Here is a 60948-nt window from a genome sequence, read left to right as displayed (position 1 = left end):
GCTTGAGCTGAGGGGAGTCCGGATACATCCTCCGATCATCCATAGCTCGTCGGAGCTCAGCAAAAAAGCCCGAAAACGCCAGCTGCCCCTACTTTCTCTCTCCACCACGAACTTCCGCCACCATTAGCGTCGTCGCTGCCGCCAAAAGAAAGCTCTCGCCGAGGGGAGTCGATCGCCACCAGAATCAGCCGACAAGGCCGGGCGTCCCCGCCGCTTCTCTTACATTGCTGGCGTGGCCGCCGCCACGCCTCTCCATTGTGGTCGCCACCGATGACCTCCTTCTTCTTGTTCCTTCGGTCTCCCCTTCTCTCCCCGATTTCTTTTCTCTTTTCTTATTTTCCATATCGACTTTTGGTCCCTGAAATTTTCTTTCTTACATTTTGGTCCCTCAACTTTTTTAATTACAACAATTTCGCCCAGTAAATTTCTAATTAACCTCTAAACTTTTTTTTAGTTTTTAATTAAGCCCCTAGCTATTTAATTTGGGCCAAATTAGAATTATTGAAAATATACAATTACATATATATCTTTGCTTTCGAATGTAAAATTACTAAAAAGCCCTTGCCGATATATTTAATTACAAAAATACCAAAAATACCAAACATACAAATTTCTATTAAAACCCCATAATAATAAAATTATACTTTTAATCCTCATCCTAAAATAAATTTCTAATTTAGTCTTAACACACAATTAATTTAATTAATCAATTTGCTAACTATTTTTCAACTTAAAATTTAATACCACTGGCTAATTAAAATACCAATTTTCCCAAAAATTCTTTTATAAAAACATCCTTTACAAATTCTTCCATAATTTTTCAATATATAATTTTATTTATATATATATGCATTTGGGGAAAAATTTCAAATAACCAAAAATATAATTTATTTCTCAAAGAATTTACTTAATTAATTTTTTAAAAATTCAAACTAATAGGATATATAAAATACTCCTTTACTTGTCTAGCATTAAAATTCAAAATTGCATTTAAATCATTTCAATTAAACCAAATAATAATAAAAAAATAAAGTTAAAATCAATTTAAATAAAAACTCATTTATTAATCATTATTAATATTATCTTTATTAAAAAAAAATTCAGGGTATTACAGTTTGCATGTCTCCCCTCCTTTCACACTTTTATCTATGTTATGATATAGTTTAAAAAAAAAAAGATAATAGTAGTATAAAAATAAAATTTGTATAGCAAATTTTTATTAATTTTTAGATAATGCACAAAAGAAAAAGAAAAATGATGAGAATGACATGCTTGTGATTGGTGGTGTGCACTATTCGACTAAACTGAAAATCTAATCAAAATCTAACCAAATGATATTTTTAGTTCGATGTTTATATGTTTGATATGATTTCCGATTGTGATTTTAAGAAAATTATCGGTTCTATTCAATTTTTATTGAGTAGAAATCAAAAAAACAAATCGACTGATATATTTTATAAATTGATTAGATTGAACCCTAGTTCAGTTTTATATATATTTTGATTCGGTTTGATATTTTTTCATTAATTTTCAATTTTTCATTTTTCGGTTCAGTTTCATTTAGTAATCGAACCAAGTTATACACATCCTTACTTGTGATTCTTTACTTACATTTATATACGTGCTACTTTATCTCTCCTTGAAGAAAATTAGAAATTGAAGATTTTTTGTTATGATTTATATAAATTAGTGATTTCAATTCTAATTTAGGTATTTGGATTTTCTAATTTGGGTATTTTGAATTTTCTAACCAGTAATATATAATTCCTATTAAAATACATTTGTCATTTTTCCAACTTAATTAGCCAACTTATTAAAATATGTTCATGTCATAGTAGTTGGTTATAAATGGAAGTTATGATATTATATCGATTAAAATAGAAATATAGGGATGTCAAAAGTCAAATGTACATTAAATAATGTACTAAACCCAATTGTAAATATATATTTTAAATAACTTATATATTAAATTGGAGAATAATTATAAAAAATGGTGTGTAAACTTTTTAAAATTTGATAATAAAATAATTAAACTCTTAAAAGTTATAATTGTAAATAATGTACTAAACCCAACTGTAAATATATATTTTAAATAATTTATACATTAAATTAGAAAATAATTATAAAAATAGTGTGTAAACTTATTGAAATTTGATAATAAAGTAATTAAACTCTTAAAAGTTTCAATTTAGTATCTGAAACTGGAAATTATTAATATTTAAGTGTATGGAACTGGTCACCTGTTAGTAATAATAACATAAAAGATAAATAGATGCTAGAATTAAAACTCAAAAGTAAACAACAATTACTAAGATTTTAAGAACAATAATATAAATATATACAGACAACAAAGAAATAAAATCAAAAACTGATATAAGAAAAATAGGACGCCAATTATCTGAGAATTTCTAGATCTAAAGAGAGACACTAAAGTAAATTTTTGACCTACCAGCATAACGAGATCAAGACATTATGAAGAGAAATTAGGACATCAGAAATCTGAGGCTTGTATATCATATAATCTCTTTAAAACAGATTCACCCCTCAGCATTGGTGTTTGAGGATGATATGGCGTCTGCTTCTCAAAATACAACGGATCAACACAGTTGACAAACACCACAATAACTGTACCATTGAAGTATGTTTGAGCTTTACTACACTTGAAAGCAAACAAGAGAATATAGAAGGATATATTTTTCACACCTTGAATGAAAGGAAAATTGATGATATATATAGAGAATGACTAATGTGAGGAAATGACCTTTTACATATCTTGAGACCTTTGATATATCATGATTAATTATAATTAATCCATGACCTCTGGCAATATAATGATTAATTCATCATTAATCCATACACTTTGGTATATCATAATTAATTCATCATTAATCCATGGCCTTTGATATAGTATATGACCTTTGGTATTTCATATGACTTTTCCATGTCAACATTCAATGGTATCAATTTATCATTCATCCATAATTCCTTTTGAGTGAATCCTACTCAAAATGAGTTATTATATGTCTCACAAATATTGTCAAATTTTTAACCATCCCCCAAACGAATAAAAATTAATAAAAGGAACAAACAAATTTTTTTAAGAAAACCTGGTAATAGAGCTCAATGATCAAAACCTGTATAGGATAGGTAGGGTTAGCCGTTGAACCTTCCCTTGTAAAATTGTATTTACTTCACTAGCTTAATAGTAGACATGGTGTCCTTGAAGTATTCTACTATTTATGTAAAGATGATATATTTCACGCAGGAGTCTTTCTTAACACACTTCAGTTCTCATTGTTATGTTCATTTTAGCCATGAACATCTTCCTAGTTCTGTGAGAGTTTCTTAAGAATTAAGCCCTAGGCAATTCTCCTTTGAAGCGGCCCCACTTCTCCTTCACATAGGTGATTTCTTATAACATCATCCATAAAAATCATTAAAAGCACTTGATTATCTTTATTTCATGTCATTTTCATTGTATTTATCATAAGAATGGGTAAAGGGATTACCCCCACAATGATCTAACCATGTTTTTAGAACTTATTTTTTCCTTTGAACCTAGATCTTGGGATCCCCAGTCATTGCGATGACATCTTTTTGCATAGGCTTGAGTCCCAACCTTGATGATTTATCAACTAACTCTATATTCAACCCTTTGGTTAGAGGATCCGTAATATTATCCTTTGATTTACATAATTAATAGTGATAACTCTAGTTGAGAGTAATTGCCTAATGGTATCGTGTCTGCGACATATATCTCTAGACTTACTATTGTACATATTTTTTTGTGCCCTTCCAATTATAGATTGACTATCACAGTAAATACAAATTGGTGGAACAAGCTTAGTCCACCTTGGAATGTCTCTAAGAAATGGTGTAACCATTCAGCCTTTTCACCACATTTGTTTAGAGTAATGAAATCAGACTCCATAGTGGATCTAGCTATAATTGTTTATTTAGAGGATTTCCATGATAGAACTGCTCTTGCCAAAGTGAACACATATCCACTAGTAGACTTTGAGTCTCTCATGTCGAATATCCAGTTCACATCACTATATCCTTCTAAAACTATAAGATATCTTATATAATGCAGCCCATAATTATAAGTATAAATCAAGTACCCAAGTACTCATATACTTCCTTTCTAATGATCAAGTCCTAGATTACTCGTATATCTACTCGGTTTACTTACTGCATAAGCAATGTCTGGTCTTGTATAACTCAATAGGTACATTAAGCTTCCAATCACTCTAGCATGCTCCCCTTGAGCAATGCTCTCACTTTTGTTCTTAGAGAAATGTATACTTAAGTCTATCAGTGTTCTGGCTATACCAAAATCAATCTTGCTAAACTTTTCAAGAATTTTATCCACACAGTGTGATTGGCTTAATATGAGGCCTTTTGATGTTCTTGCGATTTTTATTCCCAAGTCACATCTATAAAACCTATATCTTTCATGTCAAATCTTGAATTTAACATGTCCTTAGTAGATTTGATCATCTTATCATCACTGCCAAACAATGAGCATATAATCAACATAAAGATACAAAATGACATATCCATTTGGCCTACCCTTGTGATAAACATACTTATTACATTCATTAATTTTGAAACCAGCTACCAACATAGCACTGTCAAACTGTTCATGCTATTATTTTGGTGCTTGCTTTAAGCCGTACAAGGACTTTACCAATCTACATACTTTCTTTTCTTGTCCAGGGACAATAAAACCCTCAGGTTATTCTATATAGATTTCTTCATCTAAATCTCCACTAAAAAAAGTAGTCTTTCACATCCATTTGATGTACTTCAAGATTTTGCGAGGCTATGACTATAAGCACCATCCTAATGGAATTTATTCTCGTTATAGGAGAATATGTATCAAAGTAATAAAGGCCTTCCTTTTATTTATAACATTTAATTACAAGCCTAGCCTTATATTTATCAATTGACCCATCTGCTTTCATTTTCCTTTTGAAAATTCATTTGAATCCTAAAGGTTTACTTCATGGTGGAAGATCCATTAATTTCTAAGTATGGTTTTGCATAATGGATTCAACTTCACTCTTAATAGCCTCTTTCCATAAAGGGCCTTTTTAAGAGTTCACTGCCTCGTTATAAGATTGAGGTTGTACTTCTAACAAATAAGTTAGAAAATCTAGACCAAAAGATTTTTCTATTCTAACTCTTTTGCTTCATCTCAACGCATCATCAACTTGTCCATGGCTTTGATTATTTTCATCTATAGTCTCACGTGCTCCTTTGGACGAATTTGGTCTTTTCCTAGAAACACTTCGTCCTATTTGGACAAACACGGAAATAGATATTCAAAGAATGATACATTCCTTAATTCCATTATCGTGTTTTTATATATGTCTAAGATTTTAAAGTCATACATAAGAAACTGATACGCACTACTGTTATATGCATATCCTATGAGGATGCAATCAACACTTTTTGGGACTATCTTCACCTTCTTTAGTGTAGGCACAATTACCTTTGCAAGACGCCCCCACACTACAAGTATTTATAGGAAGGCTTTCTTTCTTTCCACAACTCATAAGGGGTCTTATCCTCTTTCTCTCGGGATACCTTATTTAAAAGGTAATTAGCCGACAAAATGGCTTCCCCCTACATGTTCTGAGATAAACCCAGAACTTATTAATATTGCATTCATCATTTCTTTTAAGGTACAATTTTTCCTTTGAGCTACAACACAACACACAGGCTTATGTTAGATACATCTTTAATGATATCATCAACCATATTAGCCTTTTATTACTTTTCCTCTTAGACAACTTGCATACAAAGGACTTGTGTCCCACTTTATTACAATTGTAACATTTTTCTTGAAATCTCTTCTTAGAGATTACTCTTTTTGGCTTTAAGGCAGCCTTTTGTTTCTTAAATTTGGAAGTTTGTCTGTGCTCTACTACATCTATTTCAGCTACAAAAGTATTTAACCCTCTTCTTTTTAGATTTTTTGTTGTCTTTCTCAATATGAAGTATAATAATTAACTCTTCAACGTTCATCTCCTTTCTTTTATGTTAAGGTAGTTCATAAGATCCTTCCATGCAAGAGGTAGCTTCTCAATCACAGCTGCCACTTAGAAGATTTCACTCAAATTCATCCCCTTAGCATGAATCTCATGCAGTATCACTTGGAACTCTTATAGTTGACTAACCACAGTTTTTAGAATCCACTATTTTATAGTCAATAAAATAGCTGACAATAAACTTTTTAGCTTCGGCATCTTCTAACTTATATTTTCGGCCTAAGGATTCCTATAGTTCTTTGGTTGTTTTCATTGTACTATAAACATTGTACAAATAATCGGTCAAGCCATTCATCACATAATTTCTATAAAAAAAATCAAAATGATGCCAAGCATCAACTGTAGTTTTCATTTGAACATCTTGTTCATCATCATTGAGGGTTAGAAGATCCTAAGTCAAAAATCTTACAAGATTCAAGGTAGTCGTGTCAAACAACATCTTGTGTTGCCACCTTTCAAAGTTTAGTCCGTTGAATTTCTTTGGTTTCTCTCCATGATTCATAGGAACATCACACTAAAGTACTCAAGTTCCAACAACCTCAATCATAGCACTTGACTTTGAAGTATTTTCCGTCTCTACAAATAAATAATAAATGTAGGATCACTAAATCCAGATCCTAAGTATACCACAAATTAGAATATATAACTAAAATATATATTCAGAATACAATTTATAATAAGCAAATAAGAGAGGGTCCTTAGGTCATCCTTTTCCAGCAATCTATCTAAAGAATCTATTTTAAGATTGTTAGTAATAATAATATAAAAGATAAGCAGATGCTAGAATTAAAACTTAAAAGTAAACAACAATTACCAAGATTATAAAGACAGTAATTTAAATATATATGGACAACAAAGTAATAAAATCATATACCAATGTAAGAAAAAATGACGCCAATAATATGAGAATCCTTAAATTTAAAGAGACATCAAAGCAAATTCTTGGCACACCAGCATAACGAGATCAAGACACTAGTGAAGAGAAGTTAGGACATCAAAAATCTAAGAATTGTGTATCACACAATCTCCTTAAAACAGATTCGTCTCTCATCGTTGGTATTTGAGGATGATATGACATTTGCTTCCCAGGATACAACGGATCAATACAGTTCATAAATACCACAACAATTGTACCAACAAACTTGAAGTATGTTTGAGCTTTATCACACTAGAAAGTAAAAAAGAAAAGATAAGAGGATCTATTTTCACAGTTTGAATGAAAGAAAAATGGATGATATATATAGGAAATGACTAATGTAAGGAAATGACCTTTTACATATCTTGAGACCTTTAATATATAATGATTAATTACAATTAGTCCATGACCTTTGGCATATTATGATTAATTCATCATTAATCCATGACATTTGATATATCATATGACCTTTGATATTTCATATGACTTTTCCATATCAACATTCAATGGCGTCAATTTATCATTCACCCATAATTCATCTTGAGTGGGCCTTCCTCAAAATGAGTCATCATATGTCTGATAAATATTTTCAATTTAGTCTAAGGTTATACCTTTTCACTCATCCTAAGAATCAAGAGCCTGGAAATGTCATTCCTTTGTTTCAGATATTACCATCATACCATCTACATACACCTCCACCTCATTATGCATCATTTCATGAAACAAGATAATGGTTGCTCTTTGATAAGTTGCCACTGCATTCTTTAGTCCAAAAGGCATAACCTTATAGCAATATGTCCCCTATCAGTAATGAACAATGTCTTCAGCTTATCCACTACTGTCATCATGATCTGATTGTATCCGAAGAACCTATCAATGAAAGAGTATATCGTACTTAAAGCAGCACTATTAACTATTACATCTATGTGAGGAAGGAGAAATCGTCCTTAGGGCATGCTTTATTCAGATCCTGATAATCAACACATATTCTAACCTTACCATCCTTCTTCAGGATTGGGACGATATTCGTCAACCATTCGGGATAGTCAACTACATCAAGGAAATTGGCTTTTACTTGCTTAGCAACTTCTTCCTAAGTTTTCTTTACCCATTTCAATCTTAATCTTCTCATCTTTTGCTTAATCAAATTGATGTGCAGATAGGTTGAAATGTGGTATTCTGCTATCTTTCTATCTAACTTTAGCATGTCATCGTAGGACCAAACAAATATTTTTTTTCTTTTTTCCATCATTTATCCTAATTCTCTCCTTTCTTGATGAGTTATATCATAAGCTATCAAAATGTTCCTTGAATTTTTATTTATGCTTAAATTAAATAAATCATTTTGTATATGGAATTAATGTTAAACATGCACATGTCATGATTATCAAAATGCGCACTATAATTAGAAAAAATATCGTACAAGTAAGCAAAATTATTGTTCATATCATTGATCTTTAAAATAAAGGAAACACTAAAGATCGAATATTATTACATCATCATAAAATACATCAATTATATGCTCCTCTATCAGGACAGCTAGCTCTTGTTGACTCAAAATCTTAAGCAGAGTGATGAACTCTTCCAGCTTTAACTCCTCAACCTTGATGGTGACCTTCTCACGAACTTTCTTGATGCTCTACTTGACCATCCTGTCGATGATCAGGTCTTTGAATATCTCGAATCCTGGAACCTCAGTCCCAGCTACTGTAACGGGTTCAGACTCCCCAGAGTAGGACTTGTACTCTTGGACAAATATGTTATTTAGAGTCTTAGCATTTGGTTTGCCCTTATCTTCATCCTTACAATAACCTAGCCCGTGTCTAGTCTTTTGACCTTTGAAGTCCGGTAGCTCTACGATACCTTGCTAATTCTTTCTTAGCCCTATTCCAGACATGAAATTCATCTTCTTGAACATGTTGGCTACTTTAGAATCTTTGTAGTATTCGTAGAGAACATCAACTTGGAATCCAATAGGGGCTTTCAGCTCTTTGATGGCTTCTTGAATGGCCGAGACAACCTTACCACCTTTGACATTGATAGTCAATATTTTGCCTTTGTTAGGGAACTTGACCTTCTCATTCACGGTGGAAGGAACTCTTCCTAAAGGCATGGAACCATGGTCTTTCCAACAACAGTGCAAAAGTTACTAGGATGTCTAGGATAGTGAGCTCCACCCAAGATTCGATAGGACCCGTCTTTACCAATGTTAAGAATTTTCCTTTCATATCTCTCTTTATTTAATCATAGGCTCTTATAACCATATTTGATGGTTTTAGGTCTATCGTAGTCATTCCCAATTTAGGAAGTATGCGAGAAGGACATACATTGATGATTGACCCATCATCCACCATTATACATGGAATCCTTTTTCTTTTGACCTCTACTGCTATATAGAGGGTCTTATTATGGTCTCTTTCCTCGAGTAGTAAGTCCTCACCTAAGAAAATGATCATCCTGGTGATATTGTTAGTTACTGTTTTGGTTATTTCCTTAGGGATAGTTGTTGTTTTAATGCTTATACTAGATAAGCCTGGCTTAATAGAATTTTTTTGATCTGATGAGTGCATCAGAGCTCCCAAATGTTAGTCATCTTCTTCTTTTTTCTTCAATTGTTCTAACAACCCTGCATCCCTGTCTTCAGGTGCTTGTTTCAAATCTAAAACCCCCATGTCTTTATTCTTATCCACTGGCTCAACTTCTTTGTCTAAATAACTTTCTGTCTAAATATCTTTAGCCCTAGTGTTTTGGACTTCACACTCATCCCTAGAGCTGTACCAGATATCGATAGCCATAACTAACTTCTTCTCACCCTCCTTCCAAACCTCCAAAAGATAAGGCTTATAAGTCATTTACTCCTCATCTGACTCCCAACCGCTTGGCACAATATCTTCGATTTGAATATCGAACAAGGGCAGCCTCAAATAAAAAATCTTAAAAACAAACTTATCTGATGACTGCCCTAACAGGTCTTCACATTTGTACTGAGGAAGTTGCTCAACTTACCATTTCTCATAATCAATTAAGTCTTGAATCTCATGCTTAAGATGGTTGCACTGGTTTGTCACATGCCCGAAAGTCTGGTAATACTCATAATACTGACCATTGTTAGGTTTAGGACTGTTCTTTAGCGATTGGGGCTTGAGTTTCTATTTCATTTTAGGTGTTGGAACACCATAAATATTGATGTCCTCAGCTTGGTAAAGGTTGGCTTATTTAGTTCTGGCTCTAGCTCTAGCTTGGGTTGGGACATGTCTTCAAAAGAGTTCATGATCTCCTCCTCCCTGAAGTCAATAGTGATCATGGACACTTGGTTTGAGGGTGGTGTGTTGTTGTAGTTTGGTAGGGACTTTCTTCTAATACAGGGTTGATCTGGTTTGGTTAGTTTTCTAGCATCAATGAGGTCTTAGATTTCGTGTTTTAGCCAGATGCAGTAGTTTGTGTGGTGGTCAGGTGTTTACTGGAACTTGCAGTAAATGTCGGATTTGTAGGGAGGTGCATTAGAATTAGGTAGGTCTTTTAGGGTGGTTGGTTAGAGCATGCCATTTTGCACTAACCTCTTAAAATTCTTTGAGAGAGGTTGTTTAAAGTTGGAGGACTTCCTCGATTGTTGGACAACATTCACATCTAAAGTCATGCTCCCTCTAGCCTGATAATTTGGCCTTCTGTCGGTTTACACAGTCTTCCTCTTGTCATTTTCGATTTCTTCGACCTGAAGCCTATCATCATATAAGCCCATGAAATTCTTTGGGTTCATCATCTGAAGCCTTTCAACCCAACTAGGAAGAATATTTTGGACCACCATACGAACTTGGTCCTTTTTCAGAAGGCTTGTTTTTCATTAATCTAGCCTTATTCCTCCACCCGATTAAGAAATCAGAGAAAGTCTCATTTGGCTTATGTTTGGTGGACTCAAGATCTTTAATTGACACCTTCAACTGAGTATTATAGTCATATTTTTTGATAAATGAATTACAGAAATCACGCCATTCACTTTGGCGGATTTTTTCAAACCATGATACCAGTTTACAACAGGTCCTTCTTGCAACAATATAAAAATAGCTTGATAATTTAGGTCATACTTAGCTAAGTAGTTCCCATTATAATTATATATTATTTTAGATGAACTTTTGGATCACTAGGCCCATTGAACTTGTTCATCTTGAGCATTCTAAACTTTACAAGTAGCTTATCTTTTCTCCTATCGATACCAATTCTTCAAAATCATAGGTCAGATTTAAACCTTTGATTTCTAGCATACTTTGCATCTTGTCAAGCCTTAAGCCACTTACAGCTTCATTAGTTGTAAGGATTGTCTCCCTTTTGGCTTGGTCCAACACATACTCGTCAAAATCCTAAATGTTTCGGGGCACTCCTCTTCTAGCAGGTCTTCAGCATTGGCATTAGTAGCATCGGTTATAGCAGCACTTATAGTGGCAACCACAACTGGATCAACAACAGTAGGGGGATTAGCTGGCACAATCGGAGCAGTGGGTGGGGCTTGATTTATAGCCATCCCAGCCAAAAGTTATTGGAGTTCCTCCCAGATCACACCCTTCAAATCGTCAATGACGACATTCTTGAGGATCTCAACGTCCTGTTCGTTAGCTCTTTTCATTGGCCATTTCAGTTGTAGCTTTGGTAGAGGCTTAACGCTTTGGTCTTTCAAAGAGCTCTAACACGGTTCAAATTCTTAGAGAGATGGGTACTCTTTCCAGCATTCCACTATCTTCTCTCCTCCAACCCAAAGAAGTGTCTATATGGCTAAAAAAATAAAAGGTTAGTATGATGCATGTGATGCATAAGATGCATGATGCACGTGCTATGCACAAAGACAAAAAAAGTTAGCACACACATTAGTATACAAGTCATCCTTCCAACCTTATTACTCCGACACATGGTTCATGGTGAGTTTTTATTCCCTAAGATTTTGGCTCTAGACTTTCTATTAATAGGGGATAGTATGCCCAACGCATATGCCATAAACTCTCAAAGTAGATAAAATAAACAAAGCAATGTTTGCCAATATAAATATAAAAGCCTGCATATTTTTAGCCTAGGGCTTGATTCCACGTGTCCTTGGGCCAAGGCTTTCCAATATGTTAGCTTTGAGTACTATGATGAAAAAAATTTCAAATAGCAAGCAATAGGATTCCTAGGGGAGATTACTATTGTCATTACCATGAGCTTTAAGTAAGGATAAAAGGCTCCACAAGTAAAAAAAGTTTTCTTAATTGGCTCGTCTCCCCACTCAATGGCCCATGTGATGAAAGAAATTCACTTATTACTTGTGAGTGATGGTTACCTAATGTCATAATCTAAGTTTCAAGTGGAACCAAAGAACTACGAACCGACGCCATAAAGGCTATAGTGACCAAAGTGCATAATGTGTGAAAATGGTGTAGTGATGCAAGAATCACATGTTAAATAATAAAATTAAAAATAAAGATACACTGGAATCAGCTTCTCTTATCTCCAATGGAATCATCACTGTGGGTAGCGATTTCGGACTCGCATCCAAGTGTCTTTAGCGACTATGGCACTACAAGGATTTTCAACTAATCAAGAACACGCTAACTAGTCAAGGAGACTAGAGTGGAGATGGGAGTTGCCACCTAGGTAATTCACTAGGACACTTTTACTAATGAGTGACATTTTTTGATTCCATAAGGAAGCTTTACGCCACAAATCCAGAGATAGATCTGGATACCGACTTCCTTATTTGTGTATATTTATTTTTAATTTTATTGTTTAATGGGTTATTCTCTATAAATGCAATAGTTATATTTCTATACATTAAGCAGTACAATATGTGAGGTCCACCTAAGTCTAGCCCATTTTATTAAACTCAACCTATGTCTAAATTTTATTAACCTAATTTACTAGTCAATTATGTATAAAATCCACTTAGTCTAGCTCAATTACGAATTATGCTTTGGATTTTTGCCTTTAAACCTAATGGACTACTTTTTATGATAAGGCCCAATTAAATGATTTTAAATCTAATGTGGCCTAATTAGTTCAATTAAACCATGACAAAGTCCACTAAGTCTATACGAATTTTAAATTTAAGCACAATATGCCATCTTATTGACCTAATGGACTATAATTTTTATGCTAGGTCTAATTTTAAGGCCTAATGCCTATATGTCTAATTTTAATTAGGCAATCAAATAGCAGGTATTTGGCATATATTTAAAATAGAGCAAAAATAGAGTGCAAGAAATTAAATCCAACTATTACAATCCTCCTATAATTAAGAAAATGAAGGAAAAATGTGTAAAACTAAATACAGGCAAATATCTTAAAAATACATCAAAAACTTGGAAAATTAGGGCTGGGAGGTGAACATCGATTGGCTCAAGGCATTGAGCCAATCGGCTGTAGAGGCTTTTCGAAGCTGGTTCTTCAATTTCTTGAGTTTTTCAAATCTCAAAGCTAGTTTTACATGCATAAGAGGTCAAATAACAATTAGAATTCAAGAGAAAATGAAACAAAAAGCATAAAAAAGATTAAGTTATTAAAAAAAAAACCTAAAAAAATCATGCAAATCTTAACAGCAAAATTAACGGTATTAGAACAACAACAAATTTCAAGTTTTGATCATGGAACCCCAAAAACTAATTAATTAGAAAAATAAAAAGAAAACATAAATCTAGCATGTAATCTTAACCATTTGACTAAACATATCAAAAAAATCTAAAAATAAATATATTCACAGACTCAAAACCCTACATATTCTTATTATCAAACTTAATTCCCAGCATGTTCATATAATCAGATTCAATGCCTAGCAAATTATAAACATGTAAATTTAGAAAAAAAATCCTAATTTAATCATGTAAATCCTATGGATCATATAAAATAACTAAAAAAAATAAATCTTAATTATGTTTCTAAAATATAAAATAAAAGAACCAGTTTGTACAGATGAGGATGCTGATGGTGTTGAATTTGGGGAACCCTCAAGTTGTTAGCGTTAAATGCTGATCTTCGAGTGTCTAGAGATGGAAAGGTGGTGGAATTGAATATTGGTTGAGAATTCAGTGCTCCTTGGGTTTGAGAATCTTCTATCTTTCGAAAATAAGTTTCCATATATCTAGTTCTTACTTAGTGATTTTCTCTTTAACTAAAGCTCTAATAAGTAATGTGTGTCTCTCTAATAATTAATGAGTATAGCTAACCCTAGACTTAGACCATATTATTCTATTTATAGTAATAAGATTAGAAACCCTAGAGGAGTAGATAATTATGCAATTATTTTAATAAAAAAATCAATCGATTATCTTTTCTCTTATTAAATTAATATTCAATAACATCAAATAAAATCTTTTAAATCAATTAATTATCATTAAATATATTTAAACGTCGCAATAATTATCACAAATATCTTCTAAAAACTTCATTTTTACCAATTTTGCCATTTTAAGTAAAAAATATACGTGAAATTGTATCAGATTTTGGAAAATAATTAATCGGTACTGTGTAGAGCCGATTAGCTCTGTCTTTCACATGTCAATGCCGATTGAACCAATCTTACCAGCTGCCAATTTCAGATAATGGTGCTCTATCGAAGGCAGCCGGACGCGCGAGAAAGATAGTAGCTTTCATCATGAGATTTGCTATGATTCTCTCGAAATCTAAATTCAGAAAATAGATGTTGATATTCATTTTATATATATATATATAATGGTTTTGTATACTCAAATGTTAATAATATTTAATTTTATATATTAAATTATAATAAATTGACACACAATTTTGTAATTGTCTTTAAAAGAAACGATATGAATAACATATAATTTGTTGTTAACGTACTATATACATTTAATCATAAATATTCACCATATTTATATATTAAATTATAACACTTAAAAATTTAAATATTTAATTATTAAAGCTTAACAAATTCAAATATTATTTTTATAATTATCCCTTAAATTGGAGTTCAATTTGATTTGATTTTTTTGAACCGCAATAATAGGGTTGGTCTAAATATTCCCTTCAAACCGAACCATATGAAAACCTGTGCTCGTTTGAAGCAAGTGAAACAGCCCATGGTTCCATAGTGTAATCCTCACAGGGAAAAGAAAAATGGCAGCCATGAGCATGACACGCTTGCAACTCCTTCACCCATTAGTACCCATCATCAACAAACCACCTTCCCTCTTTCTATCCAAACTCTCCCACTCACCCCTTTATGCCCTCCGTCCTTCTCGCAATTTCAGCAGCACTCGCTGCTCTACCTCAAATCAAACTCAAACCCAGGAGGTATAATTGCCATATCTAAGAATCTGGATATGAATTTGCATTGCTTACCTTTGTTTGTTTTCTATTATTTCCTTGAAGTGTAATACTTATTTTGTTTATTAGAGTTGTGATGGGTCAATTGTAGGGGACCTTCTTGACTATCTCAATGAATCTTGGACTCAGTTTCATGCTACTGGTACATTCCTTTTCCTTTCTGGGCTCTCTCTTTTTGGGTTAATAAGGATGTTTCAGGTTTAATTGGATTAAAGCTACATGAACCTAGTTGTTAATTAAGTGAAATTTTGATTCTTTGAAGCAAGACACAGCGTGGCAAGCTTGTTTGATATTTGGAAATGGATAATGATGTTTATATTGATGCAATCTGTGGATGAAACATGATGGTTTCTTTTTCTTCTTGTGCATAGCGGAAGCAAAAAGGCAACTTATTGATGCTGGTTTTCATTTGCTTAATGAAAATGATGAATGGGATTTGAAGCCTGGTGGACGCTACTTCTTTACAAGAAACATGTCTTGCTTGGTTGCTTTTGCTGTTGGGGAGAAGTAAGTCAAAAGTACTCTAGCTATTCAGGAATGCAGTATTCTACTGCATTAGTAAAATAATGATATAGAAAGAACCAAAATTCTTGAGTAAGGCAGTATAAGCATATTAAAGCCATTGTTACTCTTAATTTAATCTGTTTCAGACTGCTGCTAGGCTAAGAGAAAATCGTATTTGTGATCCCCATTTGTGTCATGAAAATAGTTTTTCTGCTAGTGATTTCATTCGTTATTTTTTCTTTTATTATTTTTCCATATATTATCTCTATTCTTGGATGCGTTTGAAAAAATTCTAAAGGTATTTTACTTTCTTGTCCTCATTGTTCATACTGTACATTCAAGCCCATTAGCAGCTCAGTCTTCCCTTAATTTTGCAGGTATACTGTTGGAAATGGATTCCATGTGATAGCTGCTCACACAGACAGTCCATGCTTGAAGCTCAAACCAAAATCTGCGTCCTCCAAATCTAATTACCTAATGGTAAATGTCCAGACATATGGAGGTGGTTTATGGCATACTTGGTTTGATAGAGACTTGAGTGTTGCAGGAAGGGTAATAGTGAGAGGTACTGAAGGTTCTTATATTCACAAGCTTGTCAAAGTAGAAAGACCTTTATTACGGGTGCCAACGCTAGCCATACATCTTGACCGGTATGCTCCTTTTTCGTTATAAGTTTCTTATAAATTTATCTTGCTGGAAGTTTATTTTATATGGATAGCTACTCTGCGTCTTTCTGGCTAGTATTTAATGCAAGTTAAATGCCTCTTCTTAAGTTATGCTGGACTGCTGGTACCTCTATGATATAGGCCCTGTTGGGTTAGCATGCTAAGATAGCTACTTTTGACTTTTGCTATTCTTAAGCAAAGAAAAGATGCAGCTGTAGATTAAATAATCAAAAGAACTTTAAAAAAAAAATTTCCTCTCTTTTTTATTTTTTTTAAGAAAAAGGAAGAATATGCATAAGATGATTAGTTATTGCATTCATTATGAACCAGCTTTCATGTTAGACACCATGAGAAGACCAAAAAGCCTGCGACTGTATACACTTCATAAGTTTTCTGACATGATCTATATTGACATAAAAAAGAAAAATGAATCTGAAAAGATCGGTTGCAAGTCTTTAATTCAGTTGTAGCAAAATCCTTAGGGTTAAGCACCAAGTTCTCAAAACAATTTTCAGTAAACTCGTGATTTTTTTGAGGTTACAATTGAATATTTCCAGAAAAACATATTAGTTCTTAAAATATGGAACGTACTGATTGTACAATTATCAGGATGTATTCAGGGTTATGCAAATATTCCTGTTACTGTTAAGGTTTCAAATTCACTGTTTTAAAAGTAACTTGATATACTAATGAGAATTTATCCAAGACTATTAACTTCTGAAGGAACTTGAACTGAAATCTAAAAGAACGAACGATTGAGCACTTCAGGTTGAAAAATTCTATTTTTTTTATCCTTTTTTTTTTTTTTTAATTCTCTTGATGCTCCTTTACCTAATCTCCTTATTGGGGTGAAGGGCTGTCTCTTTAATATTGAGTAATTTCAGGTTTCTGCTCACCATGTCATGCTACTGAACGTGAAAGGTTTCTGTTTAATATCATGGATTTTTGGTGTTGTGGATCTATATAAAACCATCTTAAACTCCAAGTAGAGCACAAATTCTCTGTTAATTTACTATTTGTTAGTTTCCCTTTTGTTTAATCCTTTTTCGATTTTATTGTTTAGCACAGTGAATACAGATGGATTCAAACCAAATCTAGAGACTCATCTCATTCCATTATTTGCAACAAAACCGGAGGAAACATCTAATGAGTCAAAAGATGAAAATAGTGCATCTTCTTCGGAAACTGTTCACCATCCACTGCTTATGCAGGTATATGTTTTTGTTCCAATATATTTAATTGGAAATACCTTACATTTATGTATAGTGGATATACAGGAACTATATAGAGGTATGACTAAAAAGTGTTTAAGATGTGGATTAATTATGGAGCCCATCTCTCTATAGATTGTTTGCTAAATAGCTGAAAGTCTAGATACCATAATATTTTGTTTTATTCTTTTTCTCTAGTTAATAGTGTGATGAAAATTAAAAATTAATTGCATAGTGCTGTGGTTTTCTTTTAAGTTAGAAGGTCTATGGTTATGACTTCTAAGCTAATTGGTTCCATTTTATGCTAGATTGCAAGGTGTTGTATCACTAGACCACTGTAGGCAAGTGTTCTGAATTTCTTCATTAAACTTGGTGTAAAATTAGGAATCCTGCAGTGATCACATGAATGAATTTCAGCATTTATCTGCATGTTAATTCTTACTTCTATTTAGATTTTATCTGAAGAGCTGAGCTGCAACGCTGATGACATAGTGAGCATTGAGTTAAATGTTTGTGATACCCAAGCTAGCTGCCTTGGAGGTGGAAACGATGAGTTCATTTTCTCTGGAAGATTAGATAACCTTGCTTCAAGCTTTTGTGCATTACGAGCTCTTATTGATTCATGCAAACTATCCAATGCTTTATCAAGTGAACCTGCAATACGGATGGTTGCTTTTTTTGATAATGAAGAGGTAATTTCTTCTCGTAATATTTGTGGCCTGGTGTGGATATTGACATGTTCCCTATACAATTAGAATAAACTATCAGGTTTTGCAAATTAGTATAAAAACATATATTTGCTTAATAGAAAATGCGGCCTGTGGCTACTCAATATAACAACAGTAGAAAGTCTCTCATATCACTTAGGGATAATCAACCATTAAGTTTCTTACTTTTGTTTCACTTAGTTTTGTTTGTAAGTTGGTCAGCTAGTCCAATGTGCTTGTCCAATTTTCATTGAGCAGAGGTACTCTGCAAGTGCGCATTTATTCAAATCCTTTCCAGTTCACTAGTGTTATGATGTAGGACAAAGATGTATGGCAGCAAGGAGAGGAAAGAGTTGAGAAAATAAGAAAAATGGTGGCTGCTATTGTTCTGTGAATAGTAACTCAGGTCACTGTAGTACATCACCTGTGAAAGAGAGAAAAAAAGAAAAAAAAGAAAATTAGAGGGAGAAGAGGGTAATCAGGCTCCAAATTATTCACAATAAATTCAAATGTCAATATCTAAAGTCAGAAAATTATTAGGTTATATAACCAGTTAGAGGCTCTAGTTTTTGTTATTCCACAAGGACTACAACCTCTAAATTGAAAATTCCAGTAATCATTAAATAGGAAACAAATAACTTATCTGTATTAAAATAATGAAAAAAAATCTGAAAACAATATTAAAGCTGAAATTACCCATTAGAAATCCACTTAATTGTCAAGTGGAAACTTATAGATTTTCATGAATGAGAATTATGTCAATATCACTCTTAAATTTAATTCTCCTGCCTCACATTGTGTTATTCCTAACTATTGTTGTTTAGGTCGGTTCAGGTTCGGTACAGGGAGCTGGTGCACCAACCATGTTTCAGGCTATGAGACGGATAGTTGGATGCTTAGCTCATAACAAGGTAGGCGAAGGTGCTGTTGAGCGTGCGATTCGGCAATCTTTTCTTGGTAAGTTCAATTGGTACCTTTATTTAGCTTAACATGTTAAGTTCGTTGTTTTGTTATATTTTATTTGAGGTTCAACATGGCTGAATTAATAGGGTAACTGTGTTATACCTTTGCTTGGAAGTCCTCATCTCTTAGGAGCAGCTCTCCTAGTTCATCCTAAAGATTTGCTGCTTAGTCATAGTACTACGGCACCATCTCAAATGAACCTCATTACATGAGCATTTCTCCTAATATACATAAGGGGTGTTTGGTTCAGCTGAATGAAATGTGTTTGGTGAGAATCATTCAGCTGATAGTGGAAAATAGCCAATTCACTGCTGTTATGATCCTATCTTAAATGAAATTTTTACCAACTGTGCAAGTGATTTTTTTCTTTAGCCAAAAAAATCTTTGATAAGGACTAGGGATGAGCACGGTTCGGTTAATCGGACTATGCTCACAAAAAAAAAAAAAAAAAAAAAAGAAACTGCTAGTTTGGTTTTGTGTTTTTATTTCTTTAACCAAAAACCGAACCAAACTTCTGGCTTATCATTAGTTCGGTTAACCAAACAATTGGCTTTTTAACCGGACTTTCTCATTTAGGTTTATTATGTATTACCTGATTTTTGTGGTAGTGGGTAGACCTAGTCCTAGGACCTAAATAGTGTTTCCATTTCAAAAAATTTTGAATCTCTTCTTCGATACGGTACTATAACAGAACTGAGTTTTTTGTTCTTTTGGTCCTGGAATCTCTCCTTTTACCTTTTTTCTTTAGTGTCTGCGGATATGGCTCATGGAGTTCATCCAAATTTTGTGGACAAGCACGAAGAACACCATCGGCCAGAAATGCAAAAGGGACTTGTTATCAAGCATAATGCAAATCAGCGATATGCTACAAACGGAATCACAGCTTTTCTCTTTAAAGAAGTTGGCAACATCCTCAAGCTTCCAACTCAGGTAATTGTCTATGGAAATGGCACAATCCTGCCTTTTCATTTGGCCATCAAACTACTTTGTATTGATAAACAATACTAAGAACATAAGTTCCGCTAGAAATATGGTATTACAGTACCGCTATTATCTATTGATCACAGTGAACAACCATCACAGATTATTACCAGGAAAAGGTGTCATATTTTGCATTTGGTCAATTCATATGCTAAAGGTTATCACTAAGATCAATAAAAGTCCTGTCTTTCATTCATCTGGCAACACTATTCTAGAAAACCAGTTTGATCCGGATGTTAAATGTTGTAGCAAATGGGCAAGCTTTCATATATTATGGAAAAACTCAGTTTTGGTAGTGTTATGCTTGGAGGACTTGCTGAGAGTTTTATGGGGAGCTATACAGGAACCAATGGAGCATTCAAATATGTTTGAGTTGATTGGAAAGAGTTTTCTCCTGTTTGATTCTATTCAATTTCTCTCCTGGATTGTTTTATATTCTCTGCCTTGTACCCTTAATTTTCCCTATATGGGGTAATTTATACTGGACCAACCCATTTACCTAGCTCCTGTTCTATTGATTCAATAAGCTATTTTTTGGAAAAAATAAATGGAAAAGAGAAGAAATAAAAAGGGGAGAAATGTTTGATGTGAATGACTTTGAAATTGATGCATAACTTTCAATTAAAAGATGATGCATGACTTGTTTGTTCCAGCTCTTAAAACTGTCATCAGCTATTCTGGAAAGAAATTTCTTAAATTTGAACTTTATATTAATAACAAATTGCCAAGTTGTTGTTAGTTTTTGTGTTAAAATATCAGCCCTTTGTCAATTACATAATTTGTTTATCTCAAGTCATAATCCGCTAGTTACTTTCATGATTCCTCTTGCTTCCCACGTGCAATGGTTTAATGTCTTATTTCATCTCCACTGAAGGTTCTTTCTACTCTTCCCCTCGCTGTAAGCTTTCATGGCGCTTTAATCTTGCCATCTGTTAGCAACATAATTATGGATATCACACTATTTTCTGATAGTATCCTCGTCTTGATACTATAGCTTAGTTGACATGTTGGTGAATAATTAAATTTTTATATACTGTATTAAATATTGCACCTATGACTATTGGAGTTGAATTTCTTTTACATACTAGTACTCGGTGATCTCAGGAATTTGTGGTAAGAAATGATATGGGATGTGGGTCTACCATAGGTCCTATACTTGCTTCTGGAGTTGGCATTCGGACAATTGATTGTGGCATTCCTCAACTGTCCATGCACAGGTACCATACTGATTCAATTTCCTGTACTTATGTGATGTTTACACCAACTTAAAGAAGCTAATCCTAAACTAACATAAATCTAGCTAGTGATGCAACCAGAATATACATGTCGAATATTATGTAGAAAAGCATGAAAATAAGAGAGGAGAATAGAGTTGGCTTATTAATGAGGACATGATAGTAGAAATTAAAAGTGTATTTGTTCTGAGTAAATGGGGAGAAATGAGAGGAGGTGAGGCTAAATTAATATCATTTAATCTCCTCTATTTAGGTGTTAACGAGCGTAGGAAAAGGAGGGGAAAATATTCCACTCGAGAGGAGGTATATTGGAGACTGAAACTTTACCAATACTGTTTCCTTTATGAGTAAAATCCTAAACTTTTAATGCCGCTCCTGTTGCATGGCGTTAATTATTATCGGCCCAACAATCTTTCAATAACATTGGAAATTATTTGTTTTTGAGGTGGGGCAGCTTGGATCCTACCCTAATTTTCGGTTTTTCTCACTTCATTTGAGCACCGAAGAGGTATTTGATGTGGTGATCTGCAGTCAATGCCTATATTTTGGGGGTCTCCACACCATTTATTACCAATGGGGATTCTTATCAAGGAATTACTTTGGTCCATTTTATATCATTACATGTTTTTCGGTTTCAAAATGCAGTGTGAGGGAAGTATGTGCAAAGGAGGATGTAGATACTGCTTACAAGCATTTCAAGGCATTCTACCAAAACTTTTCAAGCATAGACAAGAAGCTACAAGTGGATTAAAGCCACCCGAACTATTATTTTCAAGGATATGTTGTATACAGAAAGCGTTGTATTCTTTTTTCTTTTTTGGTTTCTTTTTCTTTTCTGAGAGAAGAGTGAGCAATAGATATTGTAAGTTTATTCATTAAACAAATTTTTATTAGTAAGCATAATCTTGCCTCCGTAATAGAAAGACATATATAAGAGCTTGGACAGGAAACTATAGGTAAAGACAACTCGCTATCTCCATGCTTTGCAACTTGGATGGAATTCATCAAGTGCGGCCGTAAAATCAATATGTGTTTAAGTTCTTAGTGTTTATGGTAGAAGTAGAGCTGAGACTCAGCTCAGGAACAGTTTTTGCATTAGATTTTGCCTTGGAGAATTTCTGCTTCAATTCAGATAGCAAAGCCTGATTCTCCTAATTTAGCTGTTAAGATTTCTCCCTGAGCAACTCATTTTGCTGGATTATATAACAGTTCTGCAATGGACTTCGCCTACTCCATGCTTGGCGTCCCTGGAAGTTAAAATGTCAAGAAATAGCAAACCAATCACAGGTCTTGTTATTTAGGAGTTCATGTCTTGGATGGTAAGCTGCGTTTCAAGTCCTTCAAGGATGGATAAGATTTAATGGGAAGTAGGAAGGTGTGGGTGGTAGGCGCAAGCTTTCTTCAGAGCATGCGTTATGTTATTTACGCATATGTAGGGCTCTGGTGCCTATTGTTTTCTTCTCTTAGCTAGCAGCTTGCTACATGACCAAGAGACATATCTTTCCTGGTTCTAGACCAAGAACCCTTTTTGGAGAAGAGTTCATTTCTTGCACTGTTTTTCCCGGAATCAAGGTCTTGCGATGAGCCAGAGCATCGTGTCAACAAGGCAGCTGGGCTGGGTGCAGACTGTGTCATAGCATCGAAGCATTAAACCATATTTGTTTAAACTTTAGATAATTGGTCCTTATGGTCCTCAATTTTTGCAAGCATTCAAGCATGCCTGTAACTGCGGTATCTAAATCCACATGCGCATTGAATTGAATATTGGACCAGCGGGCATCCATCTTTCCTGTAAAAAAAGATTTTGATAAAACCAAAATCCTCATAATATTTTGATACACGAGTCAGCACAAGCATACAAAAGAAGTGGATCCGTTATGGAAAATGCTCGTAAGAGAGACGAAAATGATGTTCATGGTACATTTGTTACAGATAAGAACCCCTCATTAGGTGCTAACCTCAGGTTGCAACTCTACAGAGCAAACTGATAATAATTTTCCAAGGGGATCAAAATCCTAGTGAAACACTGCAAGTGGTGATCAAAATTTTGTAAAGGGAGAGAATGTTGGACAACCAAACTGTTGTGAGCCAAATACAAAATGCCACCTTGAGCCAGAATCAGATCATTACTTTATTAGCAATATGGCATTTTAAAATTAGTTATTTCTAAACGCAAAGCATGACTATTGAATCAAATAATATCAATCATACTAATACATTTATTCTGTCATTAGAATGTTGCTGCAAATTTTGAAATTTGAACTTTTTTTCAAGGAATTGTGCAGAGTTCTTAACTGAAAATGGTCGTAGGGTAGTTAAAAATCTGTGGTTATTTATATTTCACTATTTCACAGATTTCACACATGCCATATGGATAATACTTTATTCTCAGAGTAATCCTGAAGAGTCCTACCTCCTACTGTACCACATTGCTAGATGGACCATTTTACATTTTCATTCTCATTTCACGAAAGGGAGCAATCCTTGTCCCAGGTCACTATTACACTGACACCACCACCACCATATACTAACAGAACGGAAAGTGAAGCTGAATTGTGCAAAACTTCATGTGATTTCACTATATTAAATTGTTATTATTCATGGGGAACTTTCAATATTTCCTTCAGGTTATAGGAGAACTAAACTTCTGAAGCCAAGCCATCATGCCTGTGAAAATAGCTGCCCAACCACCTCAAACCACCTAGTAGTAGTACACACTAACCACCACCAGAAACTTGCAAAGTCTAATTATGCAAAATTTCATGTGATTCAGCTATGCCCAGTTGTTACTGAAAGAGAGAAAATAATAATGACAGCAATGTTTTTTTTATCTTGGTTTTCGATTATAGGAGAATTAAGCAAATCATCAATCTTCAGTTTCCAATTCAGATCTTTGTTTTTCTGCTTTAAGATTTTAATAAAATAACCCAAAAACTGGAAAAGGTGTAGTGATGGAACAAGGCATACCTTCTTCCAAACAGAGAACAAAATTTCTAGCTTTGACAAATCCTTTCTTGATACACTGAGCTTTTGAGCTTCTTCATCCTTCATGACATGGAAGGAATTTCAAATGATGCCTAGACTGGCGGAATGAATCATAATGCAAGATGATCACTCCTGTCCGCCTCAGATCCTTATGCCTGCACTCCTGCAACTTAAGATATGATGTAATGCTGTATCAGCACATAAAGAACAAGCCTCAGTTCCAGCTGGCAAGGGTGCAGGCATGGCACAAGCCCCTTACTAGGGCCAGGTTAAACCAAAGCATGCATCAGGATGGTTCTGATTAAATGGTTGGATCATTTTCCTGTGAGTAGGTAGTGGAGTTTTTGAAAAATATACTTCATCACTTGAAGTCAAAGAACCAGTAAGCCTAAGAAAAAAATTCCAGTTCCCAGTCTGTTGACAGAATTCAAGAGATGATCCAATCCCTTACAAATGTCGTTCTTATTGAAAACACCTTATCTGCTCCCTCACTCACCACACAGCCCCCTGTAAAATAAATTAAGCATAGAAACTGCAGCCAACTATTTTATGAGTTTCTTCTTGGCATGCATGACAGAGTCTTACATAACAAGAGCCACTCATATTGAATACCAACATGATATATATAGAGATTCAATAAGTAAAATTGGGAACTGAACCTACCAAGAACAAAATAAGAAATTAAAGCGAATAATTTAAGAAATTAAAATCTTCTTCAAATGGACACTTCATCAATAAACTTCCAAAACATTGCTTAGTCCCTTAAACTGCAAGTCTCTGCTCAATTCTTTCATTATTTATTGAGATTAATATGTTGGAAATCAATATTCAAAAACAGACCGATTAAAAAGCAAAGCCACAACTGTTCATGAAATCCAAAAGGCAAAGCAACAACTGTTCATGAAATCCAAAAAGCAAAGCAACAACTGTTCGTGAAATCCTAGGATACAAATATTTCCAGTCCTACTTCATTCACAGTCAGATTTAAATTGATTAAGTTGCATTGAAGAACAAGAAAATCTTAATGGCACAACATAAATTAACAAGCAGAAATGCTTACATCTAAAGAACAAAGACCTCTAAGAAGTTGGAATTCCTAAGATGAGTTTTTCAAATTTTTTTTTTTTGGGTTCTATAAACAGTTTCTAAATAATCCATCAAGATCAAAAGATACAATATTATAAAAGATGCACCAAGATGACTGTAGAAAGGATTAAAAGTCATGAGAATATCTGCAAAACTATAAGAAGTTTCATGGTACTAAATTATAATGTATCCATTAACTGGCAAGTTTGCATATGTCCTCATACTCAACAGCCTTCAGCACTCTTCCATCATAAATTCCCTTCTCTATTTGTACCATTGCGCAAAACTTCTCAGTATCCACCTTCAACAACCTTGCATTTGACCCTCTATATGCTCCATTAACTATTCTTACAAGACCACCAATTTGCGGAATCACAGTCTCAAGTTCTTCCTGATCAACTCTCAAAACATGCTTAGTCTCAAGCATCTCAACTTCTCCAACATACTTATCAATAACTTTCCTCACAACCCCTTTCTGCTTATAGTAACCTTTAGAGGCCAATGCCTTACTCATCACCTTCACGATAACTCCTTCACACACCCAATAATCCTTCCGATTGCTCCTCTCTTTCGCTTTCTCTTCCTCCTTCATCAATTCCTCCAACGCTGATTTCCCACTTTTACCCACATGACCATTCTCTTTATTTTTCTCAAACTTTTTCTCCCTCTCCTCAATTTCTTCAAAAACTAACCTACTTTTTGAACTTTCTCCCTTGTCCTTCCCAACATTACTTTTCGAACCAAGAGCGAACCCAATCTTAACCCCATCCTCCAACTTCAATTCCTTAGCTGGTGGCTCTGATACTTCATTACTTTCTCCTCCATTTTTAACTGTAGTCAAGAATTGCTCGGCCTTCTCAATCTGCTTTTGAATTTCTCTCTCTTGCTTCTCCTCCTCAACTAAATCCGCTCGAAGTCTCTTATTCTTCATCTTCTCCTTAAAAAGGGTCTCGGAATCTCTATCAATATAAGTAATAAACCATCCCTTTGGCGTTTCCTCAACCTTGCACTTCCCCGTCCGACCCAAGTACTTAACAAACTCGGTCAAGGTAAGCCACTGGGTTGAATTCATATGCACATGATGCCTATCATGGATATACTCATTATAGACAACTGTAGCAGCCACCCGTGAAAACCGGTGACTCCGCCGCATGAGGTCAAGGAAGGAGTTCTCAAACTCCTCAGAGTATCCATCGACAATTCTATGTGGGTTCTCGCCGAAGATTTGCATCTGGCGTTGGTGACTCTCGCTCATACAATGGCACTTGAAGCCATTCTCATCGCGACATTGTTTCTGGCACATTTGGCAATACCAGCGAAGCTTCTGGAGACCTTTGGCTTTGATTCTGTTGGCGATAGCTTTTGGAGTGAGGAAATCATTTTTACCCATTTGGGATTAGAGATAACCGAAGCTGAAATAGAGAGATGCGTAGGGCTATGGAGTCTAACGAGACTTTGATCTCGAAGAATAAATTATCTGGCTGAAAGGAGAAAGAAGAAAATGGGAGTCCCCGCAGTAATAGAATCCGAAACTCATTAGAGAGCAAACTAGGGTTACGATAAAGCCATTTTCAGATTCTCAAAAAATAAAGAAGGGTCTTCGTCAAAAATAAATAAAGGAAAATACTATATACTTTTACTTTTTTATAATTATTTAGAATTTATATTTTTTATTATTCTATTTTATAATTTTACATTAAAATCTACTTCCATCAAGATTTTTATTGAATAATTATGAAAATATTTTATGGTTAGATTTTTCATTTAATAAATTGTAATTTTTTTATAAAAAGGTACTATGTGATTTTTTTATATACATTTAGTATCTTAAAAATTTAATTTTTTAAATTCTTATAATATAATATTAGTAATATTTATTTTTAATAATAAAATAATTTTATAAATAAATTATTATAAAACAAAATATTATAATACTTCTAAAAATATTCTAAATTTTATTTTTTATAAATTATTTTGTTTTATTTCTAATAAAACTATATATATATATATATATATATATATATATATATTTTATTTAATATAAATTCAATGTAGTTAGTGATGTAGTCTAAAGAATAAGACTTAAAAAAGAAAAAGTCTAAAAGTGAAAAATTTGTAAATTCTTGCAGTATTAATAAACTTAGATAAAAATTAATATAAGCAACTGAAATATAGAAATACATGGTATTTGTAACTACCAAATCTATACATGTGTCTTAGTAACTAAAGCAATAAGAAAGAAAACACTACACATTCCTAACATCAAACTGAGAGTAGCTAAATTCTCTACTCCAAGTTTGTGCATTAGTAGAGAAAACTCCAGCAAAAATAGCCTTCGTAATAATGTCTGTAAGCCGGTTGTAGAAGGAACATGCATGACATTAACAACTTTCTAAGCAACCTTTTCTCGAATAAAATACAAGCCCAATTTTATATGCTTAAATCGAGCATGTAGAATAGGTTTTGCAGACAACATAACTGTACTAAGATTACCACATCAAACTAATGGAGGTTTCAAAGAAGGTAACCTCAATTCTCTCAACAAGGATTAGATTTAAGTAAGCTCTACAACTAGATTAGCAAGGCTTTGATACTCAACCTCTATACTAGACCTAGAAATAGTAGCTTGCTTTCGAGTAATCTAAGGCACCAAATTGTCACCATAGAATATATAATGCCCTGATGTTGACCGTCTATCATCAGGATCAAATACCTAATTAGCATAAGTATAACTAACTAGATCCAAAGAAGAAGACCTCCTCAAGTGCAAACCATAATGCATTGCACCTTGAAAATACCTAAGTTTACGTTTAACGGCTTTCCAATGTTCTTCTTAAGGATTCTGTATAAACTGGCAGAATTTTTTACACTAAAAGAGATTTCAGGCCTTGTAATTGTGATATATTGAAGTGCACCAACCATGCTTCTTTAAAGATGAACATCATCCATAGGTTCTATCCTAGGAGAGCTATGCTTAAGACCACTCACCATAGGAGTTTGAATTGCTTTTAAATGTAACATTTTTGTCTTCTGTAGCATATCAGAAATATATTTTGTCTGAGATAAATGCATACCTTTAACAGTGTGATGAACTTGAATCCCTAGTAAATAACTAAGCTCTCCTAAATCCTTAAGAGCAAAAGCTTGATTCAACTGAGTTACAAGAGTATTAAGGGCTTAAGTATCACTGCCAATGATAAGAATGTCATTAATATACACCAAGACATAAGTCACATGAGTACCAATAAATCTTATAAATAAAGACTGATCAAACTTGGTAGATACAAAATCAAAATGAAGTAATGCAATGTGAAGCTTGTCAAACTAAGCCCCAAGGGCTTGTTTTAACCCATACAAAGCCTTATTTAACCTACAAACATGATGAGGCTTTATGGAACCAATAAAGCCCTGAGGCTACTGCATATAAACTACCTCTTGCAAATCTCCATTTAGGAACACATTATGCACATCGAGTTGTTTAATAACCCAATTAAACTTCAACATAATAATAACAACAATCCAAATAGTTGTAGGCTTAACTATTGGGCTATAGGTTTCAGTAAAATCAAAATATGGTTGTTGAAGAAAACCTTTAGTAACAAGCCTTGTACTTGGACACACTACCATTTGGATTTTCTTTAACTTTAGAGATCCATTTACATCCTATGGCTTCCTATATGAGAAAGGTGGAATAAAATACCATATGTGATTAAGCATTAAAGCATTGTATCAAGCTAATATAGCCTTTTCCACTCAGGTTGAACTAGAGCTAACTCAGCAAAACTAGGCTCTTTTACTATTGCAATAAAAAGAATTTTGGTTTAGGGGCCTTGGCATAAGTGCTCATATGATGAGTGTTAGCAAGGGTTGTAACAACAGGAGAACATATTGGTATAACTATAAAATATGAAGCGGAATTATGACCACTAGAACCTGAAATAGAAAAACCAAAAGCAACATCTTGTGCAGATGTATGAACATCAAGAACAGGAGTATGATTAGTAACAGGTAATGAATTAGGAAAATCACTTTCACCAATTAAATTGTCTAGAAGAGAGGAATAAAGAAAAAGAATAAGGAGCAAAAGCAGGAGCTAATGGGGGAGAAGCACTAACTGAAGAAGAAGAAGAAGAAAAAGGTGATGACAAGGAAGGATTAGAAGATTGAGAAGAAGGCCCAAAAGAAAAATGTAACTCATCAAACAAAATATCTCGAAAGATAAATATTCTGCTAGAAGAATCAAGACATTTGTAGCCTTTATGGTTTAGGCTATAATTAAGAAAAGTACAAAGAGAGCTTCTAAACTGAAGCTTATATCTGTTGTAGGGCCTGAGACTTAGATGACAGACACATCCAAAAACTTTAAAAAATTTATGGTTAGGCTTCATTTTAAAAAGAACTTTAGAAGGATATTTATCTTGGAGAGATGCATTAGTTAGTCTGTTAAACAAAAAAATAATGGTACAAAAGGCTTCATCCTAATATTTCAAAGGAAATTTAGAAAGAGCAAGAATAGCAAAACCATATTCAACTGTTGTTCAATGCTTTCTCTCAACTAAACCATTCTAATGTTGAGAATAAGGACAATAAATATGATGCTCAGTGCCATGATGAGTAAGAAAAGGGGTAAAAGCTTTGTACTCACCAAGACCATCAGTTTGAATGGCTTTAAGTTTGTTATTGAGTTGCAATTCAATATGAGCTTTCAAATTAAGAAAGATTTGGTAAGCATCATATATTTTTTAGAGCAAGTAAATCCATATGAATTTAGAATAAGCATCAACGAAAGAAATATAGTAATCACTACTAGACTGAATTGGAGAATGGTCTAACAAATCAAAATGAACAAACTATAGAGATTGAGTATAAGCAATATCTGATAAGGTACAAGGCAGTCCATGACTCTTACTCAAACAACATGATGAACATAGTGAAGAGCTTGTTTTATTCACATTAGAACCTACAAATTATGCCAAAACATATTTAACAGTATGAAAGGATGGACAACCAAGTTTGTTATGCCATAACTCGGCAACATAATTTCTAGTATCATTTATAGTATAAGAAAATACAAAACAAGCTTATTACAATTAAGGGTATAAAGCCAATCTGCCCCTTGAAATTATAGTAAATAGGCCAATTATATAGATTTTGATTTCTTAGCCAATTTATCCATCAACTTGTCAAAAATGGCCAAAATATACCTCATAAAATGGAAAGTGGGTTACACATATTATGTTTGGAAAGTAAAAATGTATGAAAATAATAAAATAAAATTAAAATCTCTATTTATTTTTATTTCCATTTCTTTTCCTTTTTTTTTCTCTTTATTCCTTTAAACCCTTTTTTTTTCTTTTATTCCTTCAACAATAAAATAGTAGAAGGGATTAGAGATCTCTTCTCCTCTTTCTTCAATCTCTTCATCCACAAGTTTAACTATTCCTTCAATTTTGACAACTCCTCATCCACCCTACCTAGTGTTGTTGTTGGTTCATTCTTCATGACGATCTGCATCCACAAAGTATCACCATTTATTGTGTATTTTATTTTTATTTCTTTCATTTGGTTCTATGAACCAGATCTTGTAGGATGCTCGTATATCAATTGTAGCATATGAATTGAGCTTCTCATATTGGTTGGGTTTGAAGGGATTAGGATTAGGTATTTGGTAAGGATAATTTCGCCAGTGTAAATTTTATTTCTAAACTATTTCAGTTTGCTAATTTGTGGTTAGATGTTATGGATTTTTTTAATCATTTTTCCTAATCTGTAAATTTTACATCAAAGTTGAAGAAAATACTAAATTTAGGGAAAAACTGAATTATTGGGTATTTTATATGTGAAATCATGAGTTTGACACTCTCTTTCTCTTTTTGTTTATACTATTATTACTTTTTATTTATAAAATCAGTGTATATAGATGTGAAAATCTATTATTATTTGATTATAAGAGTATGAATCTTCTCCCTTTATTATTGTCATTATTTTCATTTCTCTCTCTTTTTTAAGATCAACTAAGTTATCTATCTCTAGATTTTTGAATTTTTTTTATCTCTATATTTATCTATATATTATTATAAAAATAAAAATAAGAAAAGAAAGAGGTATCAAAGAGTCAATAGAACCATCATTTTTCTTTGGAATATATTCTTTATATTTTATATATTTTTTAATGAGTAAATAAGAATTTGTATCACACACACTAGTTTAGGAGTGATTAATGAGTGTATCACACACACTAGTTTAGGAGTGATTAATGAGTATGTTGATCATTTTTGCAAAGTTAATGGGTAAACTGGCCAGAAAATTAAAATATGGGTGAATTGTTCATTCTCTTGAAGTTTATGGGGTAAACTGACCTTTTAGCCTTGGAATTAAGCACAATACTTGAAGTATTAGAGGAACTACACTGAGGGACATTCTTAGAGCTATTGAGAGAAGAAACAACTGACTGAAAAAGCATTTGAGAGGAGTTAAGGCATACAAGCAATCTTTAACTTTTCATTGCATCAACACATTTCTAGAAATATGATCCTTAACAAAACAAGAATCAGAATGGAATTCAAAGAAAACATTATTGTCTTCGACAAATTTAGAAACACTGATAAGATTTTTGGTAATGGCAGGAACATGAAGTAAATAATTAAAAGCAAGAAGTTCATAACAAAAAGGAGAACAAAAAGTAGACAATCCAACATGATCAATGGACAAACCTGAGTCATTGCTAATGCAAACCTTCTCTTGACTAGGATAGGAATACTATGCATCAAATTAGCTACCTCTGGAGTTACATGATTCGAAGCCCTAGAGTCAGGCTACCGGCTACTATCAAACACCTCAAAAGGATTATGAGCATTATAAACATAAGAGGCATTAGTAAAGTATGCAGCAGGAGTAGGATAGAAAAACTATTCTAAGATGGATTGAATGCAGGAGTATTTTGAAACTGAGATGGTCCAATAAAACTCATATTAAAACGTTAGTAGCACTTATCAACCAAATGACCTAACTTCCCACACAACTGACACTGAGGTCTACTAGATTTTCTAGAATATGACCAACTTCCTCTACAACAAGATGTAGAAGAACCTCGATTATTATAGCCACCATGACTGCCATTGTAATTTCCACATCTTCGAAATGAAAATGAATTTCGACCACCAGAATATCCTTTATTATCATTAAATTGCGAGTTCTAATTAGAACTAGAATTGCTAAACAGTGTAAAAAATGTAGAAGGAGAAGAAGAATCAAGAGATTTATTATGCTTTTCAATTTTACATTATTGCACCATCAAAAGAGATTTCACCTCATCAACAATAAATTCTTTATATCTAGTCATTAAAGAAATAGAAATTACATCATACTCAGAGGGAGGATTATCCAAAATAGTATTAGTATGCTCTTTCTCAAACAAAACATGGCCAACAGAAGCAAGATCATCAACTAAACTCTTGATCTTAGACAAATATTCATCAACAAATAATGAACCTTTAGAAAGATTCTATAAATCAACTTTGAATTGATTAACCTTTGCATGTGTTTGAGTGGTAAACTGTTGTTGGAGTTTAATCCAGATCTGGTAAGATGTCTTACACCCAACCATTCGAGGTAAAACATACTCAGACATTGAAAAAGAAGCCAAGACTTTAGAAGTTGATCTTCTTGTTCCCACTTAGCAACCACAATAAAGATTCTTCCAAGATTAGCATCACTTGTAGATAAAAACTTCTCAAGAACATTAAAAGAAAACACAAATTGATGCAAACCATAACTTTTAATCGCAAAAATAACTTGTTGTTTCCATATCAAAAAATTCTTACTATCAAGTTTAATTGATAAAAAATGAGAGGAACTTATTGGAACAATTTATTGAAAAAAAAGCTACTCTCCATTAAAAAAAGAAGAGTGAAGCTTTGATACCATAATGTGATATAGAGAATAAGGCTTAGAAAAGGAAAACCCTAAAAGTGGAGAATTTGTGAATCTATTGTAGTATTAATCAATCTAGTCAAAATTAATACAAGCAACTAAAATATATAAATATAAGAGGTTTATAACCACCAAACTTATAAGAGTTATACGTGTGTCTAGTAACTAAAGCAATAAGAAAACATTACACACTCCTAACAGTTAGTTATATGTTAAATCACTTAATAAGTGATTTTGTTATTAAAAATGAGTATTATACTAATATTAAATCATAAAAATCTACAGACATTAATTTATGAAGTAGTAAAAATGTAAGAGAACTAAATCCTGGGACTACTCATTCTTTTGTATCTCCTAGTTTTGCAATGAGATTAGGTATTCAAACAGTTAGGCTACAAGTTCCCATGTCTGTGAATATGCTGTTAAGTGATGCCTTAGAGACCGATATCATTTTCCAATTGTGTCTAGTGTTAATTGAAGGTCGAGATCTGTCTGAAAATTTAATTTTTTTAGACGTTATAGACTTTAATGTAATTTTAGAAATGGATTGGTTGGTTTATGCATTATGCCACGTTTGATTGCCAGAAAAAGTAGGTGAGTTTTAAGATTCTAGGAGACTCAGAGTTTCACTTTAAGGGTGAATAAATTCTTGCACTATCAAATCTCGTGTCAGCCATTAAGCAGATACTTCACTGTTGGTATTAGGGATATCTAGCTCATCAGGACACTTCAGTAGAAAAAGGCAAAGTTGAGGATATCCCTGTTGTTTGTGAGTTCTCAATGTATTTCCAAAATAGTTGCTAGGGTTATCGCCTGACAAAGAGATAGAGATCTACATCAATGTGGTACTAGGTATAACCACCATACAGAATGCCACCAATGAAGTTAAAGAAGCAAAAGAAGTAATTGTAGGATCTTATGGATAAGGGTTTTATCAGACCTAGTACATCTCCGTGGGGCGCCCGGGTAATGTTTATGAAGTAGGATGGTTCTTTGCATCTCTGTATTAATTATCGATAGTTGAATAAGGTGACAATTCGTAGTAAATATCTGCTTCCTCGTATTAATGACCGATTCGATCAGTTTCAAGGTGCTGAATGTTTTTCTAAGATTGATTTGCAATTGGGGTATCACTAGTTGAGAATTCATGCATAAGATATAACTAAGATGGCGTTCAAGACATTATGACTTCTTGATAATGTCATTTAGACTCACTAATGCTCCTATCAGCCATTACTATTAAGTGGATACTTCGTCATTTGTTCAAGCCATTCCTGGATCACTTTGTCATCATATTTATTGATGATATCTTATGGGATATGTTGTGTCTAAATAGGGTATTCAAATGGACCCCAAGAAAGTGGAGACAGTGACTGATTGGTAAAGGCTGACTACAGTGATAGAGGTTTGCAACTTTTTAGGTTTGACCAGTTACTAACTCTGATTTGTTCAGGATTTCTCAAGGATAACGACACCTTTTAACTAGGTTGACTCAGAAGGATGTTAGGTTCTCGTCGATTGATGCTTGTGAAAAGGAGCTTTTAGAGGTTGAAAGATTGTTCGATATTAGCTCTAGTGTTAACCTTACCATCTAGGACTGAAGCTTTCACTGTGCATTGTAATGCTTTTAGAGTGGGATTGGGTTTTATTTTGATGCAGCATGGTAAGGTAGTGGCTTATGCATCCAAGCAATTGAAGAGGCATGAACAGAATTATCCCACTCATGACTTGGAGATAGCAACAATAATTTTTACTCTTAAGATTTGGAGGCACTATCTTTACAAGGAGACATGCAAAATATATATGAATATAAGAAATTGAAGTATATATTCCAGTAAAAGAAGTTGAATCTGAGGCAGAGAAGGTGGGAGCTTCTGAAGGATTATAATTGTACTATTCTTTACCATCCAGGTAAAGCAAATGTAGTAGCAAATGCCTTAAGTAGAAAGTTAGCAGGTAGCATTGCTCATATCAGCATAGAGAAAATACCTCTAAATAAGAAGTTGCATGAGTTGTACAATTAAGGATTACAGTTGGAAGTATTCAAATTAGGAATTGGCGCATTTTAGGGTTCGATTTGTACTTGTTGACAAGATCAAGTCAGCTCAGAGTTAGGACCCTCAACTACGAAAAATCTAGAAAGAAGTGCATTAAGGTCAAGCCAATGATTTTGTTATAGATGATGATGGTACTCCCAAAATGGGCATTCAGTTGTATGTTCTCAATATGGATAATCTCATGAAGGAGATTTTAAAAGAGGCTCACTACACAGCTTATATTGTCCATCTAGGTTCTACTAAGATGTAACACAATTTGAAAGGAATTTATTGGTGGAACGAGATGAAGAAAGATGTGGTAGAGTTTGTTTCTAAATGTTTGGCGTGCCAACAAGTTGAGCTTGAGCACCAGAAATCATCAGGGTTCACTTCCTATTCCGAAGTAAAAATTGGAAAGAATTATATATTTTGTCTCGGGTTTGCTTAGGACTTCAATGGCGTATGACTCTATTTGGGTGATTATGGACCGGTTGACTAAGTCAGCGCACTTCCTACCCATGAAGACTACTTGTGCAATGGCTAAGTATGTGAGGGCGTACTTGGTAAGTCTTCATGGACTTCCTATTTCTATAGTGTATGACAAAGGACCATGATTCACTTCAAGATTTTAGAGGAAGCTACAAGAAGAGCTTAGTACCAATTGAACTTCAACACAACTTTCCATCCCTAGGCTGATGGTGAGTCAGAAAGGAAAAATTTAGCCTTTGGAAGATATGCTCTAATGTGTGCTATGGATTTTGGTGGTTAGTAGGATTAGTCACTACTATTGATTGAGTTTGCTTATAAAAATAGTGTCAGCACCTCTTTTTCGGGTTTAGATATCGAGGGAAAAATGGAAAACCCTGTGATAAGAGTTACTATCTTCTCGGGTCTCGAGAGATGAAGGACAGACAAATTTGAGGCTAGGCTCGATGTTAATCTAGCTATAATTACCTTTTCTAAATCAGTTTGGACCTAATTATCAAGAAAAATAAAGTTTGAAGGTCAAAATGGCGGTTTTCACAAATTCAAGGACCTAATTGAACTATTTTTAACTCCCTCTACATGGAGCCAATCGGCTCTACGTAGAGTCAATTGGGTTTTCTTGCACCCCGATGTCATTTCTTTCGATGATTTTGCATCCAAATACAGATTCTAGGAGATTTTCTTGAGATAATCATCATTTGTATCAATAATTATTTAAATTTTAAAAATAAAATTGGATATTTATCGATATATTTCTAAAATCTATCGCTTCATTTAAGATTTCTCTTAAAACCCTAGCTCTATAAATAGAAAGAGGTAATTAGAATTTTAGGAGAGAATCAAAAGCTGAAAATCGACAATAAGTGAGATTGATACTTGAGAGACATTGAGAAAGAAAATATAGAGAGAAAATCTAAAGAGAAAAGAAAGAAAAGCATTGTCGTTCTTAGTTGACAATAGAAGATTCAAACTATTAAGAAAGAATGATTTTAGGAAACAAGCCATTGAAGAAAGAATCATTTTTGAAAACTATTTCTAAATCAACAGAAGATTTCTCTATATAAGATCTAGCATTGAATTCCTACCCACTCTTCGACTCAATTGCATTCTTATTACCTAAGACTCATAGATCCATCATTCACGGTGACTACTTAAAGGTTCCTTCAATCATACATTCATCATCATCATAAAATCAGTTCTTTCATTTCTTTTTATTTTCTTTTAGTTATTTATTTCTAGAAACATGATTAGGTTTTCTTTTATGATCAGTATGATAGATTAGGGTTTTTGTGAATTTGTATATTAATTGGATTTTGAATTTGATAATAAAAATTTTAGAATCCTGAAATCTGATATTTTGCCAATTAGGGCTTTAGATATAATTAGAAATATGTTATAGGATTAGTGTTTAGATTTATTTCTTCATTATGATTAGGTAATTAAACATGTTAAATATGATTGGTCGATTGATTTGCCATATGCTAGTTTATTGGACTTAGGATTTTTTATCAGTTTAGATTTTAATCGTTCAATTGACTTCTGTTGCTTTCATTTTAATGTTTTTCATCCCATTTTCTTTTATTCTAATCGATTTTAATGTCTATGCATATGAAATTCGGCTCTAAGGATGCAAAAACATACTGACAAATAACGAAAATTAGCCTGGAAACCCCCCTGAATTTTATGTTTAGTTTCATTTTATTCATAAAATTTTAATTTATTTTGTTTCAGTTATCCAATTTTTTTTTTAAATTAGTCACTTTGCAAATAAAAAATTGACACATAGCAAGAATAACCAATAAAAAAAATATAATTAAGTAAGAAAAATATGACATGTCAATTTTTATTGGCAATGTGACTAAATTTTAATCAAAACTAAAGTTGAATAATTAAAATGAAATAAATTAAATTTTATGACCAAAACAAAAGTAAGTACAAAGTTTACTAACCAGTTATATTATCATCCCAAGTGTTTATATGTTATCAATTTGATAAGAGTCAGTATTTAATAAGTAATTCATAAAATGCAAGGTGTTGTTTGACTATTTTATACAAATATAGGCATTTGATGATATATTGAACCAAAAATAAAATGAAAACAATTAAAAGTTCAGAGCCAATCTCCACTCTAATATTTTAAGAGCTTATTTACTAGTTAAATTATGTTCTTTAAATTCGTTTTCAGATCTAGTATACACTTTTTAATTTTAATAATATAATTTGTTATTAATTTCAATTTAAACAGTAATAATATATGAAAAGAGTTGAATTAGTAATAGAGTTGTTGACTCTATCACATAACTAAAAGTTATATAAATATATAGATGATTTCACAATAGATATTTACTACTTTTCTAATATTTTATTCATCTTTATTAGGATTCAGAAGAAAATCTAATAATTTGATCCCATATCATCTTTTGTTCTTTTTTTTTTCTCTTTTATTATTTGTTGCAACAGTTGAAAGTATTTCAAATATTAGATTTTTAGAATTTCAATATAAAAAATTAAAAAGAATTCTGAAATGTCTAAAAGTAAGTTAGCAATTCTAATACCAATTATTATTAAATTTTGGTTAATAATTTCATTAAAAGTAAATTTAAAATTAATATAAAAATACTTTACCAATATTAAAAAAATATAAATTATATACTAAATTTAAAAAGAAGGACAAAGCATAAAATTTATTCAGCAATAACCGCCTATTTCAGGATTGATTATTTTTCCTTTCTCTCTCTATAGAGAGGTACTACTCTCTAATGGATTACAATAGACTCGTTGTCCTACACTTGTTAAATGTACGGAGATTATTGGTTAACTTATGCCAAGTTTAGATCGTACGTTGTGTACAATTTGCAAAGTATAGTATCAAATCCCGGCTGCTCAAAGTCTTTTTTCCTCACATCCTCAATGGATTTGTATACCCAACACAAGTAGCACGTTTACAGTGTGTGAATCATATGCATAAACTTGTCAGTATCTGGGTTCAAGGTTTACAATCTTGTCACAATTATGATGGGAACTCAAGTTTCTTCATCCAACCAAAAGCAAATGAAACAGTTACCCAGCAATCATTGAGAGTTTGTAGAAGTGACCTGTCTCCCTCTACTGCCAGCTTGTAATCACATTAGTACGGCAATTTCTTTGGGTTCAGCTGGCTCACGTGCGTCACCACCCTTTGAGAACACATGTATTAACATCTCTCTCTACTGTTCTTATTATCTATCACTAGCAATCATCATCTTCTTCCCTAAGCAATCCTTCTTCTGTTTCTATACATACATACATGTATATGATGGGTTGTGCAATGAAAAACATCCCTTTAACCCATTATAATTCTTACCTTATATGATATGAATTTCATAATATTGACAGATGGGAAGACTATTTCTACATTGTACCAACCAGAATAGCAGTACATCTCGTCCAAGCAATCATTTCTCTATTGCTTCTCACACAGCAAAAAGGGATACTTTTTCTTTTTTGGTGGGGGTGCACCATGCACATCACTCTCATCTCTTTTACGTGCACTTCCCCTAACAGCTCCACTTTTGGATGTGCTTGTGATGACTCGTGTGCCATGATAGAACGGTTAAAGTTACACGTCTGATCAAAGATTTTCTACAGGAAAAAGGCAGACATGAAGGCTTTGCAGATGGGTGTTTGATGTTTTTCAATGAACCCATTTAGGCTATGACCACCCCTTGTTTTTCTCCCACTTTAGAAACCTATGCAGGGTGTATATATATATACACACACATATATATATATATATATATATATACACACACACACACACACACACACTTTTTACATATCCTGAACTAGAGCCTAAAACACTGTCTGTCCTCTCTGAATACTTCTGTTTCAGCTGATAAAATAGGTATATTCTTTTGCTAGTCATTTTCCCTTCAGGAAATACTATTGTATTACTTTTCTGCTACTGAAATAGTCCTTATCTCAACGTACAGAAAATGTTCTGTGAACTTGTTACAGTCACCAGCTACTGTATCATAAGAATTGTATTAATCTGTATTCATGAAAATCGTGCACATGTTCTGTTATCTGCTCATACCGCCATAGCCAGATAATAGAATCGATTATTGTTATTATTATTCAATGTGCATGTGGAGTTACTTACTCGAGCTACACGCATACAGGAACATGCTCAAATCATCTTGTCTATCTCTAAATGCGTTAAAATATAGTTGTTACCATGCATGAAATAAATTCCTAAATCTGCTGAGCCTTGTGTTTAGCTTGCTGTCATTTTGAGATTTTAACCTGTGTCTTGCTCTACTTCCAGGGAAAAAATAAAATAATCATTCAACATGGAGAAGGTGAATTCAAAGCTATACTTGCAGAACTGTTATATGATTCAACAAAATGAGATGCTCAGGAAGAAAGCTCAACAACTAAACAGAGAGAATCAGGCACTGCTATCTGAGCTGAAGCAGAAGCTGTCCAAGTCAAAATCCACCCCAAATGATAACCCTGACCTTAATCTCAGTTCTACTTCTACCACAAATCCTAAATAAGAATTTGAACACTTTGTGGATGCACTTGATGAATTCATCTTCCTAAAGTGCAAATCATGGAGATACAGATTTTTCTTTACCTATAGTTACCTGTTAAAGCTCTTACTTATATGTGTTTCTTTTTTTTTCTTGGAGGCCAGATTATGCTTAACAATAATAAAAATGTTGATGAGGCAATAATATGTTCCACTCTTAAAGCTTTCTCAGAAAAAGAAAACCATGTAATCTTATAAATAGATAGAAGTAATCCCGTAGTAGGCATCCCAATAGGAATTACTGGTAAAAACCACAAATACATGCACTTATTAGCACTGCAGATCGCCACACTGAACTTCTTTGAAGTGTACGGTGAAATAAGCAGAATAAAGCTGTGAGAAGAAATGATAAATCGTGCTCTTTTTATAAAAAGATAATGATAAAGGCATAATGAAATCAAATAAACTTGGTGTGTCTCTCTATCTCAAGTGGAATAATTTCCCTTCTTTCCGTTTTCTCTCTTTCCAATACTTGTTTTAAGACCTAAGCAGAAGAAGTTAAATAAAATTAATTTATCTTCACTGCCTCTCATTTCTTCCCACTTCACTCACTCAAAACAATCAAATAATTAGGTTCTTCTATCTCATCTGTTGTCATAAATAATTAAGATTTTTATTTACAGAAATCTCTCTTTGCATCACTAACTGCAATTTATATCTCATTATAGGATTGGCCTCCTTGAGTTGAGGTTACACAGCTAACAAGACAATGAATCAGTGTGGTACCTAGGCTTCGTAGATCCCTTCTTTGGATGAGAAGCAGGGAAGGCAATCATGGACTCAACCCGATTCCACAATTCAAGAATCCATTTATAAGAAGCCAAATCTCATTAAGCATGCAAAACTAAAAGAGGAAGATTAATTTCCTTGGATTGCTTGTCAATGAATTGCCCATCTGACGTCTTGGTGTGTCTTTTTGAGAAGTTCTCAAGGATTTGTTTCCTGTGCCAATTCATTAGCTTAAAAAGGCATCTATACATTTAGGGAATTGGTTCACATATATACGGGTTTGTTGAACTTAGAAAGTTAAGAATAAGTCGGGGGATACTATTATAAATGTATTTGGTAACATATAATGTATCGAATTTGGATTTGAATGTTCGGATATCTATTATATGAATCTAGAGGATTTGAATTCGATATCTGTTTAAATAATATATATATATATATATATATATATATATATATATATATATATATATATATATATATATATATATAATAAAATTTTATTTAAAACTATATAATTTAAATTTTATATTTTTATTAATTTTTGTTAATATATTCTAAAATTTAATTATTGTAAACGGATTCGATAAATAAGTACTTATATAATTATTTGAATGTTAATGAATAGTTAATGGTAAAACATCTACTACTTATTTAAATATTCATAAGATTTAGTTAACAACTAAATATATTAAAAGGATTTTTATTGAATTTGGATAATAAGTAAGAAATGAAATTTGTAAAATGGATTTGGAACGATTTAGAATTTATATATTTTAATCGAGTTCAGATATCTTTAAATGAAGAATATCTTATGTTGTTAGGGATATTTGTGAATTAAATTGATCAATTTAGAAACTATATGCTAACCTAAATTATATTAATTGAATTGCACTTATTAAAATTCAATCAAATTAAAATAAAAATAAAAACTAATAAATTCAACTTTATCAGTTTTTATTGGATTAGATTTTAAAAATATAATTTAAAAATAAAAATAAAATTTGTTTAAAAATTAAAAGTTCTTAACAAGAAAAATAATAAATGAAATTACATTTAATTATATAGTTAAATTATATGAGTAGCTAAAATTAAATAAGTAAAGATTTAAATTGAGTATGAATTTTTGGTGAGAAAAGATAAATCTAAAAACAATTCTAGAAGAAAATAGCAAAATAAAATAGAAAAATTATTATAAAAAAAGTTTAAGATTATATATATATATATATATATATAATATACATATATATATAAACTAAAATGTAGCTTTCATATAAATCACATTGTTCTAAAAATTCGACTAGAAAATAACCGATCAAGGTAATATTTACCGACAGTTCGACCAGTCTAATAAAAATTAATTATATTTATTTATTATATATAAAATAATAATTATAATATCCAACTCTTAATAATATAAGTCCAAATTAACATAAAATGACGTTTAATTATATAAGTCCAAACACTCAAATCTAAGTTATTAAATAATATATTGAAATAAATATTATTATTAATAGAATCCTATTTTATAATAAAATAATAAATATAAATTATATAAATTATAAAAATAAATTACAAACACTAGTTTAAAAAAACCTATTTATTTTCTTTTAAATACAAGTTCTAAATAATTCTCAACACAAGTTAGTCCAATTTATAGTATTACAATCTACATTTTTCTTTAATAAATTTTATATATTATATATATATTCTCGGTTAAATGTGACGGACCAGAAAAAAAGAATTAGAGGAAAGCTGCTATAGCCAACAAGTGGAAAGCTAAGCACAAGCAACTACTCAAGAAGACCACAAGAAAAACAAGATCAGAACAGGTCTCTTAAGTAACAAAGAAGGCAATTTCAACAGATGAATAAAGAGAAGAATTTTAGAGAGTTAAACTCCTCCAATCAATATCTTTTCTAAAATCTGCAAATAGATTACAGGTGACTGATCAAATTGTAGATAGTGATCCATAGATACCATTACAGTCCGAAAGATATTATGATACACAACAAGATCCACTTCATAATTCTAGTAAACAAGTCTTTGAGGCGCAGTTAAAGTGGTGATCAGAGTTTTCAAGGGCTGCACAACCAAGCCGCTGTGACCCAAATACTGAAATACCACCTCGAACCAAAACAACCTTCATGTATTTTTCCCTTTTGGCTCTTAACGGGTCTGCAAGAAGAAGATATTTTAAACGTCTATAAAAACATGCAACCACCAATGGGAACAGAATGTAAGGGAGCTACTTTATATTTTTGTATCACAGACTCCTTACTAGTACTACAGTAATTATGCCAACAGGTTTTCTCCCAACTGCCCCAATGTGACTGTCCCAAGTTTGGGATCTAGTTATGGGGTAAATCAACTGAAAACTATAGAATGAGTAAACCCAATGATCTCTTTAGTTTGAGAAAGAGTCATTAAAGATAACTCTATGATCTCTTGCATTTAAGAAACTTGAAACCTTTTCTAAGATTCTGCGTGTTAGTTATACAGCACTAGACTTGATAACTATCTAAAATGACACTACTTGATAACTGCCTATCATGACAAACAAGCTAACCCCAAAAAAACTGCTACCCCATTCTGCTCCTGACTTGGAACAGACCTGGATATTCTTGCCAGGTGCATACAGCCCAACAAATCCAAATCACAACCTGTTTCCCTGCTGCCACCACCACCATCAGCAGTTGCAAAATGCACAACATCTTAATTAATCACAGAGTTGTTATTGACAAGAGGGAAACAATAAAAGAACATTTCAGTATTTGCTTCAGGTTACAGGAAAACTAAACGCCACCAATACTGCCTCTGTCTGTCACAACAGCAGCCACCTGATCACCCTTGAATCAACTGACACTGACAGCACCACCATACACTTGCAATGTATTAGTTTGATCGCCCAAAATTTTCATTTGATTGGGTTATTCTAAATTGTTAATTAAAAATGAGAAAAAAAGAACCATAAACTATGCAAATCCTCAATCTTCAGTTTCGAATTCAGATTTTCAATTTTTGCTCTTAGTTTTCATAATATTTGACATTGATACCAAATAGCCCCTAAACCTGAAAAGGAATTGTGATGGAACAAGACGTACCTTCTTCCAACCAGAGAACAGCATTTCCAGCTATGTCAATTCTTTTCTGATTTCATTCATCATCATCATCATCATCATCAGAGGTAAGACAAGGCTCACAATCATTCACCTATAGATCCCCCCGAGCCTTTGAGCTTCTTCATCACATATAGAAGAAGCTTTAATTGATACCGAGGCTGGTGGAGTGGATCTTAATGCAAAATGTCCACTCCCATCCACCTCGGATCCTTATGCCTGCACGCCTGCAAGCTGGGATACAGCATCCTATTAATATTTCAAGCGCAAGTTCCAGCTGGCAGGGTGCAGGCATGGCCCAAGCCCCTCACCGGGGCCGGGCTAAACCAAAATTTGCATCAGGTTGTTGATGAGACTGCAAAAAACACGTGAGTACAATAAACAAGCGATAAAAAAATCCATTATTAGCAATATGAACCAAACAGAAACCAAGCACAAAAATATAAAAACAAGATAAATCATTTCAATAATTTAAGTTTATTTCCCTTTCTCTTTCCTTCTAAAAAATAAAGAAGCAGGAAGTAATAACAATATCTTCTAATGCTTTCTTTGTTCATCTACAATGGGGAAATGAGTGTTTCTGCCAGTCCAGTGCATGCATGATTAAACATTCTGTTGCTCACAAATGTCATTCATAACACGAACTAACATGAAAAAGTTTATGATGTGCAAACCTCAATTAGGGAAAAGATTGGATTCAAAACAGTTAAATCTAAGAAACTTTGGAATTAATCTGATAAGGACTTGTAAATGATACTCCCCAACTACAATAACAGAAGATTCATTATTTATTAGCCTACAAATGATAGAAAAGGAAAACCCTTCCAGCTGCCATACCTGTGAAAAAGGCTGAACATGTTCATGAGGATGGATAAAAGGCATTCCTGGACGCTGACAGGGATACTGGGAGGAATGCAAGTAAACGGCAGATGTGGAGCGTGCACCAATTTGATTTGGATTAAACGGTTGCATCATTGTTTCTGGATGCCCATAACTCATTCCAGCAGGGGCTGATGGGGCAGCCCATGGCCCAGGCAAATGTTGAGGGAGCGGCTGAGGTTGGTGTTCTGCAGATATCTGTGGCCTATGGCTGGAACCAAGTTGTGGAAATTCAGTGTTGTAATTCAATGCAGGGGTGTACAGTGGCTGCATGGTGTATGGACCACCATTGAATCCAAATCCAGGATCAAACCTTTGCATATACCTGGATAAAATCTTATCATTAAGATATCCATGTTAAACAAAAAGAACTCAAGCCCACTATCATAAACCAAGAAAATTATTTGGAACCTTTCATTTAGTTGATTATTGAGATTTCATAGTTGACTATTCAGTTTTTAACGCTTAGGATGGTATACATGCTTTATACCACTTAATCAAAAGACCTTTTTTTCTTTCTTTTATCAAGCAGATAAATTTTGCTAAAGCAATAATTGACTTTCATTGTCCAGATTCCACATCCATAGGTATGAACATAGTTGTCAAAGGCGCAAGCCTCAGCACCTCAAGCCAAGAAAAGCAGGTGACTTCACTAAGGGGCACGCCTTTGTGCGCCTCAGACCTAAGGCGAGGCGCGCCATTGTGATATTTTGACTTTTATTTTTTTTTTCTTCTTTTAAGACAAACAATGATCTCAACCCTTCATCATAACTTAATATAGAATATGTAGGCTTATGCACACCTAATTATCTCCAAAAAAAATTTTAAATGGAAGAAAGAAGATTAGGGAAAAAAGACATTGATCAAGAAAAAGAAGAAAAAAATTGCCTAGAAGTGTAGGAGTAGGACCAAGACTATAATTATAGATTTGTAGTAAATTAGTAATGGAAGATGCTCTAGGATTTCTACTATTCTAGGACTTCTAGTTATTTATAAGACTATGTTTTACTTTTATCATCTCTTTTGAACATGCCTTTTTGTTGTTTGTTAAATGCCTCTTGAACATGATTCTCAAGATCTTTTTATTTCTTTTCTTTGGTTGTGTTATGTGTGTTTTATTTTATGCATGGGTTGTGTTATGAGTCCTAGTTTTATTTTATTTCATCTTTTGCGCCTCACTTCTGTCAGGTGCGCGCCTCAGGCACCAAGAGCACTTATCACCTTGGTGCGCCTTTCGCCTTTAACAACTATGGGTATAAATTATATCAAAACCATTAGAAAATGAGTGTACTATCAAAAGAATAGAAACAAAGAGCTATCCCTAAAGCATTGGCATTAAATTGAGATAAGAATCAGAAGCAGCTGGACTAAATGCTGAAGCCATCTGCACAAATATTATTAACGAGCATATGCTTAAATAAGTAAGGCAGCAAATCTAACATTTCTCAAGTCTAGTCTCCCAACCTACATCAACTCTCTATATATGTACACATGAAAATGCATGTATGTGTTTTCTTTATCTTCTTTATCTTAATATTTTGTCCCCACCATTTATCCCCATTGTGATCACTGAGTCAAACTTTTGAAAGTTTTTAGGCGTTAAAAGAAATATGATAATTAGATAATCTACCTGTCATAGCTCCGGTCATAGTCAGGATCTTTCCTATCAACTTCACGGTCTCGAAAAATGGCCACCCTATTGTTCGGTCTGTACCTGCTAATTGGTTCCTTTTCTGTCCTAGTTCTAGCTGATCTATTGCTACTTGTAGAAGATTCAATCAAACTTCTACCAGGATTTATATCTGAATTTCCTGTAGAGGATTTTTCTTCTGTCTTCAACACACCCAATAAACCATGCTGAGAACTATCTTGGTATCTTGCTTCAGTTTCTGGTTTTGCACTAGCACCACTGGTTAAACTACTAGAGTTAAATATTCGTGCACGTGCCTTGTTGTACTCCTCTTTTCTTTCCTCCACACTTTTGGAATTATTTGCCTTTGAGGAATTCGAATTAGAATTGTTGGCACTTTGAGACCTTTTCTGGGGCCTTTGTTTAATTGCAACTTTGACGACACCACTGTCTTCAGATGGCAAATTCACAGGAATGTCAGCCAAGCGAATCGAAGGCAGCCTACACTCAGATGTCTTGCGGACAATAATTCTGGAACCAGAACCATCAGGTAAGTTATTGTCTAGCAAAACCATTGATTGCAGCGAATAATGCTGTGCCACACGATGTGCAGCCAACCGTAAATATGAAGTGGGCAACTGCTGAAATTCTAATTGTTGTTGTGTAGGATCACGAATAAACTTTTCAACATCTTGCTCCATCCTCAAAACTGCATAAACAAACAGAAAAAAAAAAAAAAAAGTTATTTAATTCTATGAAAAATTTTGAGCTTAGAAAAAAAAATAATTTCTAAATCACCAACAACATAGGCACCTCATGTTAAAAAAAAAAACATATATTAGAACAGACACTGATGATAACAAGAGCTGCCTGATCAAAAGGGTTATTTGCATTATAATACTTGAGTTTTGTTAAAGTTGTAGAAAAAATAAATTCATGGAGTCCTGCTGTATCTCAATCAGTAGTTACCAATTAACAAAAATTATAATTAAATAAGCTGTGTGAAATTGTCCCAAAAATAAATTTCAATTAAAATGGGAGTTCAAATTAATTATTCAACTGAAATTTGTAAAGTTACCTGAAATATAAACAGAACTAGCTAAAACAACTAACTTACACCCAATTGATGTGCCATTATAAAAATATTTAGACAAAAACCTGCTACAATAAACCCTAACATAATAACTTAGCAATTATAAAAAGAAAAGTATAGATAATAACGTACTGGAAAGGCGCTCACGGGGGTTGTTCAAGGCATCCCGAAGGAACTGATCAACCTGATTAATTAAACCGTCACCCGAACCGGAATTATGAACCGAAACCGAAGAAGAAGAATCTCGAGAGGCCTGTTTGGAGGAGGAGGAGTCATTGCTATTGTTATTATTGAGCATCAAACGACTCATCGTCTGGTCCAGATCAGCAACCTCCCATGACTCCGGGGCTCCGAGATCCTCCTCCATTCCAACAACAAAATGAAGAAAAAAAATCCGAATTTAAGCTGCTGCTAGGGTTTCTGAGAAGAATATGATAACTTTATTAATCTAATCATCAAATTGATTTTTTGGTTGATTGATTAGAATTTGATTCTAGGGTGGTTTGCGTGTGGATTGGGCGTTTCATGTGAATAAATATTTTTTTTTTAGAAGGTTTTAGGGTTTGGAATTTTTGGGGTTAGAGAGAGAAGTAACGATCTATCTATCAATCTAGAGAGAGAGAGACGATAGCGTGTGTTGTAGTTGTTGTGTTATCATTCGCATCGTAATATTCCTATTCCACGTGTCTGCTTTATATCTATCCAGGGGTCTTCTCATACACTCGTTTTTTTCTGTATCCGCTTTGATATCATTCTACCCTTGAATCATCTAATTAATTACGGAAATGCACCTCCTCTTCCATTTCGAAAAGACTGCGCATATGCACAGAAGCGGTTCTCTTGCTCCTTTTCCTGTGGTATCAAAAATCAACAAAGAAAAGAAACGACAATGAGAGGCTTTGGTAGATTAATGAAGCGGGCTATCACCACCACTACTGCTTGCCGTTTATCAGCTCGTCGTGCTATACACCTTTCCTCTGCAAACCAAACGATGTCGTCTTCTCTCCATCGTGATAACCACATATCTGATTTCAGATCATTAAGGTCTTCTTTGCTCCCACAACCACGGACCCACTTCACAGGTCAGTTTTGTTTTGATGGGTTTTAGGAAACTACAGAATTTCGATAGCTTTGTTTATTTTATATTTACCTTATTCTCTGTAAACGGTTTCCTTTCTGAAGGTTTTTTTGTATTTTTATGGTGGGATATTGGATATTTTCATTGTTAACTCTGAGCAATATATGATTACTGTTAAATAAAATTTGGAAAAAACAAATTAAAACTTTGTGTTGCTATAATTAGACCGATAATTAATAAAAAGTGATGGCTCTTAGCTTCAAGAGTGTTTGAATTATGCAGTTTACCAGAGGTTCTAGTTATTATGTTGTTTGATTTTTAGCATCTGATGTTAAAAATGAAATTGACATATTTGAGGAACAGAGTTTTAGTAAAAAAAATTTGGTTGGGTTTGGTTAGGGCAGAGGAGAACAATGTTTATACAGACTCAATCCACACCGAATCCGTCGTCACTCATGTTCTATCCTGGGAAGCCTGTTATGGAAGTTGGGAGTGTTGATTTTCCTAATGCTCGTGCTGCCTTGAATTCTCCATTGGCTAAATCTCTTTACGGAATTGATGGTAACCTGACATTCTTAATACTGTTTTACTTTTTCCTTTAACAATATGCTTGCCGGTGCTTTTTTTGAATTCTTTTTCTTAGGAATTTATTCATATATTGGAGTTATTCAGTATGATTTTAGGAATTGGAATGTAATAAAGTTGTGTCAATTTGTCAAACTTGGTAGTCCAGATGCTTGGTAATTTAATGGAGAGTAGATTCCTTTTTCCTCGGACATTGTCAAAAACTTTTTAAGTTTATCATCTATGCATGTCATATTCAAGTTCAACTGCTTGCAGGATGCAAGTCATTTTATGAAATTGTCAATAGATTTCAAAGCATGATATAGTTTTACTGTTTTTTGTGTTGACAAAGAGGTTGAGAGAAATAGCTGTGGACTTGCACATAGAAGATTGAGAACCTAAGAAAGCAATAGTTTGGGACAAATAGGGTTGCACAATAGGCACAATAGTTTGGTACAAAAGTATGCACAATGGGCGCAATAGTTTGGGATGAATAGGACTGCGCAAGAGGCTAAATAGGTCAGACTGCAGCTAATCATGCCATTGTATGAGAGAATGTCAGGGCTTGTTTGGATTTGTGATTGTGTGAAAAGAAATGCTTATAGGCAAGATTTCTTTGAAGGAGTAATTATATTTTCCATAGGCATTTCCTGGTATTTGCTTCAGCCGTACCAATTTAGAAGACCTTTTTCCGGACCTTTTCTTTTGGTGTTGAAGAATTATTCTCATCTGTTATATGGTATGGCATACTTTTTTTACCTCTCCTTAAAATCAAGGGTAAGAAATTTAGTAAGGTAAATACAAGAGGATATTGTGAACAATTCAAAGTCTCTGTTAGCCGAGAAATTCTTGGTTAACGCTTGCATTGTAAATTGTCAATGTCATTAGTAGTTAGACTGTTGCAACCACATAGCTTCTCTTTGTCCTAGCCAGAGCTTAAAAACTAACTGACTGGATGCAAATCGATTCCCGGTATCAATTAGTAGTTTCTAAATGATATTTAAACTTGTAGCTTTTTCATTCAATTGGAAAGAATTTGATTCACTATCATTACAGCCTGCTAATCCTTTTGAAGTCTGAAATTGTGATTGAATTTTTGATGCATAGTGTGATTGGCATTGTGCATATAGTCCCTAGTTTTATGCTTCCCCATCGAACTCTTTTTATATTCAAGTGCACTAAACTTGTTTTCTTGGTCTTGTTTATATGAGTGCACAGCTATCAGGGAACAAAAGGCATGTTGGTTGTTAGCTAATTTAAGTGCACAGTATTTTGATAAGTGACTATATTTTGTGAAGTTTATGCATATTAAGAATCAAAAGATGCAATTTAAGTTTTAAACTTTCAGTAGATTGATGCTGATTAAAAGGAATTTCCAGCATCTGCTCTTATGTTAGTATTTGCAATTTAGAATTCCTTTTGATTTCAGTTTATTTAGGAATTAAGATTTCTATTTGTTATGTTCTTGTTTTGGAATACTTTCTGAAGTCAGAATAAAGCTAGGAAAGTCGATGCTGATAAAGAAAAGAAGGTGCAGCATTGACTCTTACGTTATTGGTTTCAATAATTTAGAACTTCTTTTTTCAATTAGTTTTTTTTTTTTTTCAGGAATCAGGTGTTCTCTATTTATAATACTCTTGTTTTTAAATACTTGAAGTCCCTGTTAGTCAGCAACTTATTAGGTTATTAGAAATCTTCTTGTTTATGATTGCAAGCCTACTTAGCACTAAGGTTACTATTTTATCTATTCAAATAAATGCAATTTTTCATTTCTAGAGGTTCAAATTCGATGTATCAGAATTTCATCTGTTATGCATCTTTGAGTTGCGTGATACAGTTGTTAATCCTATAAAATATTTGGTATCTTACAATAGTTATTGGTGCGAGGCTAGTGGTTCTATTTTGTTTGCATGGTTTTATTATGAATAAACATATATGTATGTATCCTTGAGTAACTCATTTCGTATTGAACCATAATTTCTGTCTATAAAATCTTTAGTTTGGAAATGAACTTCTTAAGGTTCTTTAAAAGAAACTTTATAAAGATGGCAATTGGTATAGTTCCAGATCCTAGAATTTTATTTTGATGAGAATGCTTAACCTTTTCTTATTTTCTATAGGAACTACTCGGGTTTTCTTTGGATCTGATTTTATCACTGTGACAAAATCAGATGACGTGTCCTGGGATTTGCTAAAGCCTGAAATATTTGCAGCTATAATGGACTTTTATTCTTCTGGTCAACCATTGTTTCTAGATTCAGAAATTGCAGCATCAAAGGACACCGCAATTCATAAGGCACGTTGCTGATTTTTTAATTTTGAACTTTAAAACTTTCTTATATACAGAATGATCATGATAGGATTGTGCAATTCTGTGTTTATGAAAAGTTTTTATGATTTATTTTCACATTTGGATAGCATTTAACCATTAGAACGCACTAACTAGATTGAACTTCTATTTTTGGATAATGCAAGTGGTAGTTGGAGTATGTGGTCATCATACATTGAGCATGTAAGAAATATAAAAGAATTTATAATGTAAGGACAAACCTATTAACTTGACTTAAATCATGCTATTAGTTATGTCCAAAATACACTTAATTGTTAGCCAATCCACACTCCTCTTGCTCTAATCTAATCTTGATATACTATACTCTACTCTAATTTTACAATACTTGAGCCCATTAGATAATTTCACAGTGGTAATGAAAGAAGTTTTTCTGATAGAATAGCTTTCTAGTGCTAAGTTATTGAATGTGATGTGTTCATCCAGCCCCTTCCTGATATGAAGTACTAATGCTTGCTTCTCATATTGCTCATTGCGATGTCACCGGAATGTAATCAAGTGTATTACGCTGAAGCTAACCAAAGCAGACACTGATATTCTGAACTGGGACTTGCTAAGGATTGAGTTTTTTTTTCTTTTCCTTTATTTTTGAGATATGTTTGACTACTCCTTTGTGTAATCTCTTAATGTGAAAATTTGTGCTTTCTAATGCAGGATGATTCAGAAACGGTAGCAATGATCAAAGAACTGTTGGAGACTCGTATTCGGCCAGCAGTGCAAGACGATGGTGGAGATATAGAATATCGGGGATTTGATCCGTAGGTTTTTCTTGATTCAGTTAAATTGAATGAATATATAGTCCGTATTGTTATTCATCATTTATTGGGACTTTTGCATTTTTGCTTTCTTCAGAGAAACAGGAATAGTCAAATTGAAAATGCAAGGAGCGTGTAGTGGCTGTCCAAGCTCATCAGTAACTCTGAAATCTGGAATTGAAAATATGCTGATGCATTATGTATCAGAGGTAACAATTGACAATATAATATTTGGATTCTGAAGATATGTATGGTCATGCTGTTAGCATGACATGTTGTCTTGTAGATCATGTCTAAAACACATGGCATATTAGGAACTACCAACAACTTTATGTAACAAATCAATTTTTAAGGGCAGAGACAGCTTATGTCATTTATGTTTTTTTTTCTAGGTGGCATGTATTAGTTCCTGTTACTGGTGAATTGGTCCTAAAATATCCTCTGCAAGTTAATTGATTAGATTGTTAGGTCACTGAAAAAGAGAGGAGACCTAAAATTGATAGACATTTTATGCAACTCCCTCACTGGATGGTTTTACTAGCATATGTTTTGTATACTTCGTTTCAGTGTGGGTGTGTATGATATAAATTGCAACTGAGGAGCACGTTATCAGCATCTTCTGAGAAATGGGAGCCAGGATTTTTCTGTATGAGAGACTGATTCCCTTCAGGATTTTCTGATTATGGGAGCATATAAGCATGAAGCATTGTCGAAACTTAATTACAGTAGATTTTGCATAGTGAGATTAATCCTAGTTTCTAGCACTTCTAGATCTGAAAACTTAATTTGTGCTTGAATCCCTAATGAAAGGCAGAAAGAGGGCCCGCATGAAGGGGCAGGGATGAATGGAAGTTATACTCTTAAAATAAATTATATGAATAAAATTATGGTTTTAAAAAAAAATTAAAGATGTCATGCAGAGATGTCCCAGTAGAGATTTCTCTTAATCACAGTAGACAAGAAATGTAAAGTTTAGCTAAACTTTATTACCAGAGGAGGAAAAGAAAAAAAAAGAAACGTAAACTTACACAATTGAAAAGGAAGACAGTTGGTGATTTCTTATCTCATATTATTTTCATTTTGAGCCAAGCAATCATAAAATCCTTGCATTACATTACTTTGAGTTTTGCCCTCAATGAATTGATTCTATGTTCCTCCATATGAACAAGTATGAGTTTGTCCCTTTGGTGCTTTTGAATCTCAACATTAACCGTTGAGTGCTCAACTGTTGTTTGGTGAAAAAAAAAAAAACTATATTCATGTGCTTGCAAACTGCAGCCTTTTCCTTAAATATTGTGGCCAACTGTTTTGCTTAAGAAACCGTTGTGGCCCTGGTTAGTATTGCTGGTTGGCTTGTCAAGGGGTTTCAATAAATTAGCTTTTCTTTATGTTTCTGTTTTAACTGCTTATGAAATCATCCGCATATGCAGGTGAAAGGAGTGGAACAAGAATTAGATGCTGAAGACGAGGATGCAGCATTAGCCGGTCAGACTGAATAGTGTAATATCCTTTTCTTTTCTTTTTTTTTCCCCTGGTGTAGTTTATTCAGATGCATGCAGGGAAAGAAAAAGAAAAAAAGGAATTTTGGCTCTTGTACAGGAGAAAATAATGTTTGCTGGCTATATTTGCTCTATTATTGGTAGAGTATGTCACAGTCCCTGTAACCTACGCTTGCAAATGAATGTAGAGCTGTATGAATATTGTAGCAAGTGCAGAAAAGATTTCTGGCACGTTTTATTAAACTCCTCCGCCATGCACGAAGCTATAAAAATATTGGATTTCGAGCTTACTGTGGTCCATTTTGTTTTTCCCATGAAAAATTGGTGTTTATATGAGATTGATCTGATAGACTGGACAGTAACATCCTCTGGCCAGTGGGCATTTTTGAAGTATTTATTTATGCTGGAGTGTGGTGTAGGTGTAGCAGGCATCTTTTCTGCCTTGTGCATTTGACTTGTTGCTTGAGTTGAGCTCTTTTCTTTCCTCATTCTGAGGTACTTGGAGACAAAGGATGAGGATTCATACAAACTATCCCGATTCAGGCAAAGTATGCTAAAGTATGTGCTCAAGGCTCAAGAGTCGTGATACAAGGATCACGTAAAGTTTGAGGTGTTCCCTATTTTGAAAGGAAAGAATAGGATTGTATGCAAGTTACCCAGAGGTCAGCCTGGTAAAAAATTTCGTTGAATTAGTTTGATAAGCTTAACAAGCCAAGCTTGATCCTAATATGAGCTTATCATATAAATAAGATGAGCTCATGCATAGGGCTGTAAATGAACCGAGCCAAATCGAACTTTAATAAGTTTGAGCTTGGTTCGTTATTATTTTACGCAAATTCGAACTGAAATTGAGTTCAATAATTACGAATTCATGTCAAATTTGAGCTTCTTTTCGAGCTTCATTTATTAAAACTTATTTAAAATTTATTTATTAATTTAAATTTAAATTTTTAATTTTATTAATTTATTTAACAATACAATTTATTTCATCATTTAATAGAAGTTAATTTTATTGTATAAGAAAAATAAAGTATTCTTACACATTAGTTTATATAAATTGATAAATATTTATATATATATAAAATAATAAGATAATTAAAATGAGAAAAATATTGTGTATTATTTACAAGTTTAAATACAAGTCCATTAAATGAGTTAGCTTAAAAATAGGCTTTTAAGTTTGTAAACAAGTTGGCTCACGAACTAACGAATCGCGTATTGGTAAGTTTTTATTAAGTCAAGCTTTGAGCAGCTCATGAGAGGTTGGGCTCAACTTGTTTACTGTCTTATATATCCTAGTATTAGGATCGTTTAGGCTTGCGAGTTAGCTTGTAGATTAGTTCACAAACTAGCTTATAGGCTTAGTTAAGAGTTGGCTGGTTAGCTTGTTTATAAATTGAAGATCTAGCTCATTTAGTAACTTTTTAATCTATTTTTTCTAATAATTAGTTATAAAATAATAGTTTCTAAAATTAATTATACAATATGATTTTTTTGTATTTGTGAATAAACAAGAATTTAATGTTGGTTTATATATTATTTTCTTTAATCATGGGATATCCAATTAGCTATGGACTTGCTCCTAATATGAACAACGCTCTTTTTATTTGAGTTAGGCTTTAAGTGTTGCTTTATATAATATTTTAATATTTGATAAAAGTAGAATATTATTAAGATGTTATAAGTTTATATTTTAAAACAACTTAAAATTTAATTTAATTTTCTAAGTTTAATTTCAGGTTATAGATTATACATATGTTATAAGGTTTTTGCAAAGATAGTTTATCAATATATATTGGAATAAAATTATAAAATAAAATACATAATAAAGTTGTAAAATAAAATACGTAAACGTTCAAGTAGAATACTATGAAAGAAATAAAAGAAGAGCTTCATTAGAAATTTATGGAGTTTCTTCTTGGAGTAAGATGATGCATTTTTCTTTGGGTCTTTTTTATCTATTAGTTTTTTATCCATGTACGTTGCACGTGAATGTTAACAAATCTGTTGCAAATATTGGACTCATATTATTTATATAATTAAAATATAAACAATTGTTAAATTTATATTTAAAATACTACTAGTATTAAAAATTGAGTTAAATATTATTTATCCTTGTGGTTTGGTCTAATTATCTTAAAATTTCTTGAGTTTTAATAAAACTAATTAATATCCCTTTTTTTTAATTTGAATGATTAAACTAGTAATTTAAGATTACAATTGAATTTTTGAATTTATTATTAAGTATCAAACTCGTCCAAAATTAATTTCGTGGTTAAATTAGAATAAAATTTTATTTTCAAAACAAATTAGTTCTAGTGTCTAATTAAAATAATAAATTTAATATTCTTTTTCTTGTTCTAATTTTTTATTTTTAATACAATTAATTTCAAGCAGATTTAAATATTATAGAACTACTTATATTTAGAACAACATTATTAAATTACCATATAATTTAATTTTAGTTATTAATATAATTTAAACATTTCTAGTTACAAAATATCATCATATTATTATTTTTATTATATATTATAGTTAAACTATATAAAAAGTAGAAATTAAATTAATAAATCATATCTTAATCTAGCGAAATAATCGAGATATCAAATTTGTAAGTCCACTATCCATGAAAAAAATAATAATAATTTTATATGTTAAAAATAAAATTTTTCATTAACCATTCAAATGAGATTAATATGAATAAAATTTCATTCTTAATATATTTCAATTTTATTATCTAGTGAAATAATAACTTCTAATTATTTGTTTTATTTAAACATTTAAAATTAAACTACGTGGAAATTTAATAATATTAAACAAAAAATGAATATTTCTAATCCGTTTAAATTTTTTTAGAATTAAATTATACTAAAAAATAAGATATATAAATAAGTAAAAGAATATTGAATTTATTATTTTAATTAGACACTAAAATTAACATGTGCTAAAAATAAGATTTTACTCTGATTTGATTATAAAATTAATTTTGGACGAGTTTGATATTTGATAATAATTTAAGAATCAAATTATAATATTAAATTACGAGTTTAGTCTTTCGACTAACACGTAAGGGATAGTAGCAGTTTTATAAAAACTCAATGGGATTTTAGTGTAACAAAGAAAATGTAGGGACTAACTCGTATATTAGACAAAACTTCAAAGGGTAAATAGCATTTAATCCTAAAAATAACATAATTTATAAACATTTGAAAGAAAACATATACCAATACAACCTATCGAATGGAGAGATATACCTAAAATTTTTCATGCATGATATTTTTAATATTTATTATCAATATTAGCATCTCAAAAATTATGATAGCTTGAGTTATGTTTCTCTATTAGTTTAAAATTATGTTTAACTTTTTCTTATTCTTTTGTTATTCTAATTATTATAATCAAATTATATGTTAAATAATCACATGAAATTATTGATAAATTTAACTCAATTTCGCTTATATCACTATATTTTACCTAATTGTATATTTTTCTCATAGGTTTTAATTCAGTTTTTTTTAGTGCATCATATAACTATTGATTTTTTTATTTAAATAACATAAATAAATGCGAATAATTAATTTCATTATTATTCACCTAATAAAAATAAATTATTTATTTAATATAAAATAATATATATTTAAAATATTGCACAAAGCTCACTGTATTTGTCAAATTAATGAATCATGTTATTAAATACTTATTTTAAAAAGTCAAAAAATGGTATATAAATGTACTAATTTCCAAATATAATGTTTATGGCCATATAATGTTTTTTAATTAAATTTGAATGACAATTGATGTGTCTTTTCTAGTACTCATAAGAGCACGAACCATTCCTATAGTAAGGAGTAAGTTCACCACGAGGTAGATCGCTCAAGAAACTATGAGACCACTTATTATAAAGACTAATTATCAACACAAAACAATAAAAGTAAATCTAAACACTCTAAATCAGTATGTTGAGAGGGTAACATTCATAAAATAAAGTAACTAAATAATAAATAAATATGTAATGCAAATACAAATGCTTATGATCTAAAACTATATGCTAAAAACAGTATTTAGTCTAGCCATTTACTTAGTAATCTCCTTGTTTTACTTTAAGCCTAGATCTAATGAATAAGATGGTGATGTGTCTTTTTCCCTAAGTCACTCAAGCTAATGATGCAACCTAGGTTTCTTATACCAACATAGATTAAAATAAAGATAATGTTTCTAATACTTTTAAACCTAAAGATTTTTATAACAATTACTATTGCTAAATTAATATGATGGTTAACAAACAATAATAACTGAAACTAATAAAGATATGAAGGTAAAGAAGTCATTCATTAAATAAATAAATAACAACAAAAGTAAAAATAATAAACTAAATACTTATGAAAACTAGCCTAACATATTTAACCCAATGATCATGGTATTAAATAGAAAGACAAAAAATAATAAAGTAGAAAGCTCCCTTTAGATCTAGAATTTCTTCAAGTAGAAAGAAGATTGGTCCTCAGTCTCCACTTCTTGAAAAGCTCATTAGATCTTAAAAGAACAATGAAAACTAAAACTAAATGTTTATGGAAAACTGTAGAGAATTATGGAGAGAATAATGGTGGCAGGTGTAGAAAGCAGGTAGGAGAAAACTCCCCTCTTTCCTTCCTCTTTCTTTAGGTTTTTTGTGGAGAGATTTATATAGAGGAGAGTCCTCCTCTAAATAAATCTCTGTAGAGATGAGTGTACTAATATAAGTCTATCTAATAGAAAAGATTTAAAGTATCTTAATCTCCATCAAATACTATCCCATAAATAACTCTTAATATAAATCCTAATAATTATATAAAATGACTAAAATGTCCCTTGGGCCTTGTAATTAGCAGTCCATGCGTCTTAATTTTGGGCCTTAACCCGAACATGTCCAACTAAGAATCTTTTAGCTCCATATTTTCCTCTTTTTGCTAATATTCCTGAAAATAGACAATTAAGCTTAAGTGAGGTAAAAGCACATATTTTCACCATTTTATATATAGAAATATATCATTAAAGCTTTAAAATACCTTTAAATATCTATACATAATTTGGACCGATTAAGTACCCCCACACTTAAACCTTTACTTGTCCTCAAGTAAATAGCAACTGAGAATTAACTTTTGCAAAAAAAATCATGAAGAATATCCATACTCAGCTTAAGGATATTATTCAAAAGAATCTCACTAATGCAAAGATCATGTCAACTCAAGAATACTTGAATCATAATAATTTTCTTTTTAAGAATATAAACTCAATCATTGTTAATCAAAAGACTCAAGCATCCAAACCTTCACACCTGTTTCACAACAAATAGTCTAACTCGTCTTCAAAGGATATAACTATGATGCATATAATCCAAATTATTCCTATTCAAAAAGGTAAAACATTCATTCAAAAACAAGAGATCAATAGGCATTTATTACTTGCTTTTGAAGCTCTTATACTTTTTTTTTTCTTTATACCCCTTGGGTTTTAATTTTTAATACTTGGGGTATTTCTTTCTTTCTTGAGATGTTATGCCTTTTTACATAAATACAAATATGGATAATGAATGCACCTCGTTACTCAACAAAACATATATCAAGATGCTTTGCATACTTATAATCTTAATTGCCTTTTTACGCGAAAATCGACATTGGTAATGAAGATCCCTGGTTACTAAGCAACTAAAATTAGCGGAGTAGAACGTATTACTTAGAGCTTTAACTTGCCCATATCATTCTCACAAACTTAGGTAAGCCAATTTAGTAACAAGAAAATAATAACCTAAATCATACATTTCTAATCATACCCATGTTAAATGTTGCTAAACTACTCATAACGTCCATATGCAAAAGATGAACACTTGATCATTTAAGTGCAAATAACTCATGAGTTCACATTTATACATGTTAAAAATTAACTCAAGAGTTTAATCGACTCTTATATAGCATTCTTTGTATAGCATTCTTAATATAATAGCATTCTTTCATCGACTCTTATATAGAATAATAAGAAAAAACTGAGTGAAAAAATTTAAAATTTTACAAAAGATTAACCAAAGTTGCTAATTCTCATGGCATATGACGTATAAAGTTTAATCGAAGAAATATTATATTTCTCTCCCTCACACTTAAATTTGACATTATCCTCAATGTCATTGCATATATAAAAATAAAGAACAAAAAGAGAGAAAAAAGATAGAATACTCCCCTGGAATTTTGCAATGCATAGTAAGCCATGAATTTGAATTCCAATCTCCACCATCCAAACCTTAGAAGCACACTTGAACACACATCATTGATAATTACAAAAGAAATAAAGAAATAAAGAATTAAAAATAATAACAAAGAATTAAAAATAATAAACTATCCTAAATATACTAGAAAAATTAAGTCCTAAGATAATTGAAAGTTAGGTCCTAATAAATAAATATAAATCCTAGAATAAAATTTAAAATAAAGTCCTAAATCAATAATATGACTATTTATGTGGAGGAGATGGATATATATTTAATTTTAAAAGAGGGTATTTTAACTAAAAAAAGTTCATATTCAATCTCAATTTCTTGGATTTAATTATTTTAATTTTCGCTCAAAAATATATTTTTTATTTTTT

The 60948-nt window shown here is 32.5% G+C and overlaps 4 protein-coding genes and 2 long non-coding RNA genes across 7 annotated transcripts; 4 read left to right on the top strand and 2 right to left on the bottom strand.

Annotated features, from left to right (window-relative positions):
* Positions 1-14967: 14967 nt before the first annotated feature.
* LOC8285661 (probable aspartyl aminopeptidase) lies at positions 14968-22439 on the top strand. 2 transcript variants are annotated; one of them, XM_015722838.3, is made up of 11 exons: positions 14968-15243; positions 15346-15418; positions 15648-15783; positions 16158-16430; positions 17509-17656; positions 18109-18348; positions 19188-19320; positions 20075-20256; positions 21412-21524; positions 21796-21845; positions 22188-22439. In XM_015722838.3, the coding sequence occupies exons 1-10, from the start codon at positions 15067-15069 to the stop codon at positions 21800-21802; spliced, it is 1482 nt and encodes a 493-aa protein (XP_015578324.1). In that variant the 5' UTR covers positions 14968-15066; the 3' UTR covers positions 21803-21845; positions 22188-22439. The 2 variants fall into 2 exon arrangements, with proteins under 2 accessions (XP_015578324.1, XP_002524995.1); XM_002524949.4 differs by lacking the exon at positions 21796-21845 and having other exon boundaries at positions 14969-15243.
* Positions 22440-24719: 2280 nt separating this feature from the next.
* On the top strand, positions 24720-25081 carry LOC125370395. The gene is made up of 2 exons (XR_007216311.1): positions 24720-24859; positions 24905-25081. It is a non-coding gene; the product is annotated as an uncharacterized LOC125370395 (long non-coding RNA).
* A 289-nt stretch (positions 25082-25370) lies between these two features.
* LOC8285659 (KIN17-like protein) lies at positions 25371-27217 on the bottom strand. Its single transcript, XM_002524947.4, has one exon. It carries the CDS (start codon positions 27001-27003, stop codon positions 25807-25809), a length of 1197 nt encoding a protein of 398 aa, XP_002524993.1. The 5' UTR covers positions 27004-27217; the 3' UTR covers positions 25371-25806.
* Positions 27218-39046: 11829 nt separating this feature from the next.
* LOC125370373 lies at positions 39047-39951 on the top strand. Its single transcript, XR_007216274.1, has 2 exons — positions 39047-39257; positions 39443-39951. It is a non-coding gene; the product is annotated as an uncharacterized LOC125370373 (long non-coding RNA).
* Positions 39952-43206: 3255 nt separating this feature from the next.
* On the bottom strand, positions 43207-48758 carry LOC8285657. The gene is made up of 5 exons (XM_002524945.4): positions 48223-48758; positions 46998-47706; positions 45326-45692; positions 44474-44843; positions 43207-43547 (listed from the first exon to the last, which is right to left on the bottom strand). Exons 1-4 carry the CDS (start codon positions 48455-48457, stop codon positions 44796-44798), a joined length of 1359 nt encoding a protein of 452 aa, XP_002524991.1. The 5' UTR covers positions 48458-48758; the 3' UTR covers positions 43207-43547; positions 44474-44795.
* A 146-nt stretch (positions 48759-48904) lies between these two features.
* Positions 48905-54623, top strand: LOC8285656 (nifU-like protein 4, mitochondrial). The gene is made up of 6 exons (XM_002524944.4): positions 48905-49172; positions 49568-49729; positions 51853-52028; positions 52734-52837; positions 52932-53043; positions 54265-54623. Exons 1-6 carry the CDS (start codon positions 48980-48982, stop codon positions 54331-54333), a joined length of 816 nt encoding a protein of 271 aa, XP_002524990.1. The 5' UTR covers positions 48905-48979; the 3' UTR covers positions 54334-54623.
* The last annotated feature ends 6325 nt before the right edge of the window (positions 54624-60948 follow it).

Source organism: Ricinus communis, chromosome 6 (genome assembly GCF_019578655.1).
Source record: "Ricinus communis isolate WT05 ecotype wild-type chromosome 6, ASM1957865v1, whole genome shotgun sequence".
NCBI lineage: Eukaryota > Viridiplantae > Streptophyta > Magnoliopsida > Malpighiales > Euphorbiaceae > Ricinus > Ricinus communis.
The sequence above is the reverse complement of the archived record's forward strand: the minus strand, read 5'-3'. Positions and strand labels throughout refer to the sequence as shown.

Excerpts from the sequence above, each read along its gene's own strand:
- LOC8285661 (XM_002524949.4), top strand. The coding sequence starts at position 15,067 with ATGGCAGCCATGAGCATGACACGCTTGCAACTCCTTCACCCATTAGTA. Across the intron at positions 17,657-18,108 it reads ACCATCCACTGCTTATGCAG|ATTTTATCTGAAGAGCTGAG; the intron begins GTATATGTTTTT and ends ACTTCTATTTAG. Across the intron at positions 21,525-22,187 it reads CCTCAACTGTCCATGCACAG|TGTGAGGGAAGTATGTGCAA; the intron begins GTACCATACTGA and ends TTCAAAATGCAG.
- LOC8285659 (XM_002524947.4), bottom strand. The coding sequence starts at position 27,003 with ATGGGTAAAAATGATTTCCTCACTCCAAAAGCTATCGCCAACAGAATC.
- LOC8285657 (XM_002524945.4), bottom strand. The coding sequence starts at position 48,457 with ATGGAGGAGGATCTCGGAGCCCCGGAGTCATGGGAGGTTGCTGATCTG. Across the intron at positions 45,693-46,997 it reads TATGACCGGAGCTATGACAG|GTATATGCAAAGGTTTGATC; the intron begins GTAGATTATCTA and ends GATTTTATCCAG. Across the intron at positions 44,844-45,325 it reads ATGTTCAGCCTTTTTCACAG|TCTCATCAACAACCTGATGC; the intron begins GTATGGCAGCTG and ends TGTTTTTTGCAG.
- LOC8285656 (XM_002524944.4), top strand. The coding sequence starts at position 48,980 with ATGAGAGGCTTTGGTAGATTAATGAAGCGGGCTATCACCACCACTACT. Across the intron at positions 49,730-51,852 it reads ATCTCTTTACGGAATTGATG|GAACTACTCGGGTTTTCTTT; the intron begins GTAACCTGACAT and ends TATTTTCTATAG. Across the intron at positions 52,838-52,931 it reads GAATATCGGGGATTTGATCC|AGAAACAGGAATAGTCAAAT; the intron begins GTAGGTTTTTCT and ends TGCTTTCTTCAG.